The sequence below is a fragment of the Hibiscus syriacus genome, unplaced genomic scaffold (assembly GCF_006381635.1).
Source record: "Hibiscus syriacus cultivar Baekdansim isolate YM2019G1 unplaced genomic scaffold, ASM638163v2 tig00117012_pilon, whole genome shotgun sequence".
NCBI classification, from domain to species: domain Eukaryota; kingdom Viridiplantae; phylum Streptophyta; class Magnoliopsida; order Malvales; family Malvaceae; genus Hibiscus; species Hibiscus syriacus.
Genome location: NW_024063524.1, coordinates 251,967 through 312,914, shown reverse-complemented (window position 1 = coordinate 312,914; position 60,948 = coordinate 251,967). Strand labels below are relative to the sequence as shown.

Here is a 60,948-nt window from a genome sequence, read left to right as displayed (position 1 = left end):
TTACCAAAGGTACGGATCCTCTACAAATTATTAACCAGTTGAGTATACATTCTTATCAGAACTCTCCCTTAGTCCAATAAAATAATCAGAACATATTTATTCTTGTGGAATCAATTCAGTCTTGGTAATGAGAATAGGCTCGTACAACAGTAACATATCCAAATTTCATTTCCAAATTCATGTCAGAATTTCTCAAATGAGTAACTCTCACATTACTCGTAGTGTACTTTATAGAGTTTAGAAAAATGCTATTGGTATTCCTTTATACAAAGGTAGAGCCTTAACGGATGAAAACTTAGGTTTACTCATTACAGATAGGAACTCAACCTTGAAGTTTCGGCTCAGAGAACTACGATTGTAGTCTAGGGGCATGTACTGGCCATACATCTTTTTTTTTTTAAATTCGATCAGCCGGTCTATCTTGAAAAATTTGACTCAACCATAGCTCTAATACCACTAAATATAACCCCCTCAGACCGATGCGGGTAAACTGATCCGATATGGGTTGTCACATTAGGGCCACCGGAGCGATCCACCGTAAAATAGCGAAAAATTTAAAACTTTTTTCAAAACATGAAAACTCATAAAATCATTTATGAATACAAAATAAAATTTGTCAGTATTCGAAATTAAAACATATTTTCAGACTCATATATAAAAACAAAATACAAGTTACATGCCCCCTAATCACATTTACCATACTCTTTAAGCAACGCCAGAAGAACTCCATTACTGATGTTGATAGATGCACTGGTACGATTCTTTTAACATGAAAAGGTGAGTAACAGAGTGAGCTTTGGAAAGCTCAATAATACAAAACTACAAGATGATGTTGAAGAACGTGCAGATACAAATAAACATATATTTTCTTATCAGTTCATACATCTACAGATCTTTATGCTGAGCGGAAATCCTACTGATATTTCAGATAGTAACAGACAGTGAGCTTTCAGTTCAGAGAAATATTTCAGAGGACTGAGTTTTGAAGATCAGAATAGGTTATCTAGTGTGTTCTCACAAAACCAGTGAAAAGATACAGATCTTTTTAAAACATATTTTTAAAATTAAGAAATCATAGTAATTCCCTCAACCGCACACGTCCATAATGTGTAGGTTCCCCATAACCATACAACCCCTGCACAACAGTAAGGCCATGAGCACAAAGCCGAGGAGTCTTCATATACTTCCTCCAACAATACCTCCCAAATAAAACATTTATTAAAAACTATAGTAAATCCCCCAACCGAACACATAATAATGTGTAGGTTTCCCAGAACCATACAACCCCAACACAACAGTTAGGCCCCGAGCACAAAGCCAAGGAGCCTGTATATATTCTTCCTCCAACAATACCCCCAAATAAAATATTTTTTGTCAATAAACAGACATATCAGAAATCAAAACATAATTCATATTACATATCAGATATCATATATCAGAACAGAATCCATATTAGAAATCAGAACATGATTCAAATCGGAAATTAGATAAAACATTCATGTAATTAGGGAACACACTAGAGTTTCCAGATGTTATTCAAAGATACTGAATAATCTTATCGTTAGAGAAACACAGATCTTCAGTTTACCGATAGAATGTTGGAATTTAGAATCACTATTGGAAGAGTTTATTAACTGACAGAATCATCAGTTATTCAGAATATGAATTATCAGGATCATATCTTATTCGGATGGTTTTCGAATATTAAACATAATCAGAAGGGTATTTAGAATCCTTTACAACCATGTTGATTGATCGGATAATCGAACAACTCGAGATAAATAGCTCCCAGAACAATTGCTTATCGACTGGTCAATTCATTGTCTTTCCAGGGTATTTACTCTTTAATACCACAAATTCTTGTCCATAGATCATCTTCAGAATCATCATTGAATAGATCTTCCAATGGTCTTTATTTCATTTTCACGCTTTCACGATATCATGAAATGCTGACGTGCTTGATTTGTAGTTCATGACCCATAAGAACATTACATTATGTATGTTCATTAGCTTTTCCAGACTTATCCAAATCACTTACTTAATCCTCAGTCCTTGATGTTACTTAATTCATTTAGCAGTCAAGTCAATTCTAGTTATTTTAGGGTTTTCCAGAGTAATCCAGATGTTTTTAAATTTTGGATATATATTGTACTTCTGTTCAATTCAATTTGGTATTCGTGGTTGATTTGTCTAATAAATATCAAATTCTTAGTACTGAATGCGATCTAGAGTTTAGCTGAGCTGAATACTTCCAAATTTATCATCGAGCCAAATTTGAGAATACGAACACGCATTCAAGTGACATCTATGTCGTTCAGGTACTGATATAACACTAGCATTGGTTGTTCGGCTTAATATGTGATCCATAACTTTTAAGAGCAGTACCACATCCATGTTTATTTGGATTCCTTAATTAATCCAACACCTCTACTTAGTTTAGGTCACAAGGGTATTTTGGTCATTCTAGTGCTCATTTTCATACCATTCTTTTCAGAGCTCGAGGATATCCAATCATTCCTGAGCTTGGTGATATTCTTAAGTCATTTCCATTACAAGGGTATTTTGGTCATTTTACAGATCTGATGTATTTCAATCATTTCCTTCCATATGATCTTATTATTTAATTTAAACGTCTAATCTTTTCCAGACCTTTCGAACAATTCTGAAAAAAGAGCACCCTTGATAATTTATTCTTAACTCGGAGATTTTCAGGTTAATTGTCTTCTCAGAAGTTACCAACATGTTATCAGGAATTTTCTTTACAAAGATAGAATCTTAACAATTAAATTAGTAATTTATCGAGTTAAGTACAAATCCTCAAAGTACTTTCTCATTTCGGGTCAACTCGAACTATTTTTACCTCTCAAGGGCATTTTTGTAATTTCTTAAATATATAATTTCAGTATTAACTCTTAACGAAAATAATTATAACTTAGAGATCCTATGGTTAATTGCTTTCCCGAACATTCTCTGGTCTTGAAATAATTCCTTAACAGACTTCTAGTATATTGCACAAACCCGCTTGAGGTTAAAACCCGATTATCCAAATTTTCTAAGCAAAACTTGCATTTATTATGCATATCTGTAGTTTTATCAGATCAATATATCTTTTCAAAGTCATTAAACAACTTCCAGAGACAATTCTTGTCATTTTACCACATAAGGGTATTTTCGTAATTTTACCAAACCGGAATATTCTCATAATTTCTCATCCAAGTACCTTTAACATGTAACCTTCGATGATATAAATTATAAGTTACGTATCCAGGGCTGATTCCTTTATCACTAATCATATAACTTGTAATTTAATTATAATAATCCCTCAATTTCTTATATAAATCAACCGAGCCGTATTCAGTTACCGATTTTTTACCGTATTCATATCGAGTGTATGAATTAATTAAAAACCCAAATGAGACCAAACATTTTCATTCATGCATTTACCAATACCAACATGTTCCATAAAACATGAAAAAGTAATAATGTATTACCTCGATTTTTGTGCCATGCTGATCGACCATTTAAAATCCATCCAAACGTCCTCGATATTTATTCAACTTCCAATAATTCCTCAAATACATAACAATATAAATTTCATCAAAAAATGAGACTTAATTCCGAAAAACGGATCGAATCGAGTGATAAAACAGTTAAAAACAACTTATTGGGTTTGAATTTGGCAAAACGGACTCAGTACGTCAGAATAGGTATACCCGAAAAATTCAATGGTCGTTCAATGGCCGGTCAACGCCAATCAAAGTTCTTGTCAATGGTGGTCAACGGGTCAGGTCGGGTCGGTCAGTCGGGTCAGACCAGGTCGGGTCGGGTTGGACCGGTTAAACCGGTTTTCTTTCTCTTTTTCTCTGCTGCGAGATGAAGCCCAATCTCAGGGGGTGGCACGTGGGGTGCGTGAACAGTTCTACGTTGTCCGAACAATTCCCAAAAAAATTCTAAAAATTATTTTAAGGTATCTTGAGACACTTACCAAGCTCAGTTCAAAATTTTGAACAGTGGAGAGCTCGATTCTGAAACATCAAAAACTTTGACTTTCTCACCCCTCCACGTTTCGGCGACGACGGAGACATGGAGGATACTGGTGGACTCAGAATGATGCAAGGAACACGATAGTGCGGGAGGTGTCGAAAACAGGTATTCTCCGACGATACTTCCAATTGAAATTAATGACAAACAATGCCGATTCACGATGAGAGGTTTGAGGGTTTTGTTCATCGGTCAACAACGAACACGATGGTGGTTTCAGTTTGTTGAACGGAGGCCGGACGACGAGTAGATCGGAGATCAAAGTCGTTGACCGGGGAGAGGAAAAATGAGAATTTTTCTGCAGAAATACACGGGGGAAGAGACTTATAATTGTCTCAAAAATAAAAATGGTTAAACTATAAGTTTAGCCACTGAATTTCCTGCACTTTATAAAACGGTCTACTAACTTTGAATTTTTTTAATTTAATCCTCAATTTTCTTCCCAAAATACCAATTAAATCCACCACTTTATAATTCTTAAATTTAGCCCCTAAATTAGGGTATTACAAACATTAAACTTCTCACTATCGATGCATACGACACTCGAGACATCTCCATCATCTTTTCTTCACTGCTAGGACTCATACTGGAGGATAATTTAAAGTTAATAGAAAGAGGGGTAGAAATTAGCTTACAATCTTGCATGTTGAATCGTGATAAAATCTTCTTCAAGTAATTCTTTTGTGAAAGCCAAATCTTCTTATTACTTTTTTCTCAATGAATTTTCATCCCCAGAATCTTGTTTGTTGATCCCAAGTCTTTCATTTCAAATTCCCTAGCCAGTTGTACCTTCAATTCTTCAATATGATATTTGTTGGGTCCTGCAACCAACATGTCATCCACATACAATAACAATATAACAAAATCATTATCACCAAACCTCTTGAAATAAGCACAAAGGTAAGCGTTAATTTTATTGTATCCAAGGCACATAATGAAGGAATCAAATATCTTATACCAACACCTCGACGCCTGCTTTAGACTATACAAAGATTTGTTAACCTGTAAACCAAGTTCTTCTTTTCTTTTTCTTCAAAACCTTCAGGCTGGAGCATATAAATTTTTTCTTCAAGATCTCCATGAAGGAAAGCTGTTTTAACATCTAGCTGCTCTAGATGTAAGTTCAATGTAGCACACATTGCCAACACTACTCGAACTGTTGTTAGTCGAACCACAGGAGAAAAGATTTCATTGAAATCAATAACTTCTTTTTGAGCATATCCTTTGACCACCAGTCTTGTACGATACCTCTGCACTTGATCGTCACTATTTTGCATGATTTTGAAGACTCATTTTCTACCAATTGGCTTCCTTCCTTGTGGTAGTGGCACAAGGTCCCATGTATTATTTTTATGAAGGGCTTCAATTTCTTCTTGCATAGCCATAATCCATAGTGAATCATCTGAGCTATTTATTGCCTCCTGGTATGTTGATGGTTCATTGTCCTCTGTTAAAAGGTAGTATGCAATATTACCTTTTATAACATAATTTGAGTGTCAATTGGAAAATATTCTCAAACGACATGATTGACGAGTTATTGGAGCTTCAAAACTCTCTGGTTCTTGTTAATCATGTGCTGGTTTTGCTTCAGAAGAATCTTCTTGTTCAAACTTTTTTTCCACATGTATCTGTGTAGTCTTTGACTTTTGCACGCTATCATCGGCTTCTTTTCTTTGTAGTTTATCTTCTACAAAGATAACATACCTGCTGATGATCACTTTGTGCATAGTGGGATCACACAAGCGATACCCCTTTTCAACATCAACATACCCCAAGAATTTGTATTTCCTGGATTTTGGATCCTTCTTTGAAATTTCTTGGGAGTTGTACATCACGTACACAATACTTCCAAATACATGGAGGTTTGAATAATCAGCTGGTTTACCAGTTCACATCTCCATTGGTGTCTTCAACTCTATTGTAGTTGATGGAGCTCGATTCACCAAATAACAGGTGGTATTGACTACTGCGCTAAACCTAGGGGATTTAAACGTGATTTTACCCTAACATTCCCCTATATAACAAACTTTTTTTCAACCTAAAACCAAAAAAATCACAAAAAAACTTCTATATTACCCTAAACCAAGCCCGAACTACCCTAATTGCTATGATCTATTCCCCTAGACCCAGATATTGGGTCGAAATAGCCGAATATCACTCTTAAATACCTAAAAAAACCTTTAATCGTTTCGGCTTCCCTTACTCTGGCCACTGCGAGGATTAACCAACCTTTCAATTCATCTACCCTATCAGGTAACTCTCTATATTCCCCTCTTTTTCGTAAATACAAATATATTTATATTTTTTTGCACTCGAAACTGAAAAAAAAAAAGAAAAAAAAACTTCTTTTTTTACCTAAATCTTTGTTTTGTATTGCTTTGAAAATCTAAAAAAGTAATCATTTTTTACAATATGATTTCGGGTTTTATATCCAGATTTATAGAGATTTTAAAATAAAATAAAAACCTAATATATTGTTTGTGATGATTTTCTATTTTAATGCCAATTGATTTTTTGGGCTTTACTGAAATTGCTGATGATTTGTTTGGCTAGGCTTAACACCGACTGATCGGCGTGACTGGGAGTGGTAAGAACTCGGTCGGATGTTGTGGAGTTCATCTTGGTGGCGGTGGCGGCAGCTGAGTGAATAGGATGTGTTAGGTTTAGGGTTATGGTTAAGTTAGGTTAGGTTAGGTTAGGATTTGGGCTTTGGTTTGGATCCGAGTTTGGGTCTGTAATTGGGTTAGAATGTTTGGGTATTGGGTAATGGGTTTAGGTTGGGTTTGGGTTTGGTTTGGGTATTTTGTAATAATAAATAAAAAATATTTTATTTTTAATAATAATAATAATAATAGGGTTGAAAAATGGTGATTACATTTGTCTCTCTTTGCTCATTGCAGTGGAATGGGAATAAAGCAAAGATACAAAGCACCATTTTTCAATGTGGTCTTTGCTTGAAAAACTGTGAACTCTTCACTGAGGATGTCAATCCACCTCGTGTGATGGATAAGATGTGATTGAACAAGTTCTTCTCATTATGAACTTATTCTCTTGGGAACCTTGACCCAACTCTTTCTGCGATGGTTGACCAAAAGTGATGCTGATCCAACTCCTTATGCGATGGACGAGCCAAGGTGATAAGATCAAGCTAAGGTTGAACAAGTTCTTTTCATTATGAAATTATTCTCCCTTATCGGATGAGTTCTTCTCATTACGAACTCTCCACTAGAAATGTCGATCCACCTCATTATGTGATGGAATCGAACCAAGGTTGAACAAGTTCTTCTCATTATGAACTTCTTTTCCCTCAACAGATGAGTTCTTCTCACTATGAACTCTCCACTAGAAATGTTGATCCACCTTCTTCATGATGGAATCGAACAAAGTGATGATGCTGATCCAACTCTATATGCGATGGATGAGCCAAATATTGGTACTATTCTAGCTCCTTATGTGATGGATACGAGTTGAAGTTGAACAAGTTCTTCTCATTATGAACTTCTCACTTATCAGATGAGTTCTTATTATTATGAACTCTTTACTGGAAATGTTGATTCATCTCCTTCTGTGATGAAATTGAACAAAGTGATGATGCTGATCAACTACATATGCGATGGATGAGTCAAGGTTGAACAAGTTCTTCTCATTATGAACTTCTCCCTCATCAAATGAGTTCTTCTCATTATGAACTCTCCACTGGAAATATTAACTGGTTTATCCTCTCTTTGAAAAGTTTTAAACCTGCAAAAGGTTATCATATATCAGTGATTCGTATTTAAAGTACCCGAAGGTAATGACCCGATGGTCCTCAATTTTTACTGAAATCCATTTCTTTCAATGGTTAAAAATATGGATTAATTCTTTGCTGAAATCATTTTCTTCCTCCTGAAGTCATGAAATGAAATCTTTGTTGACTCTTTGAATTCATGTAAGGTGTTCAAAACTTGATGAAAAAAATGAATGTGTATGCTCCTATTTTTGCAAATGCCTAAATATGCATGATGTGATTTTTGTGTTTTGAGTCCTATGGTCTTGTATATTATTATTTTTCTATCTTCTTCGAATCCTCTTTTTTGCTGGGTCCTTACCCGATCCGTAACCTAACCTTCATTTCTAAAATTAAGATTGATCTCTTAATAATCTATGTGTGCCTTTGCCCGGAAGCGGCTGAAGATATGTCTTGGAACAAATTGTGTTATTGTCATTTCATTATTCATTTTGTCATTCGGGCTATTGACATCGCTTGTGCTACCTTCTATCAACCACTTGCTTCAATGAGTGTAAATATCGACATGGTGGATTGCCTTGGATTCCCTGTATCTTATAGGTTAATTCAAAGTAATACCGAGAAATTACTTGTTTGGAATTGGATTATGTTAGGTTGTTTGTAACATGAAGAAATAAATGATTTGAAGCTTGAAGTGATAATCATGAAATTTATTGAAAAAATATAGGTTTTTACACAAAGTCATGGAAAATGAAATAATTGAATAGAGACTCTGGAAACAAAAGGTATATGTCCTAATGAATTCTAGCACAAGTGTTACTGAATCAGTTAATTTGACACCTTGAGGTGATCCTCTGTTTGGGAGATCTCAATGTTGCGGGGCTGTTTGCAGATGTGAAGCCTCTCACAAACTACTAGGCTTTTGAGAGTGTTTATTTTTCAGATGCTCAAACATCAAAATGCATTTGAGCCATCTTTTCAGGTTGTCAACTCAAATCATTCCTTTGGTTCCAAGACCCCCTTTGCGGGTTTTCATCTTAAACTTTCTTTTCCATTTTCATTATTTTCTTTTCTTTTCTTTCTTTTTTTATCATTTTTTCTTTTTTCTCTTTTTCTTTTTTCTTTTTTACTTTTTTTCTCTTTCTTTTCATCATTTATTGGATTCCTCATCACTTTTCCATCCATTTATGCTAAAATCAACACTCCTCTGGAAAAAGCCTTTTTCGAAAACGTATGGCCCTTCCCAATTAGGCATTAATTTCCCAATGAAATCCTTATGAATAAGCAAGATATTTTTAAGCACTAGATCATCATCTCGAAACTCTCTTGGGCGAACATTCTTTTCGTGTGCTCACATCATCTTTCTCTGGTACATCTGTCCATGACATATATCTTTTAGTATTGTTTCCTCAATAAGATTCAGTTGGTCAACCCAAGATTGAACTAATTCTGATTTATCTAACTCTACTTCTTTCAAGACTCGAAGTGATGAAATTTCAACCTCAATGGGTACGACTGCCTCTATTCCATAAAATAAAGAGAAAGGGGTTGCCCCTGTCGATGTTCGCATAGTCGTCCTCTATCCATTTAGGGCAAAGGGTAATTTTCATGCAAATATCTGTAAGTTTCAGTAGTCTTCGTAATGATTATTTTGATGTTTTTGTTCGATGCTTCTACTGACCCATTCATTTTCGGGCGATAAGTTATGAAATTGGCATGTTTACCTTAAATTGCGCACATAGTTCATCCATCATCTTGTTATTCAAATTAATAGCATTATCTGTGATGATTTTTCTAGCAACCCATATCGACAGATTATTTCTCTTTATGAACTTGCAAACTGTAGATCTCGTGATACTGGAAAAAGAAGCATCCTCTACCCATTTAGTGAAATAATCAATTGCCACTAAGATAAAGTGATGCCCATTTGAAGCTTTTGGTGTGATTGCCCCAATGACGTTCATACCCCACATGGAAAACGACCAAGGTTAGCTCATAACATGTAAATGTGAAGGTGGTGCTTGAATTTTATCTGCATATATATGGTATTTATGGCATCTTTTTACATAATTGACACAATTTGTATGCATCGTGACCCAATAGTATCCATATCTCATGATTTTTCTAGCCATAGACAAACCATTTGCATGTGTTCCACATGTTCCGCCATGCACCTCTTCCATTATGCTCTTTGCTTCTTTGGCAGTCACACACCTTAGCAAAACTTGATCGGTACTCCTTCTGTATAAAATCTCTCCATCGAATAAGTATCTGACTTCGAATAAGTATCTGACTGTCATTCTCCTGATTGTTTTCTTGTCAATTTCAGATGCATCTGGAGGATATGTTTGGTATCTCATATACTGTAAGATATTGTAGTGCCATAGATTACCACCCATTTTTTTCTTCTAGAAGATAGCAACGTGTCATGGTTTCATACACTTGCATCTTTATTGGCATCATGTTTGTCTTCCTATTAACCTTAAACATCACAGCCAACATAGCCAAAGCATCAGTCATTTGATTATCCTCTTAGGGAAGATATATGAATGTAGCATCCTCAAATTCTTTCAATAATTCGATGACCAAACTTAAATATTCAATTAATTTTGGTCCCTTTATCTCCCATTCTCCCTTAAGTTGATACACTACTAATGAGGAATCTCCATATACTCTAAACGTTTCAACCTTTCTTTCAATGGCTTCTTTTAACCCCATAATGCATGCTTCGTATTTTGCCATGTTATTAGTACAAAAGAATTTTAATCTACTTGTAAAAGGATCGTAGATTTCTTCTAGGGAAATCAACACTGCCCCAATTCTTTTTCCCAAAACGTTAGAAGCTCCATTAAAGTATAATTTCTAGGATTTTTCACATATGGCACTTTCTTCTTCAGTGGAGATGTACATCAAATCCTCATATGGGAAATTGAAGTTTAGAGGCTTGTAAGCTTTTGAAGTGCGACTCGCAAGAAAGTCGACAATGACACTCCCTTTTATTGTCTTTTGGCTCACATAGACAATATCAAATTCAGAAAACAATATCTTCCACCTAATTAGTCTGTTAGTCAAGGCAGGAGATTCCATCAGGAATTTTAATGGATACATCCTCAATATTAACCACATGGTATGATATAACATGCACTGCCTGAGCCTTCGGGTTGCCCAAACTAAAACACAACACAACTTTTGAATCAATGGGTATCGAGTTTTGCAATCAGTGAATTTCTTGCTCAAGTAATAAATAAATCTCTCATTTTTTCCCTACTCGTCATGTTTCCCTAACACGCAACCCATCGAATTCTTAAAAATTGTTAAGTAGAGAATTAGCGGCCTTCCAGGTACTAGTGCTACTAGGATTGGAGCATTGGAAAAGTATTTCTTGATAATCTCTAAAGTCTTCCTAAGTAATTTGAAAACCGAATCACACTTATCGGTCAACTGAGAAATGAATAGAGATATATAGTTTAGTCTTCCAAGGAACCCTCAACCTTGTTTCTACGTGCGAGGTATTGTAAGATCTTGAATTGTCTTGACTTTATCTGGATCAATCATGATTCCTTTCTGAGTCACCACGAAGCCAAGTAATTTCCCTAATTTTACCCTGAATGTTCATTTGGTTGGATTGAGTTTTAATTGGTACTTTCTCATTCTTTGGAAGAGTTTTCTCAGATGTTGTATATGTTCTTCTTCGGTTCTTGATTTGGCGATCATGTTATCCACGTATACTTCAATTTCCTTATGCATCATATCATGGAAGAGAGTTACCATGGTTCTTTATGGTTATAAACGTTGTTTTCTCCATATCTTCATGATTCATTTTGATATGAGTATATCCCGAGAATCCATCCATAAAGGAAAACCAGGAATGCCCCGCAGTGTTGTCTACGAGAGTATCTATATGAGGTAAGGTAAAATTGTTTTTCGGGCTAGCCCTATTAAGGTCTCGATAATCCACGCACATGCAAACCTTTCCATATTTTTTAGGGAATGGAACTATATTGGCCACCCATTCAGGATACTTTGCATCTTGAAGGAAACATGCATCAATCTGTTTCGTCACTTCTTTTTTTATCTTTAATAGTATCTCTGGCTTCATTCTCCTAAGTTTCTACTGAACTGGCTTATATTTTTTGTATAATTGGCAACTTATGGACAACTATATCGGTGCTTAATCTAGGCATATCTTGGTATCACCATACAAAGACGTCTCTGGACTCATGGAGCAAACTTATCAATTCTAGCCTTATTTCTACGGACATAGTAGTGCCAATTTTTATCTCTTTCTTCATTTCTGCCATTCCCAAATTCGGAAGCTCTGTTTCTTCCTATGGGGTAGAATCTGTTTCTCTTTCTTTTCATCCAATCTTAATAACTCGTTAGGAACCTCATATCCTTCCTCATCTTCGCACTCATTAACTTCTTCCAGACACAAAGGTCACTCAAAATTTGTCTTGTGACTAACTTCATGAACAATCATGCTAGTATTATTGTGACATCTACATAAAATTTGGCTCGGATGTATTGGAATGTGAATGTAAAGAATAAAGAATATGGTGCAATGAACATGGTGTATATATGCGAAGAATGAAAATGAATTGCCATTTGAGAAATAAAAATATATATTTCATTAATCAACTTTGGTAACATTGATTTCTACAAAAAGTTTCTTTTGGTAATTTTAAATGCTAACAAGAGTTCTTTTTTAGTATTACTTTGAATTAACCCTAAAAACTACATGGAGGTCCTTAACCGTCCAATTGTTGAATTCTTTACCAGGGAAGCAAGGACAGATTCCTGCTAAAAACTTTCCAACTGGTTAACCCAGGTAATCATGTTAACAGACAGTCCTTTAAAAGCTTTTCCCATAAGATCCTATTCTTTCATCTGCTCCTCAGTCTTGATAGCATTGGTCAGTTGTTGTTCCATGTCGTACACTCCTCCAAATTTGAAAGAGTGTTTTAGGGGAGGAATGACATATGTTCCCCAGGGATATCCTCTACCTTCATTTTGGCTTTTCTTGCTTCAACCCTCTTTCTCAGCTCCTGAATACGTTACTGGAATGTGGGCTTGAATTCGAGCCCAAAATGATCCTTTTTTGACTCAATGGTTATGGGTCATACCATTCATTGTAGATTCCTACCTAGTCCTTTACTTTTTTGATACACTACTAATGAGGAATCTTCATATACTTTAAGTGTTTTAACGTTTCTTTCAATGGCCACTTTTAACCCCATAATACATTATTCATATTTTGCCATGTTGTTGGTATAACATAATTCCAATCTACTTGTGAAAGGATAGTAGATTTCTTCTAGGGAAATCAGCATTGCCCCAATTCATTTCCCCAACGCGTTGGAAGCTCCATCAAAGTATAATTTCCAGGATTTTTCACCCATGGCACTTTCTTCTTCAGTGGAGATTCACATCAAATCCTCATATGGGAAATTAAAGTTTAAAAGCTCGTAATCTTCCGAAGCGTGTCGATAGAAAGTCGACTATGACACTCCCTTTTATTGTCTTTTGGCTCACATAGAAAATATCAAATTCATATAACAATATCTGCCACCTAGCCAGTCTGGCATCCCGACCGATAGTCCCCTTCTCTTCTCTCTCAATCGGCCCCCTGTTGGTTCACTCGCCACCATCCCGATCGTCGTTCTGGCCACCACACACGGTGGTTGAACCTCCTAAACGAAGGCCAAACTACCCTAATATATATGATATATTCCCCTATACCTAGATCTATGGTCAAAATGATCGGATATCACTCTTAAATATCCCAAAAAAATCTTTAATTGTTTCAACTTCCCTCACTCTGGCCACCGCAAGGAAGAACCAACCTTCGATTCATCTACCCCCTTAGGTAACTCTCATTATTCCCCTATTTTTCATAAATACATATATATTTATATTTTTTGCATTCAAAACTGAAAAAAATGAAAAAAAAAAACTTCATTTTTTTACCTTAAGCTTTTTTTGTATTGCTTTGAAAATCTGAAAATGGATACTTTTTTAACGAACTGATTTCGGGTTTTATACCCATATTTACAACTATTTTAAATAAAATAAAAACCTAATATATTGTTTGTGATGATTTATTCTTTTAATGTCCTGGATTTTTTGGGATTGGCTGAGATTGCTGATGATTTGTTTGGCAAGGTTTGACGGCGGCTGATCGGCGTAGCTAGGCATGGGAAGAACTCGGTAGGCTACTTATCGGCGTAGCTGGGCATGGGAAGAACTCGGCCGGCTATTGTGGTGTTCATCTTGGCGGTGGCGGTTGAGTGATTAGGATGTGTTAAGGTTAGGGTTAGGTTAGGTTAAGGTTTGGGCTTTGGTTTAGATTTGGGTTTAGGGTTGGAATATTTAGGTAATGGGTTTGGGTATTTTTTAATAATAAATAAATAATATTTTTAATAATAATAATAATAGGGTTGGAAAACTGTGATTACAAAGATATACTTCATATAGTGGAAGATGATTTACGCTGAAGGGATTTATTTCGGCTTCACTGTAAAATATGAAGTTGATTTTTGATACAGCGATCAAAGTTGTTCTTCAACCTCCCAAGCAGAAGAAAAAGAGCAAAACCTGCTCAATATTGTGAGCGGAGAAGGGAAATGTAAAAAGAATATGCCTTCAACCCAATCTGTTGCCCTATTATCCCGTTCTCTCCTCTTTTCCTTGCACTTGAAGATACTAGAAGCCCAGGATTTTATATTAGTGACCCAATTGATAGCTCCTGATCTTAGTAACACTTCTGGTGGTAAGATTGCTTTATTGAAACTCTCATTGAAATGAAGTACATCAATGTCAGCCTCCAACCGCACTCTATTTCGGATATAATTTTTTTATAAATGCTTATCGAACATTCTAGTTTTATTTTTAAATATGTAATATGGATGATATAAAACCCATGAAAATTTTCATTTAGGGGATAACATTTTCGAACCAATAAGAGAGAATCCATTTTAGAAAAGAATATCGAGAGAGGAGAGAGACCAGTTGAATGAACCAAAAAAAAGGAAAACCTACCTTTTTGTTTCGACAAGCGGCCACCTCCTCCTCGCCGGTACCGTTATCAGTGGCCTTGGAGTTTTTTTTTCTCCTCTCTATCATAAGAAGAAGAGATAGTAGAGAGGGTTAGAGGATAGCAACGGATATGAAAAGATGATAATGAGGTTTAGGGTTTTATAATCCTATACAGATAAATATATATCAGCTTTAAAACATTATCGTTTTGGGCTACTAGGAGCATGCGCGCCTGGTTTGGGGAATAATAGCATGTTTGGTCCCTGCAGTTTGTAAGCTTTTCATTTTTACCATTTAATAAAAATTTTATTTTCTTTTATTTCGAGCTCCTTATTTGTTTTATGCTTTATTTTCATCCTTTTTTTTTTTGCTTATAAATATTTTTATGTTTATATTTATGGTGGCCAGTGTATTTTATTTCACTTATGCTTAAGCAGTACATATTTTTGTTAGTTCATTTTAGTCTTTATCTTGTTTATTACTGCATTTCTATTGATATCCAACTTTGGTTATGGTATTTACGAAGGTTATATTTTAGGCACTAGTTACTGTGTACAGGAAGTGCATGCTCTATTTATGTTTTAACCCCTTGACTTTGGTTTTGAATATACTTTGGTCACTGTTCCATCTTAATTTTCACTTGAGAAATATGAGTTAATTGCATATTAATCCCTGTAGTTCCTCAATTGATTTGATTTAATCCTTATTTTAAGTTTTTAATTTGCATATTTAGTCTCTGCTTTTTTTTTTGTTATTTTATTTTAATTCTTTTTTATATATTTGGAAGTGATATTTTCTTTAAAGTGATAATGTAACATAGTTGTAAATATTAAATACTAAGTGTATATAATATAGTACTATATGTACATGTATCTTATTAAAATTATAAAATATGATTATATATATTTATATATGCATTAATGTTTTTTAGAATCAATATTTTCGAAAAATCGTAAAATATTCCTTTTATTTGTTAATTTTTTTAATGTCTTTTACTCGTGTATTTTCGAGAACATGTATCGTAGAATGGGTGTGAAAAGCACTACTTGATCGAAGTAGTGTGATTTGATACGATATTCGAATGAAAAGTGAACTTGAAATGAATCGAGTTTATTTTTATAAAAAATGATAATTAATTCGTTTTTATTTTAATTCAAATGATGGCAATGCTTGTTTCTTTAAATAGTAAGTTATTTTATGCAATCACTAATATTCAATTTATATTCGACTTATATGTTCTTGTTAACATGAATAAAGAGAGGACATTCTTTTATAGAGAAGAAATCGATGAGATAGCATTCCTAGTAGTTGGAGTGTAAATTCCCTGGGTTTTCCCTCAAGGAATGTTCTTTATTAAATAATTCAAAACAAATTAATCAATGTTCAATAAATGGATTATAATTTAATTTTCTATTTGAATTTATAATTTCCACCACCACGACAATATACAAGCGATTATGTACCAATTTTTTGGCATTGTGGGGGTGATAACCCTTCCCCACGCTTAATCGACTCCTAAACCTAAAATGAATCTTTGACAAGTGCATGCAGTTTTTTTTCTTAAAAACAATTTTTCTTAAAATTGTTTTCGACTTATCTAAACCAAAGGTTGATGACAACTCCAAATCAATTTAATCAAAATAAACACAAAAATATAATTTTTTCTAAATAAGTCGTAAATTCGAGGTTTTCATCGAAAACTTATTCGTTCGTAAAAAAAAATATGTTACGACAGCTTGGCGAGTCCACTAAGACACTTTAGAGAGTCATATTGTAAGTCGCTTATATATTGTCATAGTGGTGGAAATTATGAGTTCGAGACTATAGTTAGCTTATAATCATTTTATTAAATTTTGCATTATTTCTTTATGTAAATAGTTGTACTAATGTTCAAATTCATGTTTTAAGGTTCACCAAAATTTCTCTCGAAAGTATTTCTTTTATTTTTGTTTTTTTATTTGGTTGAAGGTTTGTGTGTTCATTATCACACACCTCACGTGCATTTGCATGACCTAAGCTCTACACCCAAGCTCTGTCCCAATTAAGTAGAGGTGAACGCTTTGCTTCCATAAGAATTTATTCTTCGTATGAGCCTTAGTAAATAACCTATGGGGTACACATGTTTTATACTTTCATAGGGATTTATTCCTCATATAGGTATAAGGAAGTGGATCCCCTCGAATTGAACTCGATTCGTTTAAGCCTATAATGGGTGAGGATTGAGGGCTTGATAGCCAAATAGGGCACCGACAGCAAGGACAATTCGAGTACCTTTCCCTGTTAGAGTCGAAACCATACATATAGTGAACCATAGAGTGGTCACCCTAGGTAGAGCCATATAGAACCTCTGTCCATTCGTAGGCACCAAAATAAGTGTACACGAAGGAGGAATGCCTTTAAACCTTTACATTTTGCTTTAAATTCATATAGTAAATTTCTTTTTTGAATGGAAGCCATGAACTAGATACCATGCGGATAGGATTAATTTCTTGAAATAAATCATTTTGGGTAGAAAGCATGTCTAGATAGGATTGTTGTTTAATAGAAGCATGTTTGGGTAGATATCATGATTGGGTAGGTGTTATATTTATCTTTAAATAGCATTTTTTATCTTTATCAATTATCTCACCTATACTAACTCGATTCTTCTCATTTTTGTGTCATTTATCACTTTTTTGCATTGCATCGTCATGACATAATAGAAGGGTGTTGATCCGCAATTGACTACCAAATAGAAATGTTTCATAAAAGAAAAAAAAGTTTTCAATCAAATAGTCACATATACGGACATGCACTGATGGCTAAAGGAAGTCCAGAGAGAACAAAGATAAAACATCAATATACTTTAGACCAAGCGAGAGCATGTCTGTAAAGATGTATTATACTGTAATAGTGAAGACTTTTGTCTCTAATGACATTTGTTTTATGATATTCATCTTTGGGATCAACCTTTTTTGCATTCCCATTAGCATCTTTGCATTCTACATGGCATTTATTGAGGTATTTTTACATGCATTAATCATGGATACATGGATTTATTTCGTGGAGGACTCTGAGGAGGTGTTTCTAATTACGTAACTTCATTCACACAGTACTAAGAATGGAAGCAAAATTGGAGAAACTGAAGAAATAACTGGAAGAGAATTTGAAAATGATGCAAATAGATTGGGAAGCTACATGGAGCAAGCGCAAAAGGTCACTGTGGATTGCATCTTGCAAAACCAAGACAACTTGGTTGACCAAATTGTAGCAAAATTGATTGGGCTCAACCAAGAAAGAGGCAAAGAGAAAATTTCCTCAACCATGGAAACCTTTGAGTGTGTGATGGCACATGCTAATCTACAACTACTCATTTCACCAGAGAGGCTTCCAAGCCACAAAGTATGCTTCTCTGCCACTAAGACTCAAGTAATTGTGTTAGATCCTCAAGATAACCCTAATAACCACAACATGTCTAATCCATATGAGATGAAAAAAGATAAGAATGAGATCCCTGTGAACTTAAAAAAATTGGTGCAGAGAGACATTCAAAGGAACGGGAGGACAAAGCTCTCGTAATGAAATGGATGCAAGTGAACTAGTCTTGGTTCCTGACTTGGTGCTCCCGCCTAAATTCAAAATGTCTGATTTTGAAAAGTACAATGGAACCAGTTTCCCCACTTTCCATCTCACGATGTTTACTCGAAGGATTATTAGATACACCAACAATGATCAGATGTTGATCCAATGCTTTCAAAACAGTTTGAATGGACCCGCTTATAAGTGGTATATTCAACTGAGTAGTATTCAAATCCTCTCCTGTAAGGATTTGGTTCGTGCCTTTTTGGGTCAATACAATCACATGACTGATATGGCCCCTAATCGAACAACGTTGCAAAATATGAAAATGAAGCGTAATGAGAGATTTCGACAATATGCACAACGATGGAGGGATGTTGCATCTCAAGTGCATCCACCAATGATTAAAAAAAAGTTCATCACTTTATTCATCAATATATTAAAATCTCCATATATTAACCACATGTTAGGGGCTGCTACTAAGAGTTTCTCTAACGTCATCATGTGTGGAGAAATGATTGAAAGAGCTGCCAAGAATGGCAATATAAGAGGCACTAGCTGTACTGACATTGAGAAAAGAACTGGGATTAAAAAAGTGGGATATTATCTAGTTAATCAAGTAGCCAAACCTCATAAGGTGTTCCGTGAAAAGACTACAATTAATCCAATTCCAATGACATATGAGGAATTACTCTCAAAGCTAATTGAGAAGAACCTTGTGACTACAGTTCAATCCAAACCAAAGGAGGCCCCATATCTTGAAGGTCGTGATATTTACACCATATGTAGCTATATATTGGGAGTTCAGAACACACTACTGAGAATTGTGGGGCATTGAAGCGCAAGGTCCAAAATCTGATTGATTTAGGGGCATGGACATTCGATGTGTAATGGGGTATTATGATCAAGAGCGGGCTACGGTATCCATCAGGAATTTTGTTGCACTCACATCAAAAGCATTTCATCTTGTTTGAACTTGTTTTTCTTTCTTTCTTCCTATGTTTAAATGTTTGTAAGTTATTTAACATTCAAACATTTTAAATAAAATATTACCTTCTGAGGATATAAGCAATGAGCAAATTTTAATCTTGAAATTCTTTGAATATCAACTCAATTAAAAGAACTTTAATAATTGAGGTTATAAATCTTTGACAAATGACAAGATTGAACCTCTGCAAAATAAGGACCCTTGATCCTAAACTAAAAACTACACCCGAATATGACACCCTTCTTTTATTGGGACCAATATAACCACATACTACTACGAAGAGACAATCAAAGGGCTTGACATTCATGTATGTGTTAGGAGCGGACAAAATATGGCATTTCATGTATGTTCTTGCAAAGCTGATTAGATTATACTTTTATGCTTGGCATTCGATGATGATCATGATCTTTACAAATGGAATAGTTGAGTAGATGAATTTAGTTTAGGTCAGTTGCTTGGAAATTAAACTCTAAAGATGAAATTCTCTAACTCTTAGCGACACCCAGACTATAATATATTCTTCTAAACGAGCTTAAGAAATCTTGAATCTTGATACCCAGAAAATTAATAAAATATTTTTATAAGGTAAATGCAATAAAGCTAAAGATATTCCGCTAAAGCAATTTATTAGAGAGAAAACTCAAAAGTCCTAGCTTTATGCATAGATTATATTCAAAATTGTGTCATTCATCGGATACCTGGAAATTCGGTGTTTGCTCCACTGTGGCAGTCAAGTCAAATACTTTGTGATAAGATAAATCCCTCAGCTATGCTAAAATAATGGCAAACTAAATCAAAGCAAAAAATTCAAGAAAATGACAAAAGTTCAAGGTTTGAATTAATAAGGAGTATCGGTGGATGGTGGACTAAGGGAGTTGAGAAACGTCTATTATAGTCAACTTCACACAAGCACACATGAATTATGTTTTTAGACTGATATTTATGTACTGCTTTTACTAAAGGAACCTTTGAAGCTTGAACAAATGAAAGATTTCAGAGAACCGAAATATAAATATTCTAAAAAGTCTAGCAATTGACTATGCTAGTTGCATCATTTTGTTTGTGTCCAATCAAAATGCCAAGCCAAGAAAGAAGGGCGTGTCATAATGTTCACAAGGACCGAGAAAAAAAGAAGAATGTCGAATCGATGAAATAAACCTCAAATTTTAGGTAGCTAACCTCAACCAACATGCCAATCCTGACACTTGTTAAACAATTGTAACTATGAAAGATTAAAAGAGCGGTTGATTCTTTTGATATTCAATTAACTCATGTTTTGTGATTTGTTTCAATTGTGAGCCTAAATATGGGGCATTATTTTAGTTTCTTCAACAATAAAATTCACATATTTTTTTAAATTTCTTCATCGAACTTTTCAAAGGAAGAAAACATTTTCAAACAAGATAATCTCTATGGAAGTGTATCTTGGAATTCAACAAATATCTCAGAAACAGAAGTTCATGATCGAAGCTGGGGCAAGGGAAGCCGAAATTTTTAGTGCAAAATTTAACGAGGCAAGATGAACAAATTGTCACAGGTCAAAGTTTGCAATAGTACACTCTGGTGGAAAATGAAGACAACCGAATCAGGAAGACAATGAAAACTGCTCGTGCGTCTATTTCTAACTATTGATCAAAAAAGCATGCATCAACATAAACATACGCGTCACATGAATTTGCACCTTTGCATCTCATACATTCATCATCGCATGCGATAAAACTTTGTTTCCCCTCTCATGAGGATGCCTTTATAATCTCTTTTGAGAAACTAATTTCTTCTTTCTCAAGATTGTTCTTCTAAGAACATCAATCTAGTCTTTCTTAAGATTGTTTTTCCCTGAAATCCTTATTTCATTTTTCTTAAAGGCCATTATTTTCCTTTCAATAAGACATCATCTAATTTCCCATTCTCAAGATCATTTTCTCCTCTCATGAGGATAAATTAAAAAAAGGTCATTTTTATTAAAATAAAAATCAAATACATAAAATAAACTTCATCTTGACATCCATAAAAACATCCAAGATAGTTATTCATAAATGCATCATTTTTTATAAATCTTTCAGGAAAGAAAAGTTTGGTGATGACTAGACGTCCTCAACATGAAGGAACAAAGTCATTCATAGGTTTGACGTCCTGAAGTGAATGATCAGATCTTCTAAAGAAAACTAGATCTCCTCAACATAAAGGAGCAGATTGTTTGTCTCCCTTGAGTCAGTTTCTCTTGAAACAAATTTTGTCTCCTTTGAGATTGTTTCTCTTGAAACAAATTTTTTCTCGTTTGATACAGTTTCTCTTGAAACATGAACCTTTGAGATTGTTTCTCTCGAAACAAAGTTTCATCTCACTTGAGACAGTTTCTCTTGAAACATAAACCTTTGAGATTGTTTCTCTTTAAACAAATTTACTCTCGCTTGAGACAGTTTCTCTTGAAACATAAACTTTTGAGATTGTTTCTCCCAAAACAAAGTTTCGTCTCGCTTGAGACAGTTTCCCTTGAAATATAAATTTTGAAATTATTTCACTCGAAATAAAATTTTATCTCACTTGAGATAGCTTATCTTGAAACAAATTTCTTTCCACTCATTTATTAGACAGGAATTCAGAGCTATCAAAGAATTCATTTCATAATTCCATGTTGAAGAAGAAGATTTCAGCAAAGAATGAGTCCACATCTTAAGTTTTGAAAAATCCAAATCCATCATAGAATGAGGTGGATCATCATTTCCAATGGAATGGTTCACAATAAGAAGAACTCGTCTAAGGAGTGAGAAGAAGTTCATAAAGAAGAGCTTACTCAACCTCAACAGTTGCCTTTAAAAAGGAGTGAGGAGTTCATAATAAGAAGAATTTGGAGCTTGAGACTTGTTGACAATCTGAAAAATTGATGTTTTATGTCTTTGCTCTATTCATGTTTCGCAGAAATGAGTAAAAAGGGTAACTGTAATCACCAATATTTTACCCCACATATATTATTATTATTATTACAAAAATACAAAAATCACCACAACCATACCTGTTGCAGCCCCCTATGCCCTGCTACACCTACTCAACTGCATCACTATGCCCTGCCATCTCCAACACTTTCCACGACAACTCATGTGCTCCATCAGCATCAAACAAAGAAAAATCAACAATTTTTCCTTTTTATTTTTAAATATGTAATATGGGCGATATAAAACCCATGAAAATTTTCATTTGGGGGAGACCATTTTCGAACCAAAAAGAGAGAACTCATTTTAGCAAAGAAGATCGAGAGAGGAGAAAGAGACCATTCGAATGAACCAAAAAAAGAGAGGAAAACCTACCTTTTTGTTTCGACGAACGGTCACCTCCTCTTCGTTGGCGTCGTTTTTGGTGGCCTTAGGGGTTTCTCCTCTCTATCCTGAGAATAAGATAGCAGAGAGGGTTAGAGGAGAGCGGCGGGTATGAAAAGATGAGAATGAGGTTTAAGGTTCCATAATCCTATACAAATAAATATATAGTAACTTCGAAACGTCATCGTTTTGGGCTAATAGGAGACCGTGCGCCTGGTTTGGGGAATAATAACACGTTTGGTCCCTACAGTTTGTAAGCTTTCCATTTTTAACATTAAATGAAACTTTTATTTCCTTTTATTTCTAGCTCCTTATTTGTTTTATGCTTTATTTTCATCCTTTTTGCTTATATATATTTTTACGTTTATATTTATGGTGGCCATTGTATTTTATTTCACTTATGCTTAAGTAGTACATATTTTTGTTAGTTTATTTTAGTCTTTATCTTGTTTATTATTGCATTTCTATTGATAACTGACTTTGGCTATGGTATTTACGAAGGTTATATTTTAGTCACTAGTTACTGTGTACAGGAAGTGCATGCTCTATTTATGTTTTAACCCCTTGACTTTGGTTTTGAATATACTTTGGTCACTATTACAGCTTAATTTTCACTTGAGATAATATGAGTTAATCGCATGTTAGTCCCTGTAGTTCCTCCATTGATTTGATTTAATCCTTATTTTAAGTTTTTAAATTTGCACATATAGTCTCTGTTTTTTTATTTTAATTCTTTTTTTATATATTTGGATATGTTATTTTCTTTTAAAGTGATATTGTAACATAGTTGCATATTAAAATTATAAAATACCATTATATATATTTATATATATGCATTAATTTTTTTAGAATCAATATTTTCGAGAAATTGTAAAATGTTCCTTTTATTTGTTACTTTTTTAATGTCTTTTCTCGTGTATTTTCGAGAACATATATCGTAGAATGGGGTGAAAAGCATTGCTTGATCGAAGTAGTGCGATTCGATACGATATTCGAACGAAAAGTGAACTTGTAATGAATCGAGTTTATTCTTATAAAAATGAAAATTAATTCATTTTTATTTTAATTCAAATGATGACAATGCTTCTTTCTTTAAATAGTAAGTTATTTTATGCAATCACCAATATTCAATTTATATTCGACTCATATGTTCTTGTTACCATGAATAAGGAGAGGACATTCTTTTGTAGAGAAGAAATCAATGAGATAACATTCCTAGTAGTTGGAGTGTAAATTCCCTAGGTTTTTTTCTCAAAATAAGGAATGTTCTTTATTAAATAATTCGAAATAAATTAATCAATGTTCAATAAATGAATCATAATTTAATTTTCTATTTGAATTTATAATTTCTACCACCACGACCACATACAAGCGATTAGGTATCAATTTTTGGGCGTTGTGAGGGTACTAACCCTTCCCCACGTGTAATCGATTCCCGAACCTAAAACGAATCTTTGACAAGTGCATACTAGTTTTTTTGTCTTAAAAATGATTTTTCTTAAAATTGTTTAAAATACATTTTTAGGTATTCGACCTACCTAACCCAAATATTGATGTCGACTCCAAATCAATTTAATTAAAATAAACACAAAAAAATCAATTTTTCCAAATAAATCGTAAATTCGAAGTTCTCATCAAAAATTTATTCGTTGGTCAAAAAAAGAGGTTACGACAATGACCATTTATATCGTTTTAGCAATGGGGGATCAAGAAGCAAAGGACCATAATTCCCTATAAATCCGAACTCAATTATTCAAGTATTTGTACTTGCATGTATTTATAAAAAGCAATAACACGGAAATGCAAGAAAATAGTAATGGAAGGGTAACATGACCATATGAACAATGAGTAATACTCATGTTACTGGAAAGAACCGAATTCTGTAATACATCAATGATATATTCTTTTCTTTTTTACACCAATAAGGTTGAAAGAAAAAGTATAGGCTTAATCCATTTCGCCAGTAAGGTCGCCGCACAAAATCTGTCCTCGATCTAAGTCCTAATCCTAGACGTAAACGGAAGAAAGGAGCTGAAATGCTGGCAACAAACTCTTCACACTTTCAGCACCTGGAACAAAAGGAGTAACCGTTTTCTAGTTCTCACACTTTGCATGCATTTTTCTCGGCTCGGCATGTTTAGTTCAGAACGGTGCCATGAAAGGTAAAGCATATATATCAGCATCGGGCAAGAAGCGAGCATGTGGCCAACTTGTTGAGCTCATTTGACTCGAGCCGATATTTTCATCTTTGTTGCTTTTGACCCCATTGTTGAGGTTTCGCTTCCTCTGAAACAGCCAGTCCTCATCAACAAAACTGGTTATGTCAGTCTGCTGTGTAGGCACAACCCAATCCTCCACAAGATTTTTGAATCCCAAAGCTAGTGTAGGAGAGCAACTGCTGCACAAGCTTGTTGACAATGATGCCTGAGCACTACGAGCAACACTTTCTGATGCACCAGAAGATGAGAAAGGTTTTTCTTTGCTGAGCTTGGGAGTTAACTCTGGGAGCCTAATATTGGCAGTAGAACAAAGATGTTCTTCCAGTTCTCTGCCTGTTCCAGGAACATGCTCATGCGTCCCTTGAACAAAGGCCTCATCTATCTTTCCTGAGGTAGAGCAAAGGTGCTCCTTTCTGGGTAGCACTTCAGGATCTTTATGCCCTTGAGAAGGCAATCCAAGCGTCTCTTGAACAAAGGCCTCATCAATCTTTCCTGTGGTAGAGCAAGGCTGCTCCTTGGTGGGTAGCACTTCAGGATCTTTATGCCTTTGAGAAGGCAACCGGATCCGGATAATGCTTCCTTCACATTAATAATAACAATTGGAATACACAGTATCAGTGCCCATGTGAAGAAAACAACCCCAACAAGTAAACAGCCTCTCCCAGGTAAGGAAGAGATACAAACACACTCACCAGAATTATGCCCACTGTCAGGGGGCAAGCTCAACTTCTGTCTTTTACTGCTGTTAAGGGTGCTATCGGAGGAGTTCTGGGGTCCCACTGCATAACCATGTTCTTCAGTAAGCGTACTCTTCTCATAACATTCAACTTCATTTTCTCTTCTCTTTTGATAGTCTCCTCCTTTTTGACCTTCTTGGCTGCTCTCGTCTTTATGCCTTTTCTTATGACTATGCTTTTTACTTTTGGTTTCTCCAATGTCCAGGGCCTTGTCTCTTTTTTTCTTCTCCCGTTTTTTCTCTTTCTTATCTTTCTTTTCTTTCTTCCTATCCTTCTTGGCCTTCTCTTCTTCTCTTTTAATCTACAAATCACAAGAGAAAGAGTCAGCTTATGAACATACTGTGGAAGCAAATTCAAACAGGCAAAACAGCAATAAGGGAACACGGGCAGTCCTTGAACCAACTTCAGCAAGAACAATTACAAATGAAATATTCCCTCTATGTAGTAAAGTTTACTAATAACAAATGATTGTAAGCCTCACAATTGATTACACCAGTCCCATTATAAATTTGCATGATTCTTTGTTCCACTCTCCAATGCAAATTTACATGCAGCTGTACTAAAAGTTAGGTTCCATTTTCAAGCAACATTTCATTAGGAGGCCAATACAATTTCATTAAATTCTAGCTAGTGTCCTAACAATTCAATTTTAAGCTTCAATAGAACTTCCACACTACTGTTCATACATTCACATTGTTCCTTTAGATACTGAACTAATAACAATTGCTGCCTCTCTACAATTCAGATACACAAACGAACGGATAACAAAAGGCAACATTTCATTTCTTAATTATTTGGGTTCAATTTCCCTAGTTAAAGTTTAACATTATTATTAACAACTCTCCTATTTTATAAGAAATCCAGAAAACGAACAAATGGCATGGCCGGTAAGGAAACGGTTACAATGAAATTGATTGATTCTCTATCCAATCTCTTCACATCTTTTATAGCCATAATATGCAACACATGTTAATTAGGAATTAACCCTCTTACTAACACTCAGCTCTCTGACACCAAATATATATTTTTCCCTTGTCTCTTTGCTATACAAACAAAAGCAAAGCAGAGGAAAGCGAATTATAGCAGTCGAGCAGAAAGGGTGAAAACCCCCCCCCCCTCAAAAAAAAGCTTTGCATTCGATTGGGGATTTGCTCCAAAAACCTTAATCAATTCAATCAGTGCCTCATCGCGGATTCCGTTCTTTACGTACCCCGGGGGAGGATACGGAAAACACCGAGACATCTGTTGATTCAGCAACAACCGAATAATACGAAACCGAAAAGGGAAACGAAACCCTAGAACATGTCAGATTAAGAAAAGAAAAATTGTAGCTGTAAAACCTTGGGCGTTTTAGGGGAAACCTTCAGCTTATCCCGCCAAAAACGGAAAGCTAATCAAAAGAGAGGCGATTCTTATATTAGGGTTTGAGAGAGTAGATGCTCTTTAGATCCAAACGCTTAGATCCAAACGCAGAGAGGGGGAGCTTTGGATCCAAATTATCTTTCGATAAGCAAAGAGGGTATTTAGAGAGGATTTGACCCTTTCTTTCCGAGAATTACTAGTGAAACTCTGTCGTTTTTAGGTGAAGCCATTTCAAGGACTGGAAACTAAGAGAATCTAACCCAATCACGGGCTATTCCTAACATAAATCTACCCAAACCTAATATTTCGGTATAAATTAGGAATTATTTTATTTTATGAAAGGATAAAGTACATAAATGGTATTTCAATTATAGAATCTTAATTTGTTGAGTTTTTTTATTATTAAAAAGTTATAAAATAATTATTGAACTATTTATATGTTTTAAATTTATTCTTTTTTGTTGAGCTAAACTTTAATTTATTGATTGAGATATGATAAAATATGATCTTAGAATCGTTTGATTGTATTTTATGGACCGAGTCTCAATTTGCATTATGATTTCGAGTTAATGCTTGAAACATTATGTCATTGAGTCAATACTTGAAAGTAATAATGGTATTTGTAGATATCATTAAAATATGATTTTATTATATTTCATTTAACAAATTAACATCAAATTTAGACAATCGTCAATTCTATAATAGGAAATGACGAGTTTGAAATATATATAAATAACAAAATGACTATTTTATAATTTTTAATAATCGAAAGATTTAACAAAATAATGTATTGTAATTGGGAGATATGTGTACTTTCCTTATATTGAAATTAGGGAGGTTAATAGCAAGGATTTTGTGAGACTCGTTTTATTTATTTTATTTAGTATCGAGATGGATACATATTTTGTAGGTGATGAGTTAAGTATGGGATAAAAATTAAACACGTTATAATATGATTTTATACTATTTCATTATGTTTCTAATGTACCATTCTCGTACACCCACTATGCATAATAAATATACTTAAAAATAAATATTAAAAAATAATAATACTTGTAATATATTAAATAATTATTTTCTAAATATTTTGCGCTTATAATGTATTTGAGATATTTTTTTAGATGAATAAATACATTTATAAACCAAAACAAAGCTACAACCAAACTATACAAATATCTCAACTTACATGACCCTCGCTATTCAATTTCTTACCCCACATTTTATGTATCACCATCTCTTTCACTTGATCCACCATCCCACATATAGTAAACAAACTTCCTCGAAACAATTTATAATTCCTAGGATTCCAAATCATAGCAATGCAGTTGCTCCATGTCAGCTTCAACACCTATGGTTTCAAGGACTTCCCTTTTAAGCGTAGGACACGTCCAACTAAACTCATCACTCTACCCAATCAAATGTCTATTTTTCCTGCAAAGAGCCAGAACACTACTCCAAACAAGTCGAGAGACCTCACGCTCAAAAATCAAATGATCCATGGTCTCACTCTCCTTTATGCAAAGACCAAACTCACAATCAATGGTCATACCAAAAGAAATGAGCCTACTTCTAGTAGTTAACCTGTCCAAAACCATCATCCACGAGATTAAAGCATTCTTAGGGATGCCCCTCGTATGCCAAACCAACCTCACACAAGGAACCTTGATCCTTTTACACTGAATCTCCTGTCAAATCATAGCCACAGTACCTAGAGACAAGAACCTCTGGATCGAAGCAGCTTTGACTCTAAGTTGCAAAATAGTCCTCCAAGTCCAACTACAATTCTAGGCACAAGCAATATCCTAAAAGGAATTATCCTCAATGATGTAAGAATGCAGCCAGACAACCCATATTGAACCATCATTCAGCAAAATTTTCCTGATAAGAAGTAGAAAATATATCTACTTCCAACCTTTAATATCCTTAAGACCAATGCCCCCTTAGGGCTTAGGAGAGCAAATGACAATCCACCTTACTTTAGCCTCTTTCACAGGCTTGTCCTCCCCCTTTCGGAAAAACCTCGAGAAAAGCTGGTTAATCTAATCAACAACAACACTAGGGAGAGCCAACTCGCAAGTCCAAAAATTCTGAATCCCCTACACCACAGATTGGATAAGTTGTAATCTGTTAGAGTAAGAAAGAGTCCTTGCTTTTTATCTCTGCAACTTATTTGCAACAAAATCAATGAGGGGGCACAATCTTTAACCGAGATCTTCTTAAAATTTAAAGGAAATACGAGATACCTCACAGGAAATTTCCCTCGGCCAATACCAGTGACTTGAGAGACCTTGGTCAAAACAACCTCATTAACCCCAAAAGAAAATATTTCAAACTTACAAGGATTAATTTGTAGCATCGAGAAACCATATAACAACTTCAAAACTTCCCAAACCCCACAACTGAATCCACAAATCCCCTCAGTGAAAAGCAAGAGATCGTCAACAAAACAAAAAATGGTGAGGCAAATTTTGTGATACTTAGGATGGAAGCGAAACACCCCATACCCAACAGCTTTGTTTAGAAGACGATAAAGAACATTCATGGTAATAAAAAAATAGATATGGGGACAAGGGATCCCCATAACGAACCCCTTTAACCCTATTAAAGAACCTCAACAAACCACCATTCAAAGAAATGGAGAATTTGGGAGTGGTAACACACTCTTTGATCTAGCCAATCATCACCCTAGGTATTTCCAAGGCCTCCAGAACAGTCAACAAAAACTGTCAATTCACATAATCAAATGCTTTCCATAAATCAAGCTCAAGAGCACATCGGGGGGGGGAGAGAACTTCTATTATAGCCTTAAACCAGCTCATGAGCCATGAGAGTGTTATCAATAATCGACCTTCTAGGGATAAGAAGACATCGGCTTTGAGAGATGACCTCAGGAAGAAAATATTTAATCTTATTAACAATGATACATGTAATACATTTATACACCATATTACAGTAATAAGTGGGCCTGAAATCTCTTACTTGATTTGAATTCACCTTCTTAAGAACCAAAACCAAGTGGTACCATTAAGAGTAGACAAAAATCGAATCGAGAATGATTAAAAAAAAGTAAATAATCGCATCAATGAAATCGTTCCCCACAATCAACCAAGCAGTTTGATAGAAACAAAAAGTAAACCCCTTCGGGCCAGGATCTTTATTAAGATGCTGGAAAAATATAGAGGCCTTTATTTCGTCCCTAATCACCCTTCGACAAAAGAGCTCCTTTGTATTGTTCGAGAAAGTACACCACAACACCTCCTTAACCAGGTCAACACTAGTACCAGAAATGGATAAATCAGGGCTCCTCACTATAGCCTTATAGTACCGAATAATCTTAGTAGTGATGTCCTCATGAGTATCCAACACTTGACCCTGATCATTAGTAAGGGTGCGAATTGTTGGATTTATGAACTGTAAAACTACACCGTTAGCACTGACTGGAAATATAAACAGTAATTAAAATGAACATATTCGTAAACCATGTCGTGGTATAACCACTGCCTTAGAAACGAATTCAACCCGATGTGTGTAATCGCTGCAGTAGGCGGACCGTTCCCCGAGGTTAACACGGTCGCTCCGAATTCTGTACACCAGAAATCGGAGTGAACTGCCGGTGGTATTGCTCTTCTTATCGGAAAGCACAGAAAGAATAATTGCAAAAAAAACACTTTGAGAGTGAATTGTGAATGTTGAGAGTGAGTTGAGAAGTTGAATATAGCCCTATATTTATAGGCTAAAAATAGGGTTAAAATCGTCCATAAAATTTCAGGATTAAATCTCTTCTTTTGTAACAGCTAAAACGTCTAGATGAACCTGACTCAAAAATAGTCCAGGTTCATTGCATCATTATTCAGTTGTTATAACTCCCGAAATTATATCATGTAACCCCTAGAATTAAATCAAATAACTCCTGTAATTCCTGATAATAACAGCTTGTCCCCTCTGTACAAAGCTGTAAATCAGTTCAGATACATCTTAACGTTTTTTTATTTAATTTAGGAAAAGCTGTTTAATTTCTGATAACTCTCATAAACTAGCTGTTATCATTTGAATTTAAACAGTCCTCAACAGCCTATAAATATCAGTTGAAATCTTTCACATTTTTCCATTTGTTTCTTTCAAAGAGAAATTCCTCAAGAATTTTCTCTAAAAAGATAGTATCCGCGCGGACGTGTCGAAGACACGTATTACCACGACCACGACCACGACCACGAGCCGAGCCGAGCCGTGTTGTGTCGTGCCGAGACAAGACAGACGGCGACGGCGGCGGCGGTGCGCGAGAGTCCCCCTTGTTCTCTTTCACTCAACAAGTAAGTGGGAATTCCAAACCATAAATACCCATTCCCAATAGTATTTCCAATACTATGTGGGATTGAGCATTATTAATATTCCCCCACTAATGCAAAATAATTCTTCTGAAACTCGAAAACAAACTTTCCAGAAGAGCAATAGCGAGATTAGTTGCTTAAGCACTAGTGAACGTATCTGGAAATAGTACATAGTGATGATGAGCAATCCTTATCTTAGATAAGTGAAACTAGTCTGGAACTTTCTAAGATAGGGGTAAACTCATAACACACAACTAACCCATTCATCCACCTGAGTCCTCGATGTGTAAGATATATATATACAAAAGTATATATTTGGCCATCTTACCTCAGAATTCTAGTAAGTGTGCTAGAAAAATGGCCCAATATTTTTCATAGAAGGCGACTAACCCTTCTCACTTACATAGGTTATTTCATCAAGTTTATCTCGATATAAACCACCCTTAACAGGGATATGAAATAATTAAGAGCTTTTATAAAATCTCAACCTCACAAAGGGTATGATGACTTTCTTCAAGTTTATTATAAATGAACCACCCAAACTCTGGGCTAAGAAGTCATTAAGAATAAATATTCAACCTCATTTATCGGTAAATTCAATAAGTCATTCTCACTAGAACCATCCAAATACTTGGATTTGAATTTATTAAGAGTTTAACAAACTCAACCTTTCTGTCGGTAAGTTCATCATTTCCTACCCACTCACTCTGGGTTATGAACTTATTAAGAATAGATATTCAGCAAAAATCGGTAAATTCATCAAGTCTTTCTCACTAAAACCACCCAAAGCCTGGGCTATGAATTTATTAAGAGCAATTAAGCTCATCCTGGGCATGCACATTATTCATCATAGGGATAGGCAGTAGGAATGTGCACTATGAGTCTTTCCATGGTTTCGTTTGACCTCATGGAACTTAGATAACTAATTTGGGTATCCACCATGAATTCCTCAACCAATGGGCTTTAGACCCATCCCCTTCTACGAATCTAGGACCAGCTTCCGACTTAACCCTTTGGTAAGCGGATCTGCTAGGTTCCTTTCCGACTTCACATACTCTAAAGAGAGCACTCCATTCTTTATTAAGTGTCTAACTGATTCATGTCTTATGCAAATGTGTCTTTTCTTACCATTGTAAGCTTGGTTCTTAGCCACACATATCGCAGCTTGTGAATCACACAATAATGAAACCGGAGGAGTCGGTCTTCCCCACAACGGAATATCTACCAACAAGCTTCTGAGCCACTCGGCTTCTTGCCCAGCTAGGTCAAGAGCTATAAACTCTGAATCTATGGTAGAATGAGCAATACAAGTCTGCTTTGATGATTTCCACGAGATTGATGCTCCACCCAAAGTAAAAACATACCCGCTCGTAGATCTTACCTCATCATTATCAGAAACCCAGTTGGCATCACAATATCCTTCCAGTACCGCAGGAAAGCCAATGAACTCAAGTTTCTAATCCAAAGTACCCTTAAGATACTTCAGTAAGCGTTCAAGAGCAATCCAGTGTTCACCACTCGGATTATGAGTATATCTACTCAGTTTACTCACAGCATAAGCAATATCAGGCCGAGTATAGTTCATTAAGAACATTAAGCTTTCGATTAATTTAGCATATTCAGTTTGGGAAACGCTACTTCCTTTATTCTTAACAAGATGTATACTAGGGTCAAAAGGAGTTCGAACAGGGACGACATCAAAACTGTCAAATTTCTTTAGCACTTTCTCTATATAATGTGCTTGACTTAAAGAAAATCCCTTTTCAGTTTTGGTAACTCTGACTCCTAAGATTACATCAACTTCTCCCAAATCTGTCATCTCAAACTTAATGGACAAGAAACTCTTAACTTTGTTAATGGACTCGATGTTAGAACTGAAAATCAACATGTCATCAACATACAGGCTTATGATGACATATTCAGTGTCAAACATCTTTGAATACAAACAAGCATCCGAACCATTCACAACAAAACCAAAACTAAGAATAGTTTTATGGAATTTCTCATACCACTGATTAGGAGCCTGCTTAAGTCAATAAAGTGACTTTTTAAGTCTACAGACTTTCCCTTCCATACCAGGTGCTTCAAAACCTAGTGACTGCTCCATGTAAATCTCCTCATCTAGATCCTCATTCAAGAAAGCAGTCTCAAACCTTTGAGTAAACCCTTTGACGACTAACCTTGCCTTGTACCGCTGAATCAAACCATCTGGCCTTAGTTTCTTCCGAAAGACCCAGTTATTGGAGATTGGTTTGAATCCCTTAGGCAAGTCAACTAATTCCCAAGTATGATTAGACATTATCGATTCTAGTTCATCATTAACAGCGTTTTCCAAAAACTAGCATCAATAGATCTTATAGCTTCTTCAAAAGTTTTAGGATCCTCATCTAATAGAAAAATTTGAGCTATAGGATCTGAAATTGAGTCTAAATCATTTATCTCAGAAATAAAGGAAGTAATAAAGTCTGGTCCAAAAGAGGTTTCAACTCTTTGCCTTTTACTTCTTATAGGCTCAAAATCAATTTGTTCAGAAGACCTAGCAGGATTACTAGAAGAAGTTGATGGAATATATTCTATTTGTGTTTCGATATTTAATCTCGGTTCCTTTAAAGGAAAGGTATTTTCAAAGAAAACAACATCTCTTGACTCACAAATAGAATAATCTTGTAAAAGCATGAATCTGTATGCAGCACTATTCGTAGCATACCCTATGAACATTGCATCAACGGTTTTAGGTCCAATAGTGGACTTCTTAAAGTCTGGCAAACCCACTTTAGCCAGACACCCCCACACTTTCAGATATTGTAAATTAGGAGCGTATCCTTTCCACAATTCATATGGGGTAGAATCTAATTTCTTATGAGGAACTCGGTTCAAGATATGAGTTGACGATAGAATGGCTTCCCCCCACATGTTATCAGATAACCCTGAACTTATTAGTAAAGAATTCATCATCTCTTTTAAAGTTCTATTTTTCCTTTTAACTATACCATTCTGTTGAGAAAAATAGGGGGTTGAAGTTTCATGAATTATGCCATTCTTTTCACAAATATCTTTTAAGAAATTAGATCCATATTCACCACCTCTATCAGATCTAACCCGTTTGATTCTCCTATCTAATTGATTTTCAACTTCTGCCTTATAAATAAGAAAGAAGTTTTCAACTTCATCTTTAGTCCTTAGGAGATAAACTTTTGTATATCTTGAATAATCATCCACAAAAGTTATGTAGTAGTATTTTCCTCCTTTACTTTCAGTGTTTCTAAAATATGCTAGATCAGTATGAATATGTTCTAACAGCTCAGTCTTTCTATTAGAAACAATCTTAAAGTGAGGTCTAGTATGCTTAGCTTCTACACAAATTTCACATTTGTTAAAGCTAGTTGTGTCTAGTTTAGGCAGAACATCCATATTTATCAATTTCTTTAAAGCATGAATATTCATGTGTTCTAATCTAACATGCCACATATCAATGGATTCAACAATATAAGCAGAAGTGGTAGCTTTATTTTCATTAAATTGAGTTTCTATGACAAATAAACCATTACTTAAAAACCCTTTCCCAACATAATCACCATTTTGGGAAAGTACAAGTTTATCTGCCTCAAAAACTAACTTAATGCCTGCCTTATTCAGAAGCCCACCACTTATCAAATTTCTATGCAATGTAGGTATATACAGAACATTATTTACAGCCAGAGTTTTACAAGAGGTCAGCTTGAGTAAAACCTTGCCTTTTCCTAACACTTCAGAGCTGCTAGAGTTCCCATGTACACACGTTCACCTTCGTTCCAATCCTCGAATTCAGTGAAAAACTCCTTCCTTGCGCAGAAATACTTTGAAGCGCCAATGTCAACAACCCATTCCGAACTGTTTTCCACCAGACTGACTTCTGAGACCACCACAACTATGATCTCATCATCTTCTTCTACAACGTGCATCTGTGGCTTGTTGTCATTCTGGCGGTCAGAGCGGTATTGGCATTGGTAAGCTTTGTGGTCAGGTAAACCGCAGACATAACACTTGAGCGTCTTTCCTTCAGGTTTGGCTTTTCCTGACTTTTTGAAGTTGGTAGCCTTCTGAGGTTTCGTCTTCTTGTCTTGATTCCCACGTTTCATGATCTTATTAAATATAGACTCAACCAGGTTAGCTCTAAAAGATAAATTACTCATAGAATTAGTAAGCTTATCTTTTAAACGGTTGGTTTCTTCAATCTTCATATGGCCCACGAGTTTTCAAGTGAAATTTCTCTCTTCTTATGCTTAAGAGAGTTGTGGTAGTTGGACCAGGACTTGGGCAGCTTCTCAATGAGATCATTGGCTTGCAGCACCTCGCACATTTCCATCCCTTCGGCGATGATGTCAGCGACTAGGTTCTCATAGTCATGGACTTGATCCATTATCGGCTTGTCGTCTGTCATCTGGAATTTGAGCCATTCACCGACAACGTACTTTTTGATGCCCGCATCGTCCGCACCATACTTCTTCTCAAGAGTGTCCCATATTACCTTGGCACTCCTTTCTCTAAGGAACATATCAAATAACTTATTTGACATGTGACTGAGCAGATGTCCTCGCACCGTTTTATTGTCTTTCTCGTACTTCTCGTAGGTAGCAAGAGTAGCGGTGGTAGTTGCTAAGGCATCTTCATTAAGGACCGCATCCGTATCATTACCGGCAGCAGGGGTTGGCGGCATGGTAGGTGGTTGCTTGAGCAGCAGCACGTAGTCAAGATTAAGCTTCTCAAAGAAAATCAGGATTCGCTGGGACCACCTTCTATAATTCTTTCCATCAAGTACATCGAGCTTGGAAAGATCGAGAATAAGCTTACTCAAAGGTGTTGACATGATTGCAGTATATCGAATTCATTTCTAAATTATTGGATATATGAACTGCAAAACTACACTGTTAGCACTGACTGGAAATATAAACAGTAATTAAAATGAACAGATTCGTAAACTGTGTTGTGGTATAACCACTTCCTTAGAAACGAATTCACCCGATGTGTGTAATCGCTGCAGTAGGCGAACCGTCCCCCGAGGTTAACACAGTCGCTCCGAATTCCGTATACCCGAAATCGGAGTGGACTGCCGGTGGTATTGCTCTTCTTATCAGAAAGCACAGAAATAATAATTGCAGAAAACACTTTGAGAGTGAATTGTGAATGTTGAGAGTGAGTTGAGAAGCTGAATATAGCCCTCTATTTATAGGCTAGAAATAGGGTTAAAATCGTCCATAAAATTTCAGGATTAAATTTCTTCTTTTGTAACAGCTGAAACGTCTAGATGAACCTGACTCAAAAAATAGTCCAGGTTCATTGCATCATTATTCAGCTGTTATAACTCCCGAAATTATATCATGTAACCCCTGGAATTAAATCAAATAACTCCTGTAACTCCTGATATTAACAGCTTGTCCCCTCTGTACAAAGCTAGAAATCAGTCCAGATACATCTTAACGTTTTTTTATTTAATTTAGGAAAAGCTGTTTAATTTCTGATAACTCTCATAAACCAGCTATTATCATTTGAATTTAAACAGTCCTCAACAGCTTATAAATATCAGTTGAAATCTTTCACATTTTTCCATTTGTTTCTTTCAAAGAGAAATTCCTCAAGAATTTTCTCTAAAAAGATAGTGTACGCGCGGGCGTACCGAAGACACATATTACCACAACCACGACCACGACCACGAGCCGAGATGAGCCGAGCCGTGCTGTGTCGTGCCGTGCCGAGTCGTGCCATGTCGTGCCGAGCCAAGACGGACGGCGGTGGCGGTGGTGCGCGAGAGTCCCCCTTATTCTCTTTCACTCAACAAGGAAGTGGGAATTCCAAACCATAAATACCCATTCCCAATAGTGTTTTCAATACTATGTGGGATTGAGCATTACCAACACGAATAGTCTGCCTATTTTGCCTCACAATCACTATAGAATGAAAGAACTTAGAGTTTTGATCACCTTTTTGAATCTAGTTGATCCTACTCTTTTGTTGAAAGAAGCTCTCTTAAGCACTCATTAAAACAATTAATTCAGCTAGATTATTTTTTCTTGGAAATCAAATCCACATCCTACATATTATTTTCCAGTAAAGCCAACTGAAGATGCTCTAACTCCACCATTTTGTTCTCGAACCTTAACAGATAAACTCCCATAACTATTCACATTCAAGTCATTTAGAATAGGTTTGAAATGTTTTAACTTAAGAAATAAACTACTTATAGGGTTAGCAGGTTACAGGGGATGATACCATCTATCATCCATAATGCAAAGGAAACTCGGATCATTTACCCAAAAATTAAAAAATCGAAAAGGTTTAGGCAAAGACATTAACTCCCTCTCACTTTGCACTATTCTAGGGAAATGATCATACAACCCCGTAGTGAGAAAAGACACATCGCCGAAGGAAAAGCCATTATCCATGAAGAAGTCACCAATACTCGATCCAATTTCTTAACCAAAAAAGACACATCTTATAAATTTGACCATGTGAAAGTAGGGCTTGTAACACCCTTAAGGTTATTAGTTTTAGGTTAACCCGACAATATTTTAGATAAATCAATTAGCCTTGTAGGGAAGTTTGGTCCAAATGAGCATTGGTTTAGGCTTGGGTTGGGCCCAATGGACGATAAAAATGGTATTTTATATTGTGATCAAAGTTAAGAAGACTAAATGAGCAATTACACCATTTTTAGTTTAAAGGTTGAATATCCATTTAGAGTGGATGATGTCACGTCTGAGAACCCCTTCATATCTTATTTTCACCATTCATTTGTCTCTTTCTTCTTCTTTAATTTCAAAGCCCATTTGCTTCCCTTAGTATCTCAAGAAAAAGTGTAAACTATGTAACATCTCAAAACTTACTCACCAACCTCAGGGCAAGAACTTTAATCTTCTCATTCCAAGCTTTCATTCAAGCTCTCAATGGTAAGTTTTGGTCATGATAGTCAAATATGGGTTTTAGTGTAGGTTTAGGAACCCAAGTGTAACCGGCTCATTTTTTAGAGATTTGAGCCTCTAGAAACATTTTAAACCTCTTCTTAAACTCCCAATTCCATTTGTAATTCATGTGGTTCATCTTTTTCTAATGAGAAAAGTGAGAGAAAGCTCCAAGAGAAAAGAGAACGAAAAATTGACCATTGGTTGAGCTTTGAGCATTTCCAGCAGCTTAGTAGTTTAGGAATCACATTTATAACTCAACTCTACCACTTGCGGATAACTAGGTGTGCTTGTTTGGTTTTTCATAAGTTATGAAGTATGTAAGCACATTCATGGTAGATGTTAGTATTTGGTGTTTTTTCAACATGTTTATAAACCTATTATGATCCCTCTTAATGTACATAAAACTTTAACAATGTTTGGGAAACTTAGTAGGATCTTTAGGTAAAATGGGGAGTCATTTTCTTGCCCAAACAAGGCATTTCTGAGCTTGAGTATTAGTACTGGCAAAATAATAATGATATTATTCGTCAGATGGTTTAAAATAAAGAAACTTTGAGGCTGAAAGTACCGATACTCCTTCATTTGGTATCGATACTCACAAGAGACATATCAACATTGAGTTCACTTAGTAGATTCCAGTAGCCAATTTTGGTATCGGTACTCATGAGAGTACCGATATTGAGGGTTGAGTATCGGTACTCCCAGTAGGGGTATTGATACTGAGATGTTTTTCAAAACATCAACACCATTTTTATATCATTACTTGGGATAGTATTGATACCCTAATATAAAAGTATCAATACTCGATCTAAGAGTATCAATACTATTTTTCCTTCTCAACATATAATAGCCATTTCAGTATCGATACCAAAGTATGGGTATCAATATTCAGGGGTCAGTATCGATACCAAAGAGCTCAATATCAGTACCAGCGTAGAATATTCGATAAAAATCCAATTGTTTAAGGGGTTGAACTTGAGGGGCCTAATAACACTTGAATGCCATGAAATAAAACTACAAGTGAGAACATTAATAAATACATTACAACTAGAAATAATAATAATTTGGTTAATATAAAACTAGCATTGTTTGATGCTTGGAAAATAACCAAAACACCCGAGTTACTTTAGCATATTCCAATCGTCTCGTTTTATAAGAGTTTGGATATATCCCAGTTAGTGCTAAGGCACTTCAGTAGCCAATCAGGCGCAGATGCCTCAAGACTCAACAGAGTAAGTTGGATCGGTGTACGTTTTTGATGCAGTTCCAGATCTTACCTTGGATACCTAAGGGTATCTTAGGTAGGCTAGAGGGTGTGCACTCTGAGATGCAGAACCCTTAGTCGTACCATGATGCCTACCTCAACTTTTTATTCGGCATCCTTATATATTATTACCTATGCCACTAGTATGCTCATTTAGTAAATGCATGTAGTATGATACTATTGTTAGTGTGGCATTGAGCTTGTAAGATCAGCGTACGAAATGTGTTTTCGTGCGCATGTTCTTAGAAGACCATTCGTGGAGCGTTATCGTCCCCAAACATTCTAGATCAGTCGAAGCTTCAGAGTACGTCTTGATTTATCTTAGAGGGTGATAACTCACCAAAAGAGTTATATTTTTAGATCTTTTTACCTAGGCTAAGCTTGAACTTTATCATCATTAGGATCATTTTAGGTTTATTTTAACATATTCTACATCATTTGCACATTGGGAGTTTATATATTTTGGGCTATTTTATGATATTTTGATGTAATTTGGTACACTGATGTTGTAACATTATTGATGTTGTAAACTTTGCTGTGAGACGATATTGTACTGAATTACTGAGCCGAATCTATAATAATTGATGACTCAACAGGCAGTTATAAGAAAATTCTGGAAAGAAATAGTTGTCCAATACAGTTATAAAATGGTTGGAAAATATAAGAAAATCATAATTTTCCTATTGGTATATGCTTTGACCTTTGGGGATTATAAATAAGGCTTCTACTCACTTTTCACACCATTCTTCAACATTTCTTCATTTTCATTTTATTTCCTTCTTTCCTTCATCGGCTATGGAGGTTTGAATTTGTTAGGGAGTGGAGCAGCAATGCCTTCGTAGCAACGGTGACCATTTTGGGTTCAAGCTTCTTTGTGTCTTTACTTGAAAGAGGGAAGAAACTTTGTTTAGTTTGAATGTTTTAATTTTTATGGTGTTGTTTGGATTCGAACATAAATTGTTTGATGAAAAGCTTGTTTTATGATTTTTGCTTGAAATAATATTTTTTATGTGTTAAAACTTCATTTGATATTTTTAGAAATAAAAATATATTTATGTATGTTAATCTTGGTTGTTTTTATAAATGGAAATTATTAAGATGTATGCTATCGATTGTCATTTCTTTGTTAACTGCTTGATTAATGAAATTAGTAAAAATTGAATTTCATTGGTTAAGTGTTTAATCTTTGAAAGTGGATTAATTTATTAATCATTGCATGTCGCATAACTTTATTGTCATAGCATAATCATACTGTAAACTGTCAAATGACATCATTTACTAGTCTAGTGGTCTATTTGCTCTCCTGATTGATGTTGCATTCCTTGCCTTTAATATTATGAATTTTTAACTTTGCTATAAACTCATCACTATTTCATCCAAACTTATCTTTTGCAAAGAATCAACAATTCTAAGATGTAATTCCTTGCTATATGTGGGTTCGACATCCGAAACTCTTGTAGTTTTCACTTTATTACTTGATATGCGACACGTGCACTTGTCTTGAATGTTGTAACAATTTCATAACATTATAGGACATATACTATTTGTAGACCCTTGTATTCAGTCGTAACTTTGTTTTTGTTTTAAACTCAGTGTTATTATTTTAGGATGTATTAGGGAGCTCCCTCATATTTATAAACTTTGATTATTACGTTTTTACTTTATATCATTATGAATGGTTTTTATATAAGGTTTTACAGTTGATTTAAATGAAAATTTTAGCAATGATAGTTAAAGCTGCAAGCACAGCACGAATTCATAGGAAGAGTTGTAGGAAATTCGCTCAGCATCTGAAGTTGATCGGCAACTTGCTGGAGCAGCTCAAGTTATCCAAGCTTAAAAGGTATCCCGAGACGAGGGAGCCTTTGGAGCATCTCGAGGATGCGTTGAGGAGGTCTTACATTTTGGTGAATAGCTGTCAGGAGAGGAGTTACCTGTATGTTCTTGCCATGGGGTGGAACATTGTTTATCAATTTAGGAAGGCACAGAATGAAATAGACCAGTATTTGAAGCTTGTTCCTCTTATCACTCTGGTGGATAATGCTCGAGTCAGGGTACTGACTAATCTCGAAACTTTTTTTCATAATCTTATCTTATGCATCTTTAAATGTAATTCATTAAAAAGGTTGCAGTTTGTTCCATAATGGCTTGATTAACTTCAATAAAGCGCAATGGCTAGTTGGTATTTTCCATATCTATTTGAATGTTTACCTGGCAGAGTAGGCTTTGCATGCTATTAATTGATCCATTCCTCCATAACATGCAGGAGAGACTAGAAGTTATTAAGAAAGATCAACACGAGTACACGTTGGATGAAGAGGATAGAAGGGTGCAAGATGTTATAATGAAACCGGAACCCTCCAAAAATGATGTCATTATTTTGAAAAAAAACTCTTTCTTCTTCATACCCAAACATGGGTTTTAATGAAGCACTGCAAAAGGCAAATGAGAAGCCTCGATTGGAACTACATCGTTCGCAATCTAATTATGATGTGAAGCAGTGTGAACTCTGAAGTAATCCAGCATTTGCTTGAGGTAACAGAAGTTGCTGCAACTTCTGTTAAAGAGAAGAGTTTATCCACCAAAGGTTCTAAGAAAGTGGAGCGTAATTACTCAGATGCCGATAGTGAGAAAGATCATTCATATGATGCAAACTCCCCTAAGAAGCCCGATTCTCGCACAACTTCAAGGTTTTTTTTATTTTCATTTTGAATTTTGCATTGCCAAAAGGCGATCTTGGTTCTAAGTATGTATGCACACATAAATCCTCGGAACCTAGTGATAAAGTTAAAAGTTGGATGGAAAGGCTAAAATTTTATGCTTTTGATGCAAGAGTTTGTTGTTGATATCTTCATACCTTGTTATTTATTAGGAATTCGGCATTTGTTTCAGTTTTGGTGCCTTGAGTCCTTAAGCTTGTGAATCTGCACTTATAGTTTATGCATTTCATGTACTCAAATCTAAATGTGGTTTCTAAAGTCATGTAATGCATTTGCAGAAACACTTTTTCTGTTTCATCTGGACATGATCTGCTCTCTCATAGAGGTTCGCATCGGTATGAATGGAATGCTGATTTACTCGGTTGTTGCTCAGAACCATCTGTGTAAGTCCTTTTTATGTCGTACTGCCCCATTATTGTGTTAAATGTCTTCTTTCTTTTCTGTTTGACATGATAGAAGTTACTGTTGTGAAATTCGGGTTGATTTCCACCAATAATAACAAATCCACCTTGAAACCTATTATCTAAGTGACTAGTGTGAAAACGATTGTACTAAAAATCACCCCAAAGTAGATTTCCAGGAAAGAGGAGGGGTCACAATAGTCTCTCTTCCTTAGACAGAACTACCAAGACAAGTAATTTTAATAGGACAATAATTAACAATAACTATACCCGACAATGGCTATTAAATAGACATAAAGAGAACACCAAAATTTAACGAGGTTAGGCCAAAATTATACCTACCTCCTCGAACACTACTAAAATAATATTTCACTAGTATAGAAAATATTACAAAGAGAGAAAGAGTACAAATAGCCTTTAATAGTGAAGAAGGCTTATATTTGTGGGATGTTTAACTAAGGAGGAGGATGACTCTATTTATAACAAAAGAATTTCCCCTCCTCCTTATACACAACCAATGTGGGACTTTGCCAAAAAACCAACAAATCTCCACCTTGGAAAATTACACACACATCTCTCAAAAATTCAATCTTCAGAGTGTCTACAAATTCATCTTTCAATTTGTAACAATATTGACCAAGTCTAAACAATGTTTAAACTTGACCACAGTTACCACTTTTGTCAACATATTAGCAAGATTCTCAGTGGTCCGAATCTTCTAGATTATGACTCCACCTTCTTCTAGAATCTCTCGTACAAAGTGATATCGAACATCGATGTGCTTCGTCCTTGCATGGTAAACCTGGTTCTTTGCTAAATGAATAGCACTCTGACTGTCACAATGCACTTTGATGTGCTTCTGTTCCATTCTCAATTCACCAAGCAACCTTTGAAGCCAAATTTCCTCCTTCACAGCCTCTGTAATTGCCATATACTCTGCCTCTGTAGTAGACAAAGCCACTGGTGACTGTAAGGTGGACTTCCAACTGACTGGTGCCTTTGCAAAAGTAAACACATAACCAGTAGTTGATCGACACTTGTCCAAATCACCTTCATAGTCTGAATCACAATACCCAACTACACACTGACCATCTTGTTTGTCCTGCTGAAAGACCAAACCAACATCTACGTTGTTCAGAATATACCGCAGAATCCATTTCACAGCTTGTCAATGCTCCTTTCCAGGATCATGCATATACTTGCTCACAACCCCAACTGCCTGTGAAATATCGAGTCTCGTACACACCATTGCATATCAAGCTACCAACAACACTTGCATATGGAACCTTTGACATGTATTCTCGTTCCGCATCATCCTTAGGTGACATGGATGCACTGAGCTTGAAATGATGAGCAAGAGGTGTACTAACTGGTTTTGACTTCTCATTCATGCCAAAACGTTTTAGTACCTTCCTCAGATATTCTTTCTGAGACAAACAAAGCCTCCCCAATTTCTTATCCCTTGATATCTCCATGCCTAGAATCTTCTTTGCTTCACCAAGATCCTTCATCTCAAACTCCCTGTTCAATTGAGTCTTTAGTTTTTGCAATTTATGTCTGACTCCTGGAAGCTATCAACATATCATCAACATAAAAAAGAAGATATATATAGGATCCGTCTTGTAGCTTGCGTAAATATACACGATGATCATATTTGCTTCTTGTGTACTTCTGCCCTATCATAAACTTGTCAAATCACTTGTACCACTGCCTTGGAGATTGCTTCAATCCGTATAGCGATTTTTCTAATTTGCACACCATCTCTTCTTTTTCAGCAACTTTGAATTCATCTGGCTGTGTCATGTAGATTTCCTCATCCAAGTCTCCATGTAAAAATGCAGTTTTTACATCCATCTGAACTAGTTCCAAATCCAACTGTGCTACCAAAGCCAACAAAATTCTGATGGAGGAATTTTTACAACTGGAGAAAATACTTCATTATAATCAACTCCCTCCGTTTGAGCGTAGCCTTTAGCCACCAATCTTGCTTTGTAGCGGATGTTATTCTTGTCAGGAAATCCATCTTTCTTTGCATATACCCACTTGCACCCAATTGCCTTCTTTTCCTTCGAAAGACTAGCTAGTTTCCACGTCTGATTCTTTTGAAGGGATTGCATTTCTTCATTCATGGCGATCCTCCACTTTTTATGTTCTGAACTTTGGATTGCTTCATTAAAAGTGGTAGGAACGTCATCAATTGCAATTGGTGATGCAAAAGAGACCATATCAGCATAACGAGCAGGTTGTCTAATGGTCCTCTTTCCCTTTCTGAGTGCAATTAATTCATGTTGATGTGGAGGTTCTTGGGTCTGAACCTCTTCTTCATCTGACTCTTCTTCTACCATAGGAGAGTCAACATCAGTTTCTTTACTGGCTGGGTCAATTCTGCTTCTTTCAAACTCCACCTGTTTAGGAGTTCCATCTATCTGTTCCAATTTTTCTGAAGTCACCTTTCTCAACATGGTAGATTCATCAAAGGTAAAATCCCTGCTAAAGATTATTTTCTTTGTTTCTGGACACCAAAGACGATAGCCTTTCACACCAGAGGTGATCCCCATAAAGATCGCCTTCTTTGCTCTTGGGTCCACCTTTGACTCATTAACATGGTAGTATGCAGTAGAACCAAACACACATGTAAGGCATCATAATCTGTAGCAGGTACTCCAAACCATTTCTCTAATGGTGTTTTACCACCAATAGCAGTCGATGGTAAGCGGTTGACAAGGTGACAAGAATAGACCAAAGCTTCAGCCCAAAATTCTTTGCCTAACCCAGCATTAGACAACATACACCGAACCTTCTCCACTAATGTTCGATTCATACGCTCTGCCACCCCATTCTATTGTGGTGTACTTCTGACAGTGAAGTGCCTGACAATACCTTCTTCTTCACAGACTTTCAGAAATAGATCATTTTTGTACTCTCCACCATTATCTATACGGAGACGTTTGATTTTTCTGCCTGTTTGAGTCTCCACCATCTTTTTCCATTTAAGGAAAAATCCTAGCACCTCATCCTTTGTCTTCATTGTATACACCCAAACTCTCCGGGAAAAATCATCAACAAAAGTGACATAATAGTGTGTTCATCCCAATGAAGTTGTCTTGGAAGGCCCCATACATCTGAATGAACATAATCCAAAATACCTTTAGTATCATGGATTGATGTTCCAAATTTCACCCTCGTCTTCTTCCCTTTGATGCAATGCTCACAAAAAGCTAATTTGCAAGCCCGAGCACCCTTCAATAATCCTTGATCTATCAGCAATTTCAAGGATTTTTCACCAACATTCCCCAAGCGCATATGCCATAACCTGGTTGCTTCTGACTCTTGTTCATCAGTAAAAGCTGTCACTGCTGCTGTCCCAACAATTGTACTACCCAGAAAGTAATACACATTGTTTCTTTTTCGGATTCCCTTCATTATCATCAGTGCACCAGAGATAATCCTCATGATCCCATCTTTTTCCCTCACTTCTAAACCTTTTGACTCTAAGGTTCCCAGAGATGAGATTTCTCATTAAATCTGGTACATAATGGACACCTGTTAAGGTTCTGATTGATCCATCCTGATTCCTCAAGCGAATTGAACTAATCCCAAGTGTGTCAAGAGGGGAATTATTTGTTGTGTAGACAATTCCACCTTTTAGTTCTTTAAAATCAAAGAACCATTCTCTATTGGGGGTCATATGGTGGCTACAAGCTGAATCTAACAGCCATGAACTGGAACAGTTGGTTGATGGCGTAGCAGCGAATGCGAAATCTGAATCTGCATCATCATACTCGACCACATTTAATTCTGAGACAGCCTTTCCCCTTTCAGGTTTGCCTTTGTTCTTTAGCCTGGGACATTCTTTCTTTTAGTGCCCTTTTTCTCGACAAAAGGCATATTCATCTTTGCTCAATCTGGACTTTGACTTCGATCTCCCTCTTCTTCCTTTATTCTGACTCTTCGAACCGCCTCTAACAACAAGAGCTTCTGCTTCAACACTTGTATTTTCTTGTTTGTCTTTCTTTCTCAATTCATAACTATACAAGGCAGCAGTTACTTCACTGAGAGACACATCAACTTTCCCATTAAGTAGAGTAGTTTCAAGATACTCAAACTCATCAGGAAGTGATCCCATCAACATCAGAGCCAGATCTTCGTCTTCAAAAGTCACGTTCATATTCATCAGATCAGTCACCAGCTGATTAAAGCTAGTAATGTGATCATTCATAGTGGTATCTGGTACATAGTTGAAGCGGAACAATCTCTTTTTCATGTAGAGCTTGTTCTGACCGCTTTTCTTAAAAAATTTATCCTCCAGTGCCTTCCACAGTTTACTTGCAGAATTTTCCTTAGAAAATGCATACTTCTGCTCTCTAGAAAGACACGATCGAATAGTACCACATGTCAATCTATTGATCCTCTTCCATTCTTTCTCCTCAACATCATCTGGTTTCTCTCCTTCAATAGCAATGTCTAGACCCTGCTGAAATAGGGTATCTAGAACCTCACTTTGCCACATGCCGAAATGACCGGTGCCATAAAAAATCTCCACTGCAAATCTAACATTTGTCATAGTTGCTGACGACGATGTGGATGTTTTTGTTGCGTCTGTCATTTCTGCTACAAATTATATTTAATAGTTGTCAATGCGGAATGCCAATTATCCCAAGAAATTTTTTTTGATGTGGAAGATTAGCCTAAGCCGCAACCACAGAGTATATTAAAATAAACCAAGAGCTCTGATATCAATTGTTGTGGAATTCGGGTTGATTTCCACCAATAATAACAAATCCACCTTGAAAACTATTATCTAGGTGACTAGTGTGAAAATGATTGTACTAAAAATCACCTCAAAGTAGATTCCCAAGAAAGAGGAGGGGTCACAATGGTCCCTCTTAAAACCCACTTTCCTTAGACAGAACTACCAAGACAAATAATTTTAATAAGATAATAATTAACAACAACTATACCCGACAATAGCTATTAAATAGACATAAAGAGAACACCAAAATTTAACGAGATTAGGCCAAAATTATACCTACCTCCTCGAACACTACTAAAATAATATTTCACTAGTGGAAGAAATATTACAAAGAGAGAAAGAGTACAAATAGACTTTAATGGTGAAGAATGCTTATACTTGTGGGATGCTTAACTAAGAAGGAGGATGACTCTATTTATAACAAAAGAATTTCCCCTCCTCCTTATACACAACCAATGTGAGACTTTGCCAAAAAACCAACAGTTACAACTTAAAATTTGAGATTGCTTAGCTCTAAGAGAGGGAAAGAAAACTTTCTTCGTATATTTTCCTTTTCTGTAGACGTATCTGGTGGAAGACCTTCCTTTTTTTTCCGATCATCTGGTATCCTAAGCCACCTTTTCTAATTGCAGGTATAAAGACATTCTTCTATCCTTGTGGTACATTTTCAAAGATTGCTACCGTTGCAACAAACAGGCACATGTGTAAGTGTTTCTGATATTATGTATGCATCTGCGTGTCTATAATCTATATTGCATAGCACCCATGAACAAGTTACTATGAGAATTCTGCTTCCCTGAAGAAAGGATTTTACCTTCTCCCTCTTAGGCTTGCGTGCTGGTTGGAGCCTTTTATCAAACTGCGATACCTTTAAAATTCTGTTTTCGGTTATGGTATTATTTTGATTTTTTGAAGCTTACACAACAAAATTTGGCAGCTTCTGCAGAAGCATGCAACGAATTAATGACGTATTCGTTGATATTGTCATGCTGTTGCTACACTTGCTGTGTTAGAAGGAAGCTTCGCAAGACGTTGAACGTTACGGTATCTTTCTCTGCCAGAAAAGAGTAATCTACTAGTGAAAACATAAAGCCTTGGTCTCATTGTTTATCATACAATGATAAGTATATTGCTGTGAACTGTCCGAACATTGTTATCATGCTTAGCTGTGTCCATAATTCTATGTAATGATAAAATGGGCTAAAACCAGATGTTCTTCTGCCGTTTGCCTATCATCTATGCCTTCTTCTCCTATTGTTCACACTTCATAGTAAGTTTTGATCTAACTCGACATTCAGTGGCCTCAAAACATTACCGTTTTCTTCCTCTGGCAGGGTGGCTTTATCGATGATTTCCTTTCGCATTTGATGTGCTGCTGTTGTGCCCTTGTTCAATAATGGCGAGAAGTAGAGATGCGAGGGATCTATGGTATGTCCTATACATCATACCAAGAACATGTCATTAAGGTCAAAATCTCTCATTTCCCCCCTAATGCTCGGACTGTCGCACAATGCGTGTGATGTCATGGTTTCTTCATGTCATAATATTGACATTCATATGAACTTGCAGGTTCAGAGAAGACTAAAACAAGCCCTCCACCATAACAGTTTATGGAATCATAAAAGACAATGTTCTCTTGGGAACTTTGTACTAAAAGCTTGCTTCCCAGCTGTTGAATCTACAGATATATACACACATATATCAGTGCACCAAGCCCTCATATGGGCAAAGTGCATCCCCATTATTTTGGAGAATTGATTAAATTTAGTTTAATGTGTTAAGGAAAAAAAAATTAAAAATTTTGCATACCCATTATTTTTAAGAAAAGAAAATTAAAATTTTAGACCCCTGTTCTTAAATTTCTGGATCCGCCACTATATATATATATATATATATATATATATATATATATATATATTTGTGTAAATTATATATATGTTTGTGTTAATTAGTAAAACTATTATTGGAGATTGAACATATGTTTTTGTTGTATCAGACCTGATTTTCAGTTAGTATAGTGGTTTTGGATGAAATTTCCGGTGTAGTTGTGTTCTTTCTTTTAGGTGAAAGAACAAAGTGCCAAACCGAAGACACTGAAGTTTAACGATTTGTTATCTACTATTTATTTATTAATTTTAATTAGTCATATTTTGAATTTCTTGAAAATTCATAAATTTCTTATTTATAATATAATTATATTTTATATTCTTTTAAATAACACAACTTTATATAAATAAATAAATAATTTTATAATTTCATTTAATCGTTGTTATGTCTGGGCAACAAACAATGTTTACGTTAATTGATAATTAAAAAATAATTTATTTAAAAAATGTGAAAATATAGCGTTGCAATAATTAAAAAATAATAAAAGTACAATTAAAACAAATGACAAATGTTGAGAGTTATTATTATTATTGCTGTTGTTGTTGTTATTGTTGTCTTGTTTAAATCCCCTACGTTTGGTACATGATTAGTAATAAATTAATTTCAACGTAATTTTTATTTATTGGGTAATTTTTAACCACGTGTAACACGTGATTTAAATTAAACAAAAGATGGATAGAATATTACATATGTATAACACTTTTTAATTAAAATTTTATTCTATCTTTTTATTTTTGATTTTAAGTTTAAACCTAAAATAATTTAAATTTTCTTTACGCACAAAACATAACAAATTTACACAAATAAGAATTAGTATATACTTTGGTACTCAAACTGAACCATTTGTACCTGATATCTAACTGTCTTTACCCAATTAGTCCTTACATTTGGAAATTAAATGATTTGATATTTCTAATTAATAGTATTAAATTTTAATGATTTGATATTTAAGTCAATAAAACGTCGCCGCTATGTCCATATGTTAAACATCTAATCACCTCTATGTCAAATTATTATAAGATTTTATTTATTTATTTTTGGTTAATATAGAAACAACTAGAAATAACTAGAATAAAAAAGAAAATCCCTTTGTAAGATAACATAGAGTTTCATACAATAATTATTATGTTATTATATGAGATCACATATAACGTAGTAGGCCAAATCTATAACGTATTAAATCAAGTCTATCTAATAATTTTCTTCAGTAACGGGAGCAGCCGCACCAAAAACTAGCAACCGATTGCATAGCAAAATAATTTTTTAAAAGATTTTATTAATTATGAGATTAAATTCCAGGAATGATGACATGTATTTGAGGTTTTGTAATTATCATGATGTTTGTGTTTAGGTTTGATAATGTTATATTGTTAATAACACATATTTAGTATTTAAATCGTTAGTTTTATTTTGTTTTAATTCTTCAATTTTATTTATTTCAAAATCATATATAATATTTATTTTTATTTCGTTTTAGTACTTTACCATTAAAATATTGATGATATTGTTGAACGTGACACCTTTTTATTGTTAAATTATATCATTCATCATTCAACTATCTTCTAACTCCTATTTTGATCACTAAAATTTATTTATTTCTAATTTAATTACTTAATCTTTTCAAATTACTCATAATTTACTCAGTCTAACTTCCAAATTTTTATTTTTATTTTTATTATATATATTAATAAAACAATAATAATAAATTTCATGTCATAAAAGTATTAATAAAATAAATTAGAGTGATTAAAATAGGAGTAATTTGAAAGTTGAGTTGTTAAATTGAAATTTTTTAAACTTTAGTAACTAAAATAGAAGTTAGAAGATAGTTGATTGATAAATGATGTAATTTGCCTATAAAAATGCAGTGTTGTTAAGATTTTAGCAGTGAATCACTAATTGAAACAAAAAAATAAACATTAGGTATAATTAAATAAATGAAAGTTTAGGTATTAAAATAAAATAAAATTGATAGTTTAGGTATTAAATTTACAATTTACCCATTATTTTACTATGGCTGCTCTGGTTTCCTCTTTGTTGATTCTATCATTACTGTTGTTGAATTTACATCGGATGAAAGAAACGTCGGTAAAGAGGAGAGAGAAAGGAGTTTATTGTCTTCTACATCGTTTTTGCTGTTTTGGTCTTAGGATAAAATTGAAATTTTACTCTCTCTCTATTTTGGGCATTTTATTAAAAAAGAGAAGACAAAAAGGCTTCTAATTAGGGAGGTCAAAATACTTGAATCTCATGGTCCCGAATCGATTAGACTTTATAGGGGCTTTATTTTTAATTTTGAGATTTGGGGTGGGACGGAACGAGTTATATGATAAAAAATTTTGGGGAGGGAGAAGTCGATTTTAAGGTGAAAAATCATTGACCCGACCTGACCAAGTTAATTGTATCTGTCATAACGACCTTTTTACGATCGATGACGGGTTTTTAAAAAAATTGTAAAAATACTAGGAGTCGCCACCAAATATTTTTAGAGTGGGATTGGACTACATAAAATAAGGTAATTTAAACAAAAATTTTTTTTATAAAAACTATCAAGTTTGGTCCATGAAATCAGAAAGCGGATTCAGGAGTCGGTGACGTGAGGAGAATGGTAAACACTCTCACAACGCCCAAAATTAATACCTAGTTGATTACATTTTGTTTTTAAAATTGAAAATTATGAGTTCGAAATTTTATTTAATTTTGGACCCATTCTGTATGGAAATGTGAATAGGGTATTTATTTAATTAGACATTAATAATAATTACCCCGAACACAAGCGGAAGTTTACTATTAATCTCATTAAATAATATTGTCTTAGTTTTGAAATTATGATGTAAGAATTTGAAAAGAATGTCGATTTATTTCGAGAGATAGTAACGGTCACCCAGAACACAAGCGAATGATACATTATTAAAGCCCTAATAAACAAACAATTGCCTTTATTTTTTGAAAACAAATTATGCAATCAAACAATCAATTCTTAACCTAATTATAGTAAGTGGGTTAATAAAGGTTTTGTCTAACTAAAGTGCCAAATTATGAATTTTAAAGGACTTAATAAAACTAATTTTAAAATTGAGGCTCTAGCATTAAATCTAAAGATTTTAATATTTTATTTGAATAATTAAACTAATTTAAAATTGAGGCTCTAGCATTAAATCTAAAGATTTTAATATTTTATTTGAATAATTAAACTAATTTTAAAATTGAGGCTCTAGCATTAAATCTAAAGATTTTAATATTTTATTTGAATAATTAAACTAATTTAAATTTCAAAAAGGCTAAAACTAAAATCAACGCTTCATCTAAGTCGCGAATAAATTAATTAAAGAACCTAAACATAAAACTAAGGCTCTAAATATTAATCCATTTTAATCGAATAATTAAACTAAAACATTCTTTTAAAAAAATCTCTTAATTACTAAATTCACGTTACCTAAATTCAGGAACCGTGAACAATCATAAATGTACCTGTTGTTATAAAATAATTACTAAATTCGAAATTATAACGAATGTAAAAAGTCATAAATAAGCAAACAACTAGAATTACCCCCCAAAAAATTACATAAACAGAAATAACGAATAAAATAAGAAACAAAACACTATTGGCGTAAATTTAATGCATTAACGGAATATTGAATTGTGAAAGAAAAAAACGAAAAACAAAATTAAGAAAGGAAAATAATTTAAAGAAACAATGAATAAATTTAAAGGCAGGGAACGACTTTTTTAGCAGAGAAAAAGTTTGATAAAAAATAAATAAACGAAATAAGCGACGGACAATATTATAATGTAAATGGGATTAATGGGTTAAATTAAGAGACATAAAATTGAAATTGAGTACAAAAGGGCCAAACTGAAATTTTCCTAAAAGATATAGGGATTGAGATAGTGATTATACCCTACCCATTTGTCAGGTGTGGATCCAAATGGGTCATCTGGTCGACTATAAAGCCCAAATTTTAAAAACAAAATTCTCTTTTCCTTCCCTACCTAAAATGAATCAAACACCTTTTTCTCTCTCGAATGTTTTTGTGTTCTTTCATTTTCAGAAGAACATTCTGTTGGAGTTCAAAGGAAATCCAAATTCCGATGGCACTCAGATCTGAGAAGGATCTTTTGCAATCATCCTCTTCCGATCGTTGGCTTGCTCCATCCGTGGTGGTTTTTCGATACAAAAAAACACAAAGACCAAACACCTGCAAGCACACAAGACAAAATCGGAAAGGTAAAAAAAACCGTCTTTTTATTGATTTTTCTCTTTCGAAAGTCCTTTTGTTTTTCTCTGTCAATCTAGCCCATTTTTTTCTTATTTTTTGCAGAATTTATAGACATAAATTTAATGTTTTAGTTTAACTAAAACACTATCTTCTTTTGCGTTTTTCTTGGTTTTGAAATCTTTTTCCCACAAAGGGATTACTCCACCAAAAAAATCGGATTGAGAAGTTAGATCCTACACAAGTGACAGTAAGTGTTTCTTCTAACCCTAAAAGATGGCTCATTATGAGCCGTTGGATCTCGTTTTGATAGAAATACTGGCAGCTGATGAATAAGATGAAAAAACCCAACTCCCATAAGTCTTGACATGTGGGCCTCCCTTGTGATGGCCTAGTGGGAATTGTTTGTTGGATCTGATAATGAATTAACTACATTGGACCTATAAATAAATAATAATAATTAGATAATAATACTATATAATAAAATAAAATAAAATATGATATATTAATATATAAATATATATAATATATAGAGAAAATAACTCAGTGACCAAAAATGCCTTATAATATACGATTTTAACCAACTTTTTTTGGATTTGCCAAAATGACCAACTAAATCGCAATGCGATCGATAATTCGCAACGCGATCTCCAGTATCTCAAATCAGTTTCCAGATTCGCAACGCGATTCTGACTATCGCATTGCGATTTTCCAAATTCGCGTTGCGATATTCCTAATCGCAATGCGAATACGTAAATCGCAATGCGAATACGTAAATCGTAATGTGAATACGTAAATCGCAACGCAAATCTGACTATCGCAATGCGATTTACATAGCGCCATTCGTATCCAACGCGTATTTTTTTTTCAAATTCCAAACACGAATATATTAATATATCGGAACACTGAACCGTCCACAGTATATCCCGTAATCGCAACTCATAACTTAAAACCCTAAATCACAACTCAGTCTCATATCCATCTCTCACTCTCTAAGGCGACATCCGTCCCCATCTCCGACGAAATCAGTTTCATCTCCAACGATATCAGTCTCCATCTCCGGCGAAATCATTCACGGTCAGAAATGGAAAATTAACCAAATCAACCACCGAGGGTTAGTTTTTTTAATTATTTTATTTTGAAATTTTTGCATTATTATTAGGTTTTTCATATTGAAACTAATGATAAGTTTACTAGTGTTTTCAATAATAGATTAACCATTTCACTTAGATTGCTTATTATATTCATTCGATTGCTGCCAATACTGCTAAACTGTTTAGTCTTTAACCTTGTGAAGTTAGTATATTTGTCTTTGTTTTGTCTTTTGGTTGAAGTAATGCAATCCATTCAAGTTTCAATTTTAGTATTTGAAACCGAGAATCGCAACGCGAAATGAAAATCACAACGACAGAATCGCAATGCGATTTTAGTTTCGCGTTGCGATAATCATTTTCGTGTTGCGATTTTAAGTTTCAGAAACTATTCTTCTTCTGCAAATTGAAACTTGAATGAATTACATTACTTCAACCAAAAAACAAAGACAAATACTAAATTCACAGTGTTGCAAATTTAAGTTTGAAGAATAAACTACTACTATTTATGTTTATTGTTCTTGTTATATCTTCACAGTGTAGTTTTTGGTATATCTAACTTGGTATGTTTATTGTTTTTGCAGAACTTTTATTCGGCTCAATTGATCTTAAGAAATAAAGTAAGCCTGGCCAAAACAATTGCGTCGAAGCTTTCACCTACACAAAGAAAAATATTTGAGGATACTTGCTTCGGGCCATGGCTGAAAGTACAACATCCGGGTGGAGATGCTATGTTGACCCATCTGTTTCTTCAAACCATGACTAGCGATCTACAGAGACTATACAACGTCGTGATGAAGAGATATGGTTTGATTTTCCACCGGCGTATACGTGTTTGGGCGGGAGGAGTTTTCTTAATCACCGGTCTACGCTTCAGACACGATGATGTAGATCGGTACACTAGACATATTACCCGCCTATCATGGTTTTCTCGGGTTTTTCCTGAGCTGTCAACGGAGAAGTCGAATTTACACGTGGAAGACTTGACGAGATTATTGAATAAGAAAGATGGTTTTACTCGGATGGATGACGTCGATGTTGTCCGAGTATGCCTTCTAATACTTTTGCAAGCCGGCTTTTTAGCCAGAGAGGCCCGAAACCTATTCCTAATGATCTAATTAAATTGGTAGAGGACCTAAATGCATGGAACCTGTTTCCGTGGGGTTCGTATCTATGGAAAGCTACATGGAATAAATTGTCGTCTGCCTTTGATGATCGGAAAAGTTAGTGTGGCAATGGTTCCAAATACACTTTGTCAGACTTTATTTGGGCCTTTAAGGTAATAATTTTTATATAATGTTTCCAAAATTATAATTAATTCTTTAACAATTACTAATGTTTGTTATTATATTGTTTGTAGATTTGGATATTTGAGGCCTTTTCCGCCATGTAGACATATGCATTAAAAACTTCTAATGATATTCCTAGGGCTATTTCCTGGAAGAGGAAACGATCCTTGCAGCAATGGGAAGATTTACTACCGTATACTACAATAAATAATGTAAGTTAACACAAATACTATCATATGTTTATAAACAAGTTATTACTAGTACACGTTTAACTTTGTTTGAGCTGGCCAACACTCCATTACAGAGGCTGACCCACGGAAGCTGAGCTTGCCACTGATTGGTGGTAAGCTAGTAAGCGTTTTTTTGATGGCACGGATGATGAGCAGCCACCACTTCGAGAGCCATCACCTCACCCAGAGCCATCACCTGATTGACCCGAATATACACCTCCACAATGAGAGTCATCACCTATTTTGTCACATCATCGAGCCTCTTCTCCACCATCACCTCATGATAGGCGACCGGCAAAGATGCCACGACGTTTATCTCCCTGTTCTCCACCTCCACATCCACGGGATGAGTTAGGGGAGTTACGTAATGAGGTCGATGCCTTGCGTAAGGAGGTCGGTACTTTACGCGATGACAATGGTGCATGGCGTGTTGAGGTGTCTACTTTACGTGGTGAGGTAGCAGCTCTACGTGAGATTGTAGCATCGTTGCATAATGAGGTTCATACTCTACGCAACGAGGTAAGTTTAATATTTTTCATATTTAACTTGATGATAAATTTACTCGTAATTTCACTTAGATTGCTTAGTAAATTCATTCGGTTGCTGCCAATACTGTTTAACTGTTTATTCTTTAACCCTGTGAAGTTAGTATTTGTTTTTGGTTGTCTTTTGGTTGAAGTAATGCAATCCATTCAAGTTTCAATTTACAGAAGAAGAATAGTTTACTATCGCAATGCGAAAATGATTATCGCAATGCGAAAATGACTATCGCAACGAGAGAATCGCAATGCGAAATGAAAATCGCAACAACAAAATCGTAACGCGAAAATGACTATCGCAATGCAAAAATGACTATCGCAATGCGAATTTGACTATCGCAACGAAAGAACCGCAATGCAAAATGAAAATCGCATTGCGATTCTCTCATTGCAATAGTCAAATTCGATAGTCATTGCGATAGTCAGTTTCACGTTGTGATAGCGTTGCGATTTTAAGTTTCAGATTCTATTCTTCTTCTGCAAATTGAAACTTGAATGAATTGTATTACTTCAACCAAAAGACAAATACTAACTTCACAGTGTTGAAAATTTAAGTTTCAAGAATAAACTACTACTATTTATGTTGTCATTGAACCTGCACTAAACCTAGATGTTGTCCTTTTAAATGTTTATATAAGTGCTTACTTCTGGAATGTTATCTGATGCATTTTGTGAACAATGATATAATAATGACTTGGGTGAATATCGTGCAAGTTTGAAATATATTTGTCTTTGTTTTCACTGTTTAATCATGTCTGTTTATTTACTGATTTATGTATTAATTTATTTTTAGCGTCCCGCTAAGGTGGATGCTCTACGTCGGGTTTTTCTTGTAAGATGGGGTTCACGTATCAGACGGCGTGCATGTGCCAGTACGTCTCCGTTCACCCCAATAGTGCGAAGAATCCGTAAGAAAAAGCTCGACTCACCTGTCATCGTTCAAGAGACCTCCCCTATCGTTCAAGAGGCCCCTATCATCCCTCAAGAGTCCCCTCCCACCGTTCAAGAGGCCACTGTCATCGTTGAAGAGGTCCCTCCCAACATTCTAGAGCCCGATTCACACGGCGTAATATATCGAATTATTGAGAAGCCCCCTCACGTGCCGAACATGATGGATGACTGTTGGCTTTCGTATAAGTTACCGGCCAGTACCATTCCGGCAGATGAAGTGGAGAGGAAACAACTACCGGAAATAATTTTGGATAATACCCTTTGGGCTAAGATCGCAGTTGATTTTTATCTACATGAGCGGAGCCAAGGGTGTTACGCTAACATATACAAACTCAACGATGATATGCATTTGTTGATTGAACAGTCTTGGTGGGGTGTATTATTAGGGGTTGAAGACAACGGCTATTTCGATGGGGGGTAAGTCTTATATTTTTTTTATATTTCAGTTTGATTAATTTTTTTTAAAATTTATGTAATTCACTAATATATTTCTTTTTTTGTAAAACAACATATTGATGCATGGGTGACACGTCTTCTAATTGTAAGGAAATTGAATAAAATATAAAAAAACGCGATATACAATTATGCCAACGTCTTTTCACGTAGTTCACTTGAAGAATCAACGACAGGAATCATATGTGTTGGCTAATGGACAAGCTAAACTTTATCCTGCATGGTGGGAGGTTGATAAGGTTAGTATTTATTTGTTTAAATATTTTAAAGGTGTTCATAAATAAGTGCAATTTGAATTATTACATTTCGATACAGGTGTTTATCCCTATTTTGGAACGTACTCATTGGCTTCTCGTCGAGCTTCAGCTCTCATCCCTAAAGACAATAATATATGACAGCATGATAAATTACATATCATTGTCTGATTTGAGAGATATTATTAAGGGATGGAGCTCTCATTTGGCTAAATTCTTGGATGCAATTAATTATTGGACTAATTCTGGAAACAAGAAGCCAAAGAAGTTCAATGTTACAGTTATCAGAGACGAGACTGCGCCACAACAAACGAAGGAAGCCAGAGGGGATTGTGGTCCTCTCGTATGCATGTACTTGGAGCGTTTGACGACAGGAAGTACACAGTTTTTACCTCCCACCGATAGAGATAGAGGGGCAGTAGGCTTGTGGTTTCGGCATTTTATGGCTAGAACGATATATGGAGACGCTGCCTACCTGCATCCGCGTTATGAAAGTGTCCATAAATAATTTGTAAGTCAAATGCAAGTGTTGTTAAACATATACTCTTTTTGGTTTGAAAATGTTTGGTTAAGTAGCTAGAATTCAATAATTTGCTGTTTGTAGGTTTTAGATGTGTAGAAAGTGTTGTTGATTCAATGTTTGGTTCTACAGGTTAATCCTGAAGTGAGCTGCGTGAAATGGATGTATGGGTGCAAAGTTGATTCAATAATTGATGAGGAATAATTTTATTATTTTTTTGATTGTTTAATTGATTGTAAAAGTGATTTGTAAATGATTGTTAATTGATGGTACATAATTATTATTTGTGCTTGTTTAATTGATTGAAATGTAATAGTTGATTTGTTGATTTTAATCTGCATTATGTTGAATGCAAAACAGACTATCGCAATGCGAAATGACTATCGCAATGAGAATCGCATGCGAAATGAAAATCGCAACGAGAGAATCGCAATGCGAAAATGAAAATCGCAACGCGAAACTAATTCGCGTTGCAATTTTCATTTTCGCATTGCAATTCTCTCGTTGCGATAGTCATTTCGCGTTGCGATAGTCATTCCGTGTTGCGATAGTCATTCCGTGTTGCGATAGTCTATTGCGTTGCGATAGTCAAATGAATGTCTAATAAGTGATACAACTGAAATATCATAGCAATGTTCAAACTCAAGTACTAATAACATGCCTAACTAAAAAATGTTAAAAGTTCACACATAATATACACATAATACAACGTTTGCATTTAAAAATCACCTAAGTTAACAGTCCCAAAAGGTGAAGCCGGTTGTGATTGGGATTTTGATGAGGATCCATATTTTGGTAGAGGAAAAGATGATTGTGATGGCACTGGTGATCCACATGTCAACCTTGTATTGACCACTTTCCTTGCACCGACTACATGTCGATCTTTTCTTCTCTTCACCCTTAGACGGTATACGATCGTGACTTTTTGGTCGGCCAGGTAGCCTTCTGTCCATGGCTGGTAGCAAAACTGTTTGTAAGTCATCTGGTATGTCCCACTCAGAAGGATGTGGAATAGGGTAGACAATCTCGACATAAGTCTGTCGATATACTTCTGTAGTGTAGCAATCCATAGCGTATGCGCTTGAATAATCTTGGTTTAGATGAAGAGCAACTTTTATAACATGGGCACACAGATAACCAGATGTTTTCCATTTCATACAACTACACGTCTTTGCATTTAGATCGACAAGCCCATTTAAGTTATTATCCAGTACTTCAAACAAAGTATTTGAACATGGTTCAACTCTCCATGACGTTGACTTCACAACACGTTTCGTTATCTTTTTTCAGTCCATGGTGTAACACGATGTTCCAATGTTCCTGTAAATTTAATAAATAATACTAGTAAAATATATGATAAGTTAACGAATTTAAAGAAATAATACCTGCATGGTTTCTTTTCTTGTAGTACCACTGTTGAATAGAGGCTCAAAAAAACTCCATTAACATAGTAATGGGTAATTTCCGGGAATGACGACATAAAGCGTTGATTGATTCTGCACTATTATACGTCATGAAACCATATCTTACTCCAAGTTGATGTACTCTTGACCATCTTTCAAACCCGACATCTTCTAGTGTTTGAGCACACTGAGGCAAAACACGTCTTAAACAGTTTATATGCTTATTAAATCCCTTCCCGATAACTTTTACAGCCTTCCAGTATGTCCATTTGTGATTTTTATACCAGCAGACCTTGATTTTAGATTTCTATACAAATGAACACCACAAAGTCCATGAAAAGCATTTGGGAAACACCTTCTAACAGCGTTGTCAATTGAGTTTACCCTATCGGATATGATTGTCAGATTGCTAATAGGACCTATACAATCCCTAAGATGCCCCATAAACCATATCCATGAATCAGAGGTTTCAGATTTGCCAACCGCGTAAGCTATTGGCAGTATCCCATTGTTAGCATCCATGCTACTGCTAATAAGTTTACTCCAAGGTATCGACCTTTTAAATGTGCTCCATCAACTATAATACTGGGCGCATGCAAGTAATAAACGAACGAATCTACAAAATCATATACACAAAATAAATCATTTAAATGTGAAATGCATAACTAACAAAAATGAGTCGACAAAATTATATTGATTTACTAACCGCAGCACCAATGGTGATAAACA

At 35.1% G+C, this 60,948-nt stretch overlaps 1 protein-coding gene, 1 long non-coding RNA gene and 1 pseudogene across 3 annotated transcripts; 2 read left to right on the top strand and 1 right to left on the bottom strand.

The window, feature by feature from the left end:
- Positions 1 to 24,501: 24,501 nt before the first annotated feature.
- Positions 24,502 to 27,071, bottom strand: LOC120195327 (bromodomain-containing protein 3-like). 2 transcript variants are annotated; one of them, XM_039197396.1, is made up of 4 exons: positions 26,781 to 27,071; positions 25,575 to 25,920; positions 25,361 to 25,461; positions 24,502 to 25,255 (listed from the first exon to the last, which is right to left on the bottom strand). In XM_039197396.1, exons 1-4 carry the CDS (start codon positions 26,859 to 26,861, stop codon positions 24,806 to 24,808), a joined length of 978 nt encoding a protein of 325 aa, XP_039053327.1. In that variant the 5' UTR covers positions 26,862 to 27,071; the 3' UTR covers positions 24,502 to 24,805. The 2 variants fall into 2 exon arrangements, with proteins under 2 accessions (XP_039053327.1, XP_039053326.1); XM_039197395.1 differs by having other exon boundaries at positions 24,502 to 25,461; positions 26,781 to 27,062.
- Positions 27,072 to 41,220: 14,149 nt separating this feature from the next.
- Positions 41,221 to 42,618, top strand: LOC120195339 (annotated as a pseudogene).
- A 5,336-nt stretch (positions 42,619 to 47,954) lies between these two features.
- On the top strand, positions 47,955 to 48,837 carry LOC120195395. Its single transcript, XR_005523046.1, has 3 exons — positions 47,955 to 48,089; positions 48,323 to 48,429; positions 48,720 to 48,837. It is a non-coding gene; the product is annotated as an uncharacterized LOC120195395 (long non-coding RNA).
- The last annotated feature ends 12,111 nt before the right edge of the window (positions 48,838 to 60,948 follow it).

What these genes read in the sequence shown, in the direction of transcription:
- LOC120195327 (XM_039197395.1), bottom strand. Translation starts at nt 26,861, where the DNA reads ATGTCTCGGTGTTTTCCGTATCCTCCCCCGGGGTACGTAAAGAACGGA. An exon ending in CACTGATTGAATTGATTAAG is followed by an intron (nt 25,921 to 26,780) that starts GTTTTTGGAGCA and finishes TGTGATTTGTAG; the next exon opens with ATTAAAAGAGAAGAAGAGAA. An exon ending in TGACAGTGGGCATAATTCTG is followed by an intron (nt 25,462 to 25,574) that starts GTGAGTGTGTTT and finishes ATTAATGTGAAG; the next exon opens with GAAGCATTATCCGGATCCGG.